This window comes from Centroberyx gerrardi, chromosome 22, assembly GCF_048128805.1.
Source record: "Centroberyx gerrardi isolate f3 chromosome 22, fCenGer3.hap1.cur.20231027, whole genome shotgun sequence".
Lineage (NCBI taxonomy): Eukaryota > Metazoa > Chordata > Actinopteri > Beryciformes > Berycidae > Centroberyx > Centroberyx gerrardi.
In genome coordinates, this window is record NC_136018.1 from 4,496,690 (window position 1) to 4,568,778 (window position 72,089).

Below are 72,089 nucleotides of genomic sequence, written 5' to 3' on the forward strand. Positions count from 1 at the left end.
GGAGAGTGGAAAAAATGTTTGCCGCATGTCCGTGTCAGAGTCCAAGCATTTAGTTTATCCTTATATTCGTTTAAGGATTTGTGGGTAGGCACACAGAGAGAGACGGCTTCATGCACGATGTCAACACCGCCGCGTGATACACACTGTGCAACACACTGACTTCTGTGATATAAATAATTGTTGTTGGAAAAATATTTTTATTTATAATAGCCTTGTATGAAGCTGTTTTATGCATACGGTACAGTTTTATACAACGAGAAGCTGTTTCGTAAGGAAAAATCCACTAGATGAATAACAGAAAATGAGCACATCATTATCATTATTATTATTATTATTATTATTATAGGTATTTAGAGATGTAGTGATCATGTGTTGCACTGTAGTTCATGCATTTAAGGCTTTACATTTGAAGTTATACATCACTATTTCTAAATCAGAAGTAACTGACTTTATGCTTACCTTAATTAGGAACCGTGGCCTTTAGTAAGAAAGAGTCCTGTAACCAAAATGCCACAGGATTGATCCCCACAATAGCCGACGTACAGTATGTGTGGGCTAAGTGTCCTTGAGCAGGACACCAAACACCTACTTGCCCGCTCACTCTAAATCTTTGTGAATGTGAGTGCCAAACATATAAATGTAAGATGTGAATACCTGTGAAAAGCCACATTCACAGCTCCTTTTAGTCCTTTACCATGTTAATGTCACAGCAAGGCAAAGCATCAATAGCACATCTCTGTGTCTCATAATGCTACTGATTTCTGAAAGTGTGCAGCCCTGGCCTTGATTGGTCCTTGTATGCAACACAATATAGTACTGATAGTGGTGTTGGAGGCTATTGAGAGCCAAGGGCATTTCAGAGGCTAGGGATTGTTTGGAGCGTGACACTTGTGCCTCCAACTCAAGCCTTGACTTGTGTCCACTATCAACGCATCAAAACATATTACCACTCATATAAAAAGAAGAAATTGTCACTCAGAATTTCACATTTTCCTACACACACTAAGGATGTGTTCACACCAAGGTTAATTTGGGCAGGTGAGAACAATGCCATTCAAACTCCAGTGGCCCAAAACCTGAAATGCCTGAAAATGCATCAGGCCTCTGTCCTCTTCCAAGTGAATTGCGATGCGGTTCATTAGGAGTGAGAGCGTAATCTGAACCAACCGCAGAAAATGACCCCCAAAACTCGATGTTTTATGGTATAAGGAGACGGTGTTGATATCTGATAGCCAGCAGTTTCTCATGCTTGGAAAACCTAGCATAACAAACTGCAAACTGCGAATGAACTCAACTGCTTTGATCCAGTAGCTTGTTAGTGAGGAACACACACACACACACACACATATGCAAACACACGCAGACATGCACACAGACAGACACACAATAGCACATACACCAGCGGTGTTCAATCCTGGTCCTCGGGACCCATGCAGGGCCTTGCTAGTTTTCATTCTGGGACTGATTTACACCTGGGATGCAAGTTAACAACCTCTTAGGATAGAAAACGACAAGACCCCTCAAGTTCCACAACATCCACATTCTTTGCTTTCGTGAAAAGTTCAGTAATAAGTTTTCGACGTTTGATTGATTAACTTAGGTTTCCATATATTGTGTGCAGAGGTTAGGACAGATATTGATCGCTAGTGTTGATGTTTTAAATTTTTTCGTATTTTGTCGTTAGCATGGCTTAAATGGTGCAACCATGTTATCTTGTTCATGTTCACTGTGTGTTTTAGGTCTACATTCATTCTGTTTTATTTTAAGTCGACATGACTTGATATTGGGGCATCTATTCCCTTTTCTTGTTGTGGGTCTTTGTTTGTATCGTCATGTGTTGGTTGGTCTGATAGCTATATCTTTTTCAGTTCACCTTTGTTTGAGTTCAAGGTTAGAAGTTAGTTTACATACTGTTAGTTTTAGTTAGGGTTAGGGTTCATGTTATGTCATGTCAGTCTTAAAATGACCTGACATGACATGCAGTATGTAGTAGACTAAGTTGTAGACTGTAGTAGTAGACTCATTTTACCATTATGGTTAGGTTTGGTTTAGTGTAAGAGCTGTAACAGTGGTAGCTAATGTTAGCTATCTTGGCTATTGATACTTAGTTGATACTGTGGCATGGAAGGTGGAAGCACTAGACCTTGTTTTGTTAGAGTTAACGCTTCTGAGCGGTTTATTTCACTAATAATCTTGTGTTGTTGTTTATCAAAACTTGATTTATTTTGCAGTGCATATTTCTTGTTGGCAAGAAATACGCATCTAAAACACGCCCCACAAGTCCAGCAGGTAGACAGACGCTAGAAGCATCACAAAACACAGTAAACTCCTCTGCAGTCTGGGTGTGTACATGGACAAACGATAAGCACTTAAGCACCACCATGACTGTGGACAACAGGGTAATGTGTAATTATTTACTGTGAGAGTTATCTAAATAAAACTTCATAAGCTTGTTAAACTTGACACAGCAGCTCTGTTTACCTGTAATGTAGATACATTGGCATTTAAGTTTGAACCTTGTTAATGGCCTCAAACCTATTGTTGATGTATTTGCAGGCATTGTCAGTCAGAATACTCATCACGTATTATTTACTGCATACTAGATGGAAAGGGAGTGATTGCCATGATTGTGAGTAAAGAATGACAACATTTCTCCTGGGCATTTACCAAGAAGAGCAGTCTATCAATCTTTCACATGGACAATGCAAATTACGACATTTGGGCACAATAGTTGGTAAATACCATAGTTGCTTGTTCATTTTCATATCGCCTCCTGATTTTACCGTTTCATTTCTGCCATCTAAGGCTCGCCTTGTTCGAGACAAGCCGGCAATGAAGAAGTCAAAGACGTGGGGATGCAGAGAAACCTGCTCAGACTGTTGATCTTGGACAAAGTCTTGAGTCAAAATTCAGAAAATGTATCTGCATTGCTATATCTGCCGGGGCATTTGCACTACTCAAGGTCTCTTACTCCGACCCTATCTCTGCCAGACCAACACAGACTCAAAAAAATGTGTGCAATGGGCACAAACTCTGACATGCAGATTACGTGTTGTGGACAGAAATTATGTGAACATTACGTTCCTCCACCACAAATTGGATTCTGTACAATAGCACCAATTGGACACGCCGTTTTAACCTGTTTGTCACATCGAAAGGTTAGCTGACGGTTAGGTTTAGGCAAGTTAAATAATTTACTTAGGGTTAGGTTAAGGTTTTGGTCATGGTTAAATAAGAAAAACTTTTAATTTGAATTGAACTCGGGTCACCAGAGTTGAAGGCGCCTCCACGACCCCGACCTCAACATCCATACTTTCCACTGCGCTACTTCAACATCAAACTGCTGTCTGTCTCTAGTCGTGTCTCCTTTGCGTAATCCTTTCATGCTGGGAAAATGTAATTCTCTCACTTTTCATGCACGCAGCACATATTTGCATTTTAAAACATCATGCTCATTTCATTAAATTTTGGGAGCCCAAGCTTGCCAGAGTGACATACTGAATTGAAATATGTTGTTTTTATAGTTTACATTGAGTTTACTGTCTTTTGTACTTTTTTTTTTGCACTGTACTGCAGCATTTGAAGTCACGAATGGACGCAGTCGTCACTATGTATGTGCATGAGCATGTATGTGAGTGTGTGTAAGTGTGTGTGCATTGTTTGCCACTGTTGCATGGTATCTAAGCAACTACTACACCCAGTTGAATAATTCTAGAATAAAGGTTCTTCTGATTCTGATCAAAAAGCTGAAAAATGAATATCTAATTAGTTCCTTAACCGCAGCATGATGTGTTAGTTACACGCATTTTTGGCACGTAGAGCCATTAATATGTCATGCTAAGGTATACTGAATGTATTGCAGGTCTTTAAATGTCACTTATGGTTGACGTGTGGGTGAGAGAGAGGCAGCCTTGAGAGACCTCCAGGGAACAGAAAGGTGTCAGGCTGTAACTGTGACTCACAAGGCGACACGTACAGACGCTCAGACAAACACGCTGGAATGTTAGTTGCCTCCTCTACCGCCAGCTGATTGGTGATAAAGCCCTTTAGGGGGACTTGGGGCTCTCTGCTGGGACGGTTGGGGCTGCGTTTCCTTCTGCTTTCACATCACAGGCCAATTTGCTGCTCATATTTGATTTTCTTTGGACGTCTGTTCGTACACTGCAAAAAATGACAAGCTGTCCGTCGATTTTAACTTTGTTTCCAGACCTAGCAAGCTTATTTTGTGTTGTTCTTTTAGTCAAATTATCTCACTGCACTGGCAGATAATCTTGCTGGTTTCAGTGAATTTCACTTGATACATGCCAAAATGACTTCTTTCAAGAAATCAATCAATAAAATCTTGAAGCAAGAAACTTTCTCCAAGATAATTTCACTCTTACCAAGTAAAAGTCCTGAAACAAGTTGCATTCTCCTGAAAAAAAGTCAATTTTGCTGAAACAGTAAAATTATCTGCCAGTGCAGTAAGATGATTTCACTAAAAAAAAAAAAATCCTAAAACGTGCTTGATGAGTCTGGATACAAGATACAACTTAACAAGTTTGTCAGTTTTTGCAGTGTATCTATTCTAGCGTGATGCTGATATGAACCGACAGCGATGTCCAAAAGACACGTGTGCAGAGTAACGACTACAAAAGAAGTCACGTATGTTTTTTGTAGCTAAGCTTCTCTCGCTTGTTTTGAATACTTTATGGTCGCTGTACGAGTTTTTGACTGAATTGAAGCATCTCTCCCAATACAAATCAAGTCGGCTGTTTGTCTTTCTTTCCGTTGTTGTGTTTCATCATCCTCCGTGCTAACGCTGGCTCAGCCGAGCCGGCGCGGGTGACAGAATTCTCACATTTTGTCTCAGGTGAGTGATGTAAGATTTACTTTGTGTCATGACAAATTACTGTTTAAGCGTTCCAATACACACCACATAGTATTTGTACCACATATCCATCTGATCCAGATCAGAAAAGATGTGACTCCGTATACTTTGTGCTGTTCATACTGATTCGAAAACATCAGATCTGTGAGAAAAAAAAAAAAAGATTTATGACACTTTCAACCCTCTCTCTCTGTTTCTCTCTCTCTCTCTCTCTCTCTCTCTCTCTCTCTCTCTCTCTCTCTTTGAGGTTCTGTCTCTTTTGCTCTGTTCAGACAGCCGGTTAAATCCAATTTGATTTTCAGATCTGATCTTCAAGGCTGACTTTCCACATTGTAATTTACAAGTGACTGAATTGAATTTGTGTGTTTTAGTTTAGTATAATAATTTGCAACTCTGGGTGCTGCAACAAACTAGCAACATGCTGCTTATTCCAACGTGTTTTTTTCATGATGCATGTTGGAGTCACGCTGCAGTAGAGCAGAGGCATGAAACCTCTTCATTTGTTCAGGCAGCGGTGTTCCCCTGCCGGCTCTCCTCCGTGTTTGTTGTTCTCTGTTCCTTTTCGCAATGTGTGATGTCAGATACGTGCTGCATGGGGAGTCACGAAAAAAAACAAAAAAACAACTTGAAATCCGGTCTGAGCGGTCAGACTGAGTTGCATTTTCGGGAGATGCGATATGAATCCCATTTCAAACCACCTATGACTGCAGTTTGAATCTGTTCTGAAAAGATTGGAGTCCATCTGTGTTTTTTGCTGTTCAGACTTTTGGAAAATAGCCAACTTGAATTGGATATACATTTAAAAAAAAAAAAAAAGGGATTTGAGCGTAGTCATAGTCTCTCTCTTTGTCTCTGAATCACTCTCCCTTTCTCTCTCTCTCTCTCTCTCTCTTTCTCACACACACACACACAATTTATGAACAGACTAGCTATATCCCATGATTTATTGATCTGTGCTTGCTTTTTCAGAAAGATGTGTGACAGAAAACAGCATGAAAACAATGATTTATTACTCAAACTCACGCTCCCCATAATTATTTCACCAGTTTTGGATGAATAATTTCCCCAGCCGAGCGCCGCACTACAAAACCCGGTAAATGCCCAGAAGGGGGGAGTGGACTGTGAAATTTTTATGATAGTGGCAATTTAGTCAATAAAAGCAGATGTATCGCCCGCTGAGCACTTCCATAAGTAAGTGTTTCGCAGACTGAGTGAAGTGTCATCACTTTGGCTGGGACAGCAGCGTCCTGGGGGCTCTTCCTTGTGAAACCATCAGCCAGCACTTCTTCCTACACGCCACCTCACTCCACGCAAATGTCACTGTACGTCAGAGGGGATTTGCGCCCACCAGCGCTGCAAGTTTCTTCTAAAACAGTAACGTGGAACATAATTTGTGAAAAAAGTTGAAAACGGTTACATTATTTATTCGCTATATTACTTTTGAGGAACTCTCCCAAACGCTCTCAAGTTGTCATCCGTCGATTTAGTATCGCCGAGGCCACATTTGACGAAAAATGTGTTTGTTTTTTTTTCCTTTTTCTCTCTTTCCACTCAATTAACTCTGGTTACTGGAACATTTCCATGTGCAAAATGTTAAGTAGGGTGATATCGCAGCTGCAATCATTCCTTGAACTGGCTTTTAGGAAAATAGGAAATGAGTTAAATCCTATAATTTCCGTCGGCGGCTCACCTTTTTAAAATGTGTTTTTTTTTTTTTTGGGGGGGGGGGGGGGGGATAGCTACGAATTTTGACCAATTTTGAAAAGAAGTGCGCTAGTGCTACAGAAAGTTATGCTAACTGGTTATTCATGCATAGAGAGCTTAATAGAGAGCTACTCTGGGGTTCAGAATTAATCTATGCCGGTGACTATTCATCATCATTGTGGAAGCCTACAGATGCCCCAAGAAAAATCCCTTTGCAAAAAAAGCATGAAAAATGCTGCAGTGCCTGTGAACAGTTCTGCTGAAAAGGTTGTGGAATTGGCCCAAACTCAACTCCCCGAATTTTTTTTCTGAGCTCAGTCGCATAATGAAATATTAATCACGACCCTTATGTCCTAAGTGGAGATGACTTCTGAATAAAGTTTCTAGGGCGGCAGGCTGCTCCAGCGGTCACGGGAACCCATCCCATAACCGAATGGTCACGGGTTCAATCCCCGCAATACAACGGCTAATGTGTGTCGATTAACAGCCGTGTATACTGTCAACGTGTCCTTGAGCGAGGAGCCGAACCCCCGCTGCACCTTCTCACTCAGCGCGAGTTGCTCCAGATACGAGCGTCAGCTGCAGTAAATCTGAAATGTATGTAAATGAATCACAAACCGGCGGCCCATTAGACTCTCTCCTCCGACTCTGCCTACTGTTACTGTGAGTGTAAATATAGAATATCCTCAGCAAGATCTTAGGAAGAGACAGCTACAGGTACTGGCCGACGCCGCACACCCTTTGATGTTGACGCTGACACATTTAATGAGTTCTTATTATATTTCCATCTCAAGATAAGACGCGCTTCATACTTGAGTCGTACAGTTACAGTTCGATTATAGTGCCGATGTGAATCTGTGGAGTCTCTCGCTGCCTTCGGACCGTGATTGAGCTCTTCTTCGTGGGATAAAACTGCTGAGAAGTCGACTTCAGTGACGCACCGCGGCGCCGCAGAGACATTCGTACATTACTCATCGTTAGTACTGTGTCAGTTAGTTCATAATGATGTAAATATGCCCTGTGTAAACAGAGGGAGGTTCCACTTATGCGGTCCTAAAATCGGCAGACATGCAGCCTCCTTATCAATAAATCAAGACTTTCCTCCCAAAATGAGGTGTCCACTATGTGGGAAAAAAAGAGTGACACAGAGTGACGAAAAAGTGACACCTACTCCAAAATGACTGACGGCAACAAATTAAAACAAATGACAGCACTTTTTAAGGGATAGTAGGCAACTTAAGTCTTTGGTTAACAACATAATAACACTTTTACAGAGTGGATCCTCTATATTTCAGAGATATTGAATGATAAACTTTACGGAATCGTTTTATTTTCTTTTTTTTGGCAAAATAGATGCACAGTGTTTTGGAACAGGACTCTATGTGTCCTTCAAGAGCAACAACAAGGGATCAGATTGAATTTTTTAGTGCCCGACTAATGTGGTCTTGTCACTACCATACAGAGAGCTATATCAATAACCTATCAGCAGCTGCAGCTGTTATGCAAGCACAGCAAACAGTGGGTAGACAACCACACTTGAGCGTTCCTTGGGGAAGGAAAGGGAAATCAGAGAAGTAATCAGCGGCGGCTCGGACTGCGGAGGTGAATGGAAGTGCAACAAGCGAGTGACGCTGATGGGAGCCGACACCGAGAATTGGGAGAGGATCAGGAGACACTCTTACTCAAGAAAGCTGTTTCCTTGGCCTGGAAAACTTTGATTTAATGTAATGGAGTCCTCATCAAAAAAAAAAAAGAAAAAAAAAGAAGGGAAATTTGTAAATGGTTTGCCTGGAAGTGGCATGCTCACACTAAGCCAGTGTACTTAGAGTTATAAGTCGCAGGCCTGGGGCATCGGGATAAGAAGATGGGACTGTGTGTGTGTGTGTGTAGGTGTGTGTGTGTGTGTGTGTGTGTATGTGTATGTGTATGTGTAAGGTGGCAGGGAGCTTCGGCTCTGAGAACATGTTCCTGTATTTCCTGAAACAGAATTGGGTACAATGCTTGTTCTTGTTCTCTGATGTTTGCACACAGTTGTTTGGGCTCTGTAACAACAGCGTAATTAACGTCCCAGGGGTGTAAATAGCAAGTAAATTAATACTAATTCTATGCAGAGATGTACAAAATAGCCTGCTTTTTTTTTTTCCAGTGGCTTATTAGTGAGGAACACCACACATGTACGCTCATAAGCGCACGCAAACTCACACAGACACGGTTGTGAACATACACACATGGGTATAAGTAAACATGACACACCCCTCCTCCCCCAGCCATACATACACACACACACACACACAGAGCAACAAATGCACACCTACTTCTTAGTTTCTGAGCGCCATAAACACAATGAGGTTGTGAATTATGAAGTGCGGGGACTTGGCTCGGTATCAGAGGGAGGCTACCTCGCCGCTTGTTCGGATGTTAATTAGTTTGGCCTGTTTGCATTTTTATTTATTTATCTGGTGCAGAGTTTGAGCTGATAATCTATTCACACTGATATTGGGAGATAAAACTTGAGCTCAGATGAGGTTGGCCAGTGAAACTGCTGCTTTCCTTAAATTATTCATTGAGACCGCAGCCCTGAGTGGCATCCCATGCATTTCAAAGTCACTTCATCCCGCCGTTTATCAGCTCAAGGTACATGTTGGGTATGGATATCGGCATCTAATACCTTATCACTCTCTCTTTCTCTCCCTCCGTCTCACCCCTCGGCATCAAACGGCCGCATGATGTATTATCTCGCTCTCCGTTCCCTTCGGTTGAATTAAAAATGCTATATCACTTTTTTCGAATAGCACGCATTGTACAGAGATGCATTGATATGCATCCAACGCGGGGCCATGTAATGAGAAGAGATGACAGAGTGCCTGGACTGCATGTGCACCTGCCACACACTGCCGGCCAAGTCACCGTGATGGAGAGACGAAGACGGAGATGAAGATGAACGCGGCAGAAAGGCTCGCCTCCCTCCCTCCCCTCCCTCCCTCCCTCCCTCCCTCCCTCCCTGTGTGGGTGATTTACAAGTTATGGCCTTTTTCTCCTTCGTTCCTCTGTCATTGAAAGAAGATTAGATGGGGCCGATTGCTTTAGACATCAAACATCATACAGTCGATCCATCAGGAGCGGTCGCTTTTCAGTGCAGCCGCTTATGCAGAGAGAGCTTTCTGGATGCATTCACAGCAAAAAAAAAAAAAAAAAATCGCTCTCTGTGCCTTCCCAGAGTCCACCCTTTTCTGCAGCCTCTAACCTCCCCCGTTTCTCCATTCCAGTCAACTGATGCTCACTGGGATGTGAGGGCACTATTTTCTCCCGTACCCCCCTCTCTCCTCCTCCCCCTTCCCTTCCCTTCCCTTTCCCTCCCTCTGCTTTTCTTCCCCTTTTTCTCTCTCCCCTTTTCTTTATCGCTAACTTGTGAATGGCAGCCAATCAGGGGCAGAGTCGCCTCAGCTTCAGCCTCAGTGACATCCACCGCCAGAAGTGATGCACTGCTAGAGAAAGAGAGAGGAGGAGATAGAGAGAGAGAGAGAGAGGGAGGGAGGGAGGGGGGGGGAGGAGAGAGAGAGGAGAGGAGAGAGATGATAGAAAGAAAGTGTAGAGGAGGAAAGGGGAGAGAAGCCAGGGAGGGGGGTGGAGAAATAGAGCGAGGGAGGGCAGAGAGAAAGAGAGAAGCATAGAGAGAGGAATAGAGGGAGGGAGGGAAGCAGGCAGGAGGCTCTCGCTCTCTCTCTCTTGCGCACACACACACACACACACACACTCTCTCTCTCTCTCTCTCTCTCTCTCTCTCTCTCTCTCTCTCCCATACACATTCGCACCGGCTGTGCTGTTGTCAGTCTTGGAATGTAAGCACTGCCGTGAGGAGTCAGATTCTCCACCGCTAAGCACTGCTAAGGAGTAGCAACACACTACCATGCACTCAGTATCACAGATGGATGCTAAGCTGTGAAAACCAAAAGGCAGGTAAGGGTTTTTTTTTCCCCTGATTCATGTATTTATTTATATATATTTATATTTTTCCTGCCTGCAGACTCCGGGGGGGATAATCTGCTCCTTGCACTATGACAGAGGCAGACTAATGCAGCCGCAGCAGGCAGCAGCGTATCTTAACGAAAAAGAAGTGCTGCAACTTCACAGAGGTTAATTGATAACAGCAAAGGCAGGCGAACGGGGGGAAAGATTAGGTCTGCTGTTGCGTATTCTAATTTGAATTTATTTTTTTTGATTTTTATTCATTTATAATTTATGCACAAGGGGTGTTTTGAAAATGAAGGGATCTGTAAGGATTAGCACCAGAGCAGATTCTCAATCATTTGTCTTGTGACAAATTTGAACTTTTAGCTCATTAATGAAGCTTATTTTAGCCAAATCTGCTACTCGGTCACGCATAATTCCCCATTGGTGCCACTAATGAGCATTTTTTTAGCATCAGGTTCATTCCCTTATGCATTTTTCTAACATTCAGCCTGTGACACCTGTCACACAGTGGGTCACATTTAATATGTAACTTTAAGGGGGTTGGGGGGGTGTTGTGGCTTCAGGTTATCATACTGTGTTTTTTTAAAGATTAGCATGAACTTTACCACTTAATCTAAAGTGCTTCATCCAACTCAGTGCCATTCTGACTTCACATGATGTACCAGTGTGTGCACATACAGCGCATATGTGTGTGTGTGTGTGCAAGTCTGTGTGCGCAGGGGCACGCATGTATATCTGTGTGTACGTGTGTGTGTTTGTGTTTGTGTGTACGTACCTGTGCAAATGGCCATGCCGTATGTGTGTGTGTACATGTGTGTGTGTGTGTGTGTGTGTGCTGGGAGGTAGTGATGGTAAATCGCACCTGTGATGTGGTATGAGCAGATTTGATGGAGAGGCAGTGTGGCATACATATCTCTCTGAAACGCATGGAGGTGTTTATCGTGGTGTTCGAGCGGCGCGACGAGAGCAGCCAGCAGTGTTGCGGGGTTTGTACATGTGCATATCCTCCACAGCACAAAGTTAATCCGCCCCTTACTCTCTCCCCCCCCCCCTCTCTCTCTCTCTCCCTCTCTCTCTCTCTCTCTCTCTCTGTCTCCAGCACTCCCACTTCCTCTGTGTTGCCAGTGTGCTGCATTATACACAGACAGCTTTATAGTCACTAAAGTGATATATCGGGGTGTAGTTTGCGCCGGGTCGCTCATGTAACGCCATTATTGTTTAGCGTAAATTAGCCGCTAACGCGCTCCCTGAATTATTGTCAGATATGGAATGACCTTTCGGTGTTGAAATGAAGAGAGGTGGAAATCCATCCTCCCACACAGGCAGCAAGGCTCATGAGCGTTCACACAGCCGCTTTTTAAAGAGATTAAAAATGAAAATATGTCTGTTTGAGGAATATTAAAGGAATTGGAGTGTTTTCTGGATGAAACAGAGTATGGTGAATATTGTGAATTTTGATTTGATTCATTTGTTTCTATTTCTCTCATGGTATCTTTAGCATTTGTGTGTATTTTCGTTGTGGTTTGGCCGTGCTAACCCCGGGAATGAATTGTGTTCACATGCAGTAGCTCTTCAATAGCAAGACAGACGTTTAGGTCAATCGATCATCATTACCTTGTTAAAATCCAGTCACCTCCTAAAGGCATACCAACAAAAAACATTGCACTCCTTTCACAGAAGAGTGGATTTTTTTTTGTATTTTTATTTTTTTTTTATATTTTCACAGTCAACATTCCCTTTCAAGAAAACATCCACCCCCCCCCCCCCCACCCCCCCAACTCTCCCCTCCCTCCCGTTTTTGGAGTAGCTTTTCAGCGAGGAAGTGTGGACTGTATCATAAAATTGCTTAGAGGATTTCAAAACATGAGTAAAGCTTGCTGAGGTTTGCCAAAGACTGCAGCCGGCGCTCGCAGGCTTGGGAAGGTCTAGGGCTCCACCAAGTGGAGGTTTGCACAGGTGCTGCTGCCTGTCATCTGCTGCATCAACGCCCTCACGCCCCATTCACACACACACACACACACACACACACACACACACACACTGTCAATTCCTGCAAGCAATCACTGGAGCTATTCAACCTGCCAATCACATAACACTGTTTCCTCGCCCTCAACCCCACATCCCTGTTTGTTTGAGTGTTTGTCTTTGCAACAAATGTCGCATTTGCCGCTTGCAAAAAACACGCGTTATCGGTCCGGTGACGCAGGTGCGAAAGCCCACCGAGACTAATCATGAAACCCCATGTGTTAAACTTGCGACCTCTTCCTTGCCCTCTCTCTCCCTCTTTTCTCTTTCTCTCTCTCGATTTCTTCTGCTCTCTCTCTCTCTCTCTCTCTCTCTCTCTCTCGCTATCTCTTTGCTGCTTCTAATTTATTCACTTGTTGAGTGCCTCAGCAATACATCTGAACGTATACAGCGTGTGTAATGTGTGTATGAAAGGAAATAATTTGAAATTAGGATGATATTCATGTAGGAAGAGGCTCTAACATTTTGGTTTGTAGATGTTTAGTCATGTCCTCCCATCCGCATATATATGTTGGTGTGTGTGTGTGGGTGCATGCACTTGGCTCTGGAGGTTCTGTGTGTGTGTGTGTGTGTGTGTGTGTGTGTGTGTGTGTGTATATGGGTCTGTGCACTAAACAAAATAAGGGTTTTGAAATGGTTCCTGCAGTATAGCTCTGATTCAAACATTTTTTCGTCTGTGGAAGCCTTTTTCGAAACAACTACTCATTTTTTTTATTTTTCCATCTAATAGATTTGCAGTGAATTTCCTCGCTGTTCAATTTGTGTTTGATTAGTTTCATCCGAACATCCACTGACTGAAGTAAATTTGAGCCAGTGTGGTAAATATAAACTGTATCATCGTGATTTTCAGAAGGTTCCCGGGAAGAAATTCAGAGTGAAGTTGAAATCACAAAGCGGAGAGGTTTGTTTGCAATTATTACTGTGCGAACGACTGCAGCAACACACAAAACGCTAGGTCAACTATATGTTATGTTGTGTATAAAAGATTCTCCATATATTATGCATGTGAGAACTCCGCAAAAAGGTTCAACACCCAGACTTCTATTGGACGTTGCACCTATAAGCAGAACTCATGAAAGTGCTTAGTTGCACGACTCAGTTTACTGCGCAGGGGAGCATGCATGTTCAATTTTGGAGTACATGTGCATATGAATTCATACGCACCGATGTGCAAGCCTGTACTCTCCTAGCAAACATTTCCTGATGAACAGCTTGTGTATGTCTGATCAAAGATATTCTTATTCAGCAAAACAAGAATGTATAATTTTGCAGATTACAGAAATAGAGCGCAGCAAAGCTCTTGCCAGAGTGCGTCTTAGCCAAGATTAAGAAGAAGAAAAAAAAAAAGCCCTACTTGAAGACAAAACTTTTCTAACAATTTCGTCCCTTCACATCTCTTGTTTGTCATGTCAAGCCATATAAGCCGCCTACAACCTAATCTAATCATAAACAACTTTTTAATAAACCCCACCATTTAATGGGCTGAATAAGTTGAGATAATTCAGTTTGAGTCTATAGCATCTGGCATGGATTCAGCATGCTCACTCATCCTTTAATGGAGTGTTTGGAAGAATTTTGAAAAGACACACTGGCCTAATGCTTAATAGGCATGCCACATCAAAGATTAATATCCAGAATGCTATTAAAACTCAAGGACAGCCCGGAATGATAATTAGAAAATGCAATCACAAGCATCAGGCTAGATTAATTGCAAGGCGGCGTTTCCTGATTTCGGGAATGCGCGTGTCACACTGATGCCAGACCATGGGCATGTACAATAGAGATAACACCGTAGACAGATCAGCGAGTACACTGGCTTCTCTGGCTTCTCCTGATACAGCAGCAAAAAATGTGAAATACCTTGAGAGATTAAAATAGCTGCAACTGTATCGCATATTGGCACCTAATGAGTTCCCCCTCCGCCCTTCTCAGCACTTTCTGCTCCGGCTTCACAGAGACCCACACCTGTCTTTATTTCATAATTTAGTCTCTGCTTCCATATGATTATGTATGCTTAAAAGAGTTTGGCTCTGTAATATCATGTCACATTCTATCTCGCGTTGCTTATTTCTGCATGAGCGGTGCGAAAAAAGATATTACATCGCATGCTGTAAGGCGTTCTTCCGTTTTCTTTTTTTTTTTTTTAAAGGTTTAAACGCAGTGTTCATCCGCAGCAAACTTGCATGAACTTCCTCAGAACGTTTTCCGAAACCTGGACTTTTATTTGCGATTTATTCCTGATTACAAGGATTTCACTCAGTTAAACTCTCTGTCTGAGTGACTGAGTATGAGTGGAATGAGCAATGTTTTACTTTGAGATCTCATTAGCTCAATTATTTGATTTTCTATTCAAAGGATAACATTCATTTATATTCCGTACTCCACTTTCATCAATGGAACCATAATACTAATTTGTTCACAGACAGTAACGGGCTCTTTGTTCATTTGAATGCCTCCATTGACATTACAGTCCTTATTTAAGAGCTGGGAACAAAAGCAGAGGAATTGCAAAACTGGCGTGTGCCTTTATGCACCGTTCCCCCGAGGTACACAATGAATGCTTGTCAGGATAACTCTGGCACTCTGGCCTTTATACAGGGACCCTACTAAATAGGCTCTTTTAGAAAGGGAGGCAAGATTTATTAGGATTAACTTCCAAAAGCCCATAAATTATGCATGCATCCCCAAATTACCTATCAAGACAAGTCCTGGTGGGGACACAGCCTCGGTGAGGTATCGGGAGAGGATTGCCAATAACGCAGAAATACCTTTTCACAGGCACAAAGCCTGATAGACACCTGGGGATAATTTTGGTGCTGTTGTCACTTCACCGCATGGCTGCAATGAATTCACCGTCACAGTAGCTCATAACATGTTGGAACAAATCCTGCTGCATTAACCAGCGGCGGTTGCCTAATTGTTGCAGAGGCGAGCTTGTGACTGGAGGATTGCTCGTTCGAATCCTGGAAAATCTATGAAAAATACACACACACTCCCACCCCACCCCCACCCCACCCCGTTCCTAAGCAAGTGCTTCCCTTGAGCAAGGCAATTAATCCCCAAATATTCGAGTGGAGGTTGTTCTGTGGGCAGCAGTAGAGGACTGTGGTGTTAATGTTTGTAACTGTGAAGCAGAGCGTTGAAAAAAGGATCACCAAATCTTTCATGTGTAAAATAAAGGTTAAGAAAACTTGTTGGTTCAATAGACTTTTTCTTATTGCTCTGGAAACTAGATAACTAGACTAAATAGACTGTAACTGACAAAAAATCAACTTTGTTTCTCCTACCTGCACACTATTTGGATCTCATGAATATGGATGTAATGTGGGAATATTAATTAATGCAACAACGTTTCCCCTACCAGTGAATAGGAATTTCATTAGTCTGGGTTTCAGTGGAGTTTTAGTGTCCCATGAGGGTCTAAATGCTGTTTCAGAGGCTTTTCCACCCTGCCAAGAATCAAATTCTGGGGTAAACACTGATGCCCTCAATAACCAAAAGCGTTTCAAGACTAATCAATATTTTTTGCTTGATCTGATTATTCATGTTTCTTGTTTTCACAGGGAATCTACAGGACATCAGATGAGAGGAATACAATGTCTATTCTGACGACATTGCTTTCCAGTGTTCATCCTATCAGAAGCCTTTTACCATAATTCACGAGTCATCCAGGACATTCGACCTCCCCCAACTGACTGGATACCATGATCACCAATCAGCTTCTGCTCCTCCTGATGCTGTCCATCCTGTGGCCCGGCGCCGCCCTGCCTTTCACACCTGGGAATATTGGGAATCTGTTTGGGACGCCCGAGAGCGATGGGAGGATACTGCAGCGCTCCAAACGCGGATGGATGTGGAATCAATTCTTTCTGCTCGAGGAGTACGGAGGAAACGACCATCAATACGTCGGCAAGGTAGCGTGTCAAAACGTCGTCGTCTCTGGACTAATTTTGGGAGGTTTAGCTCGTTGAAGGAGTGTTTGATGTAATTGGTTGTAGAGGAATGTGCTGCCAGAAGACCGGCCTTCACAAGGGAAAGTTAACTGAAGCGATCAGATACACAGCAAGTGCATCTAAACCGCTGCTCTTTGCCTTCAGCTTTTCCTGTTCCATTTTGTGCCTATTCATTCATGTGTCATTGCAAAACACCAATATGAATCATATCTCATATCAGCATTTAATTAATTTCCTGCGGGGCAGATGCCATCAATGTAATAGGAATATCTCAACAATCATAGGAAAACAGTGCAAACAATGTGCGGCTCTTTCAGCGGCTAATTTATTGAATTAAAGAGTTATTTCCATCACAAAGACGGCGAGGGTTGATGAGTCACCTTTCCCGCCCACTTTTTCAGCCGCACTGGTTCCAGGAAGTACGTCAGTTTTGCACTTCATTTTCTCCATAGACCTTTCTTAAAATCCTGATATAAAGAGTTTTAACATTTGAATCGAATTAACCAGAGACCAGCTGAATCATGAGCTTATAACAAATGAAGAAAAAAAGAAAATATGAAAAACAAAACAAGGCAACAAGGGTACAAGACTTTTTTTGGGAGGGAACGAACTGCTCATACCCATACAGCATTGCGAGTGACGTCATCAATTCTCTTGATCAATCAATCAATTCCCTCATTTTCAACAGTGTAAATAATATGAGAATGTAATCTAATATTGATTACTGATTTGTCATGACGTAGACACTCCACTCATCTCTTCATCCCTAAAAAAAAGTTATCATGTCTGACAATAAAACCATGGTGGAGCGGCAGCAATATACTGATACTTTTTGCTAGCTGACTATAACGTCGCTTCACTCTGGTCTGAAGAGGGTGACGTTTCTATGGTAACAGCGACCTCTCTCTGACTGGCGGGATCTCGCTAAATCTTGTGGGTGGTGTTGGTTTTTTCACAAGGAACTCTGGGATAAAACACGATTGATTTCTCAACACTGAAGTAGGAATCAGATTGATCGATGGCCTCTACAGGAACACACACAGTCATTTCACAATCTGATGGAATCTGAAAAGTCTACATTACATCATTTAAAACGTTATGGCTATTAAGCAAATTCTTTGTGGGAGAAATTAATGGGAAATTTACTCCCAGAAACTGACCCTTCAGCTCTTTTTCATGACATGGTACTTGATATTTCAAATCAAGACCAAGACCAAAACGAGTCTTATTCAAAGCCAAGACAGTCTACATGTCTTTCCAAATGTAAGAATAATGCTTGAGCAGGATGAACAGAGATGTAATGTAGATCTAGTTCTGCACTAAACCCTTCAATATCCAACTAATCAATACATAGGATTTTGGCTAATCAATGCATAGAAGTTTGAGCAGTATTCTACAGGTGAGATCTCTACAATTGATTTTAGTTCTGGGGAGAAAATAAACAAAGGTGGACCAGATGGAGAAAAACATATCTTCATCTATTTTTTTTTTTTTTAGATAGATGGGAAAAGTGGAGTCGACATCCAATAGCGGCCGAGACAAGTCTGAGTCAAAATAGAGTCCGAGACAATTCCAAGACGTCAGAGAAGTGGTTTCAAGAGCGAGCTTGAAAACTAACTACAGGCCTTGCGAGACGCCGCTCTCATAAGAATCGCAAAAAAAAACAGTTTTCAGCAGCGCGTCCTCCCCCACCCACCCAGATCAGAGAGGTTCTTGTCAGCTCACCCGTGCCAGCACTATAAAGACAGGTGTGATGGGGAACGCTACAGTTATCAACTTGAGGGAGGGAAATGAGGTGACTGTCGACAGCCAATTTTCTCAGAGGAAGCTGGCTTTCATCACACACCTCATTCTCCGGAGTAAACAAGTGTCTTGCGCAGGGTTGAGTAGGGGGATATGACAACTTCTTTTGCAGAAACCATCATCCTGATGTGTCGAAGAGAAAGGAACAGCAAAAGTAAATGGAATGGGGAGAGGAGGAGGAGGAAGAAGAAAACATATCAATCAAGAGGGCCAATGAAATTCACCTCGTTGTGTTATGTGATGAAGCAACAAAGCGAATGCTAACTATAAAAAGGGGCCATCCGTTGATGTGTCAGTGACTGGTGCGGTCTGGCTTTCTTCCTGACTCTTTGATGCTTTCTGGCACCCAACTTCTGTGGCATGACAGCAATCACATTCACCAGCTCTCCACTCTCCCTGTGTCCAATATCATTCACTATTAAACTGTCAGAAAGACATGAGGCTGTAATAAATTACCGAGGGGAAAAATAGGGCAGCCACATGCCGCCACGCTGCTTTACAGAGGAAGCCATGGCGATCCGTATCACTAATTCCATCAGTTTAACTTTGGAGTTCTGCGGCGAGATAGAGATAGAGACAGTGATGGAGATAGAGAACAAGATAGAGAGTGATGAGAGAGAGAGAGATGGAGAGAGAGAGAGAGAGAGATGGAGAGCCAGGACCAAAAGCAAAAGCACTTATAAGCCCAGCGCGAAGCCATCAAAGCCTTGATGGTCTTCCTCATAAAGATCTTTTAATGGCCTTTGCAGTGCACTGTGGGAGACCTTGTTTACTTCACATTCAATCAAACCTCCCAAATCAACCCACACACACTCACTCACTCACTCTTTGTCACTTGAGGTTGATTTTTTGATTACAGCAATCACATTTGATGTAAAGAACAGTCAAGATCTTGTATAGTGCAATACTTTCTCCAATGAAGATACTGCGGGTGCTGTTTAGAGTAGTATAATAATAAATGCTGCCCATATTGCTTATCAAGGTGTTTGAGAGGCTGTTTTGAGGCTGAAATACCAACTGAGTGACTACTTCATGGGAAGCTAAGCAAGAGAAATAAGGATATAAGTAAAAGTAATCAGCATTTTGAGCACACTTCTGATTCTTCTTCAGCTTTGACGATTCCTACTGAACGTGGTGTTCAGTGCACATTGATTACGATTGTGGACGTATTGTACAATGGGGTGTGCATGCATCAAGCAGCAAACCCTCAAATCTCTCATCGCAACTGACTTCCACAGGGTCGTTAATGAGTGTGAGCACTCAGTGTGTGCAGCTGTGGTGCCCTACTTCTTAAGCAGCGCTGTGAAGTGTGAACACTTGCAATGCTGTGCAATACAATCAGAAACTTTGGAGTCTGGAGCATTTGAGCAGTGTGTTTGAAGTGAACAAAATCCTATTAAATTCCGGGGTACCTTGTATTATATTGTGCCTTGTAAACAAAACATGCTGCCCTAAATTATAATATTCCAGGCAGCTCACTTTCCTGTGTTATTTTGCGAATGAGGATCCTTGAGGTTTTGCAAGGCCCCGCTCAATATCTCACTGCATGAATTTTCTACCAGCTCTGAAAAATATCAAGTAAACTAGATGTGGTGTGAGGTGTTACTTTAACCTGCATAAGAGCATTATAGTGCATTGTTCCAATGGCATAGACTTTTTTGCTTGTGTCTTAGGAGAGAGAGAGAGGTAGAGAGAGAGAAGGAGAGAGAGTAATTATTCTGTATCCGTTCTGAGCTCTATTTTGCTATCTCCTCTTTGCAGCACCGAGCAATGCTTACCAGAGACCTGACAAGAATTGCCAATGATTTTGCTGCTTTACTGACAATTCCTCAGTGTTTGTGCAAGGCGATTTAACTCATCAAGGCTCTCTTCTGTGCTTCTGTTGTAAGGCCTTGAAAAGGCTGTGTTTGTGTTGCAAGGCCTTGAAAGGAGAGCCACTAAATCTCTGCAAATATAGCGTGGCAGTGCTAACATTTGATTCTGTCAAGGCTGTGTGTGAATACTTTCTGCAGTTCTTTGTCCAGATTATCAATGCTATCTCCTCTAGGTGAACACTAATGTGATGTGTTGGCTGCAGAGTTCAGCGTACCGGTCAGAAGAAAACTCTCCTGTTATATTCATCAGTTTTAAAAAATGAATTTGACTTGTTTCTTACACTTTTGAGGAATAGAGCATTTTTTTTTTTAAATGAAAACGAAAGACTTGATCCATGTTTGAGACTCATCATAATCCGCAGGCCGGCGGTGAATTCTCAGCTTTGTAGGAGAGGATCACATTTGAGTTACAGCACTACATGAATCAAATATATACTGTTAGTAGGGGCGATCCCCGAAGAAATGAAATCCTAAACCTCCATGGCGCTGGCACTGCGCCCCACCAATTTAGCTGTACAGGAATACTATTATTTTTAGATGTCAGATCTCACAATAAGGCGGTACAACACTGCTTACTTCTGCAAGACTCCAGCCTTATTTACCAGTCAGGGAGAAAAATCGATGTCCGTGGGGAGAAGATCTGTTTACCCATATGATTAGGAGGCTGACTTTATGAAGACATTCGATAATTAGCGAAAGTGCAAAAGGTAAGGGCTTGTTCATCCGTTCAGTGATGGAAATATGTAATATTCATACCACTGTGTTCTCCAAAGGCTGTCAAATTACTATTATCCAGTAGACAGCTTGGCTACATGGAGTAGAGATCCCTTTGATGGCTCCTTGTTTGTTGTTTTTGCTTCTCAGGTTCCTCTTTACGGGATTAACATCCAAGGCTGGGGAATGTGGTAATAATCAGATGAAAACTGCAGGAGACAATAATCAAAAGCTTTAGGAAAAATGCAATTCCTATACGGTGACATGGTCTGAAATTGCATTGACCCTATTATTATGATAATATGTGAGGAAGTGTGTGTTTTAACGGAAACACCTATGAATATCAGCAATGAAATATGTTCTTCTTATGCCGCAGAAAGAATTGGTGAGCATGTGCTACTGTCTCCTAAAGCTGATGTACCGCTCCATAAACAATGAATTGAAAAGTATGGGAAAAGGTGACTGTGACATTATCCGAGAATATTATTACTTTTTTTACGCGGAGTTCTGCTTCAGGACTGATAGCGCTGATATGAAGCTCATTTGAATGCAAAAATGCATACAAACACTCTCTGACTCGCCAAAATTAGTCTGCCATTCATAGTCCATCGACAGCACGTCATAAACTCTCGGTTCACTGGTCTACAGCTCAGGACAGAGTTGTTCATATTCCCAAACACCGAACAGACCGTCCTGGAGCGCAGAGATATGTGAACGTTCAAACCAAACTCTTTAATAGACTTTGGATAATGGAGTTCATCTGTATGTAAATGTTTTCAAACATGAAGCCAAATACATATTGTTCATTTGAACTTGATGGCATGTTGTTTTCACATTCGTCCCCGTTTTTTTTAATTTATTTTTTATTCCGCCTGATAATAGCGGCGGCGGCGGTACATTTCTGATTTTCATCCCAAGTTGTACTGTTGACATCACTCTTCCGATTGCAGGGGGGAAAAAAAAAAATAATTAGTTTCCTCACAGCATGCTGCAGACATTAATATTAATAAGTTACTGACGTACATTCTGTGTCCCTAACTACTTGTCATTTAAAATGTGAACCCATGAGATAGTGCTCTAAATATATCTGCTGACAGATCCAGTACAGTAATGAGCTTGAATCAAGTGTCTGTCACAGTATGCCGCCATTACTCCTCCATGACACTTAGAGCTTCTTCAAGGTGATGGATAAGTCAGAGGTGACTAATTTTAGCAATTGTTGCTGTGGGTCAGGTTTCATCATTTTTCAAAGGCACAATTTGGAAGACAAATCAAAGACTAATTTGATCCGAACTAATGGAGTATGTCATACTTGACTCTGCGGGTACCGAGACACTGTTCTGCTCTCACACTAAAACAGACAGATTTCTCAGTAGGGGCATACCATTAAATTTCAGCATATCCAGCATTTAAAAAAAACAAACTAAAAAAACAACACACATACTCTTACAAAAATGATTGCTTGCATGCACACCATGGGTTACTTTTATGAGTCATCGTAAGACCTTTGCTCACAAATCATATATATTTTTGGCTGATGAATTTCCAAAATGGATATGTAGTGTTTAGGAGTGAAACCTTTCAAATGTCACTGTGTCGTAGAGTCACAAACATGAGAGCATAGTGATACACATGCACAGCTCCTTTAAGAATCAATTCAGAATAATGGAAATAAAAAATCACTGTGCCAACAACCTGGATAATTAAACTAGGGATAAAAGTATTTTTCAAGTTGCAAACTAATAGAACAACCACAAAGCATATCCAGCCTATCTGACATCAGTGATAAAACTCCTGGCTTTTTGTTTTCTAGCATTGGGAGAAAGTTGCTGATGTTTATACACTGAAGAAACTGACAAACTTGTTAAGTTTCTTTATCTTGTATCCAGACATATCAAACTTATTTTAGGATTTTTAGATAGTTTCAACAAATTAAGACTTTTTCTTCAAGATAATGTAACTTGTTTCAGGACATTTACTTGGTAAAAGTGAAACTTCTTCTCTTAAGATTTTTATGCTGATTTCTTGAAAGAAGTCATATTGGCATGGATCAAGTGAAATTTAATGAAACCAGCAAGGTTATCTGCCAGTGCAGTGAGATAATGTGACTAAACATATCATGAAATAAGCTTGATAGGTCTGGAAACAAGTTAAAATCACTTGACAACTTGTCATTTTTTGCAGAATATGTCTACACTCACTAACGTGAATTTGTAAACTGAGTGGTAATCCGCTTTACCATACAGTGTATTGTAAAATATGTATTCTCATGAAAAAGTAAGGGATTTCACATGGCATGGCTTCATGACCTGTGTACAGGCACAAAAAAACTAGTTGGAGAGCAAGTCAGTTCTGGAGGTGTGTGTGTGTGTGTGTGTGTGTGTGTGTGTGTGTGTGTGTGTGTGAGTGAGTGTGTTGATTAGTTCATTACACGGGATTTTGAAAGTATATTGGGTGTCTAACCTCCTTTAGCGCTTTATTGATTTTTGTGGTAGATGACATTGACAAGACAAAATGTTACAGCTGCACTAGGCAAGATTTTGATGTAAAATCACACTCCGTCTTATCAGCCTGAATCACAAAGTCCAACAGAGAGAAGAGTGTCCCATCTAATTGAGGCCCTGTAGATTCACTATTTGCACAAATGAAATTCTGGTTTTGGGTTTGGTCACTTCTTGAAACTTAAGAGTGAAAAACAAACAGTTGCTTAAAGAGTAACTAAACCCTAGAACACTTTTGTGGGTTTGCTGCCATCTAATGGTTAAAAGCGTGCTGCTGCAAATTGCAATCTTCTATTGGCTGATCTTTGGTGCCAGGTGATGTCACCACCTGTTGTACTCTATAGAAGGTGACATCACCTCTTTTAAACACAATCTTAAGACATATATCTTTTTAGTTTAGCTTTTACATGAGAATGTGTTCAATCACAGCTAATCTGGCCTTGATTTTGTTTTACCTCGCTTTTAAGCAGTCTGTTTTGTTTTAATCTTCCTCTTTTACTGCGATGCATCGGTCTCTCAGTTTCACTATGCTCCCAATTCTATGCATTTCTTTTAATAAAATTTGTATCTATTTTATTTTCTTATTTTACTTGTATTCATTTATTTTACTTTTATTATTATAACTATTAATATATTATTCTGATTTTCATTATGGTGTTGTATGTATTTATCTTCTCATTTTGTTAAACATTTTGTATTGGAGTCTTGCACGAAAGGTGCTATAGAAATAAAGTTTGATTGATTGATCGATTGATCACCTGGCACCAAACCCACAGAAGTGGTCTAGGGTTTATTTACTCTTTAAACAGCAGTGAGCAGTTGGACTCACCAACATTAGATCTTTTCCTCTCTCATCACCTTACAGGGATTTCTGGGTATTTAAGTTCAAAACAGTCACCTCTTGCTGCCATTTGGAGCTGACTGACATGCAAAGCTGCCTCATGCAGCTTTGATCTCCACTGACTGACATGTTTTTGACATGTCATCTCAATTCTATACAGCCGTTTGCCAAAAAAAACAAAGTTAGATGCCTTTAAGTTAATGATCCCTCAATGACAGGTTTGTTCCATTGTACACTGCGAAATACATCCATCTTAAAGTGTCATTTAGTCATATTCAACCTTCAGATCTTAAATTTCTTAAAACAAGAGACAAATTCTGCCAATGAGGTGAGATAACTCCACTTGTTTCCAATGCAGTTTCACTTGTTTCAGGAATTTTCTACAAATGTCAGTCTCTTGAAACAAGTCAGAATAAGGCAAATCGCTGCAGTACTATCAAATAAATGACACTTGATTTGCATTGGAAACAAGTGAAATTATCAAACCCCACTGGCAGATTCTTTCACTTATTTTAAGAAAATTATGATTTTAGGACTCAATAATCGACTAAATGACTTGTTAAGATGGAGATTTTAGTAAGCATCAGTGATGGTAAGTCACATTTTTTGACACTGAATGTTGTACCTCTATCAAATTCTCTCTCTCTCTCTCTCTTTCTCTCTCTCTCTCTCTCTCTCTCCAATTTTCAGCTGCACTCCAACGTGGACAAAGGTGACGGCAATGTGAAGTACATCCTGACAGGAGACGGGGCGGGCACCCTGTTCCTGATCGACGAGAAGTCGGGGGACATCCACGCCACCAAGAGGCTGGACAGGGAGGAGAAGGCCATGTACACGCTCCACGCCAAAGTCGTGGACCGGAACACGAACATGGACCTGGAGCCCGACACCGAATTCAACATCAAAATCCACGACATCAATGACAACGAGCCAAAGTTTGCCAAGGAAATCTACTTTGCCAGCGTCCCTGAGATGTCTGAAGTCGGTGAGTGAAGGCTTTGTTTAGTTTTTATTAAAGAAATGCCTTTCACTATACTGAGAAACCAGAACATTGGACAGATCTTTTGTTCAGTCAGTTGGGCATTTCAAAGCTATAGTCAAAATTCATGAATACAAGACATATTTTACACATGCCAAGTTTGTTTAATGGAATTCTGTATTCAGAAACACGTGATTTGCCAACAACACAAGAAAAATGTAATACATATTTTGCTGTGAGTGCTAATATAGTGAGGTAAGCGTTGTGCAAGGTATTTTTTCAGCTTAGTGTGCTATAGATTCACTGTAAAAAAATGACAAGTTCTCAGGTGATTTTACCTTTTTTCCAGACCTATCAAGCTTATTTCATGATATTTTTAGTCAAATTATCTCACTGCACTGGCAGATAATCTTGCTTCAATTTCAATACATTTCACTTGATGCATGCCAATATGACTTCTTTCAGGAAATCATCATAAAACAATGAAGAAACTTTCTCCAAGACACTTTCACTTTTACCAAGTAAATGTCCTGAAACAAGTTACATTCTCCTGGAAAAAAAAGTCAAATATGTTGAAACCGGTGAAATTATCTGCCAGTGCAGTGAGATGATTTCAAACAAAAAAATATCCTAAAATAAGCTTGATAAGTCTGGATACAAGATAAAATGACTTAACAAGTCTGTCAGTTCAGTGTAGTGCTAAGAAGATATAGAAGTCAACTGATAAGTGTCTAATTCACGCTTGCTCACATATTTCTTTCTGTTTCAAATGGCAGTTCTGAAAAGTTGCACGGCTCCTTATTTATTTATTTATTTATCGCTGTTTTCATATGATAGTGATTTGTTTGGTCAGGCTCATTGGGCATTCATAACAAGTAACGCCATTTGCCGTTTTTAATAGGCAATAGAAATATTGAAAGTTTAGATTGTCACAGTCTTTTCCAATTAAAGATTTGCTTCATTGCACTCCACTTCATTCCATTCAAGTAGTATAAATAAACCAATTGGCATGAATATAAACAAAGCCTATGAAAATAATGCAGGCAACTTGAAATCAATCCGCAATTATGCAACCACAAATTAATACATGGGAGCAATCAGGGGTAAATCAAAACCTAATTGTCTATATGACAAATAACAGTGGCCCATTTGGAATTCATAATGCATTGGTCTTAGATTTCTAAATTGCATGGACACTGGCAAAAGGTGGGTCAGGGTCACCACTACTCGTCTCCAGACTAATAAACTGCCTTATGTGTTCAGACTGAACACACTGGTTAATCAAGCCAGCCAGCCATGAAAAATCAGCAGCCCCCTTTTATGCTATCAGTGCCGGGACTAAGTGGGACAGATGTTCAAGCGTTCATTAGTATTCACGGAGACAGTCAGACCCAAACAGGACACAGCAGAGGTCTCCTGAATGCCAAGGACAGTATTTGCAATGTGGCGTTATTGAAACGCCTGAGCAGATTATGCAGGACTTAGAAACTCACTGCCTGCCATGACAGGATATTCGAGAGGAAACAAGATAAAACCGAGCTATTTCTGAACTTAACTATTTTGGTTGGACTTTCTTTATCGATTGATACTGTTTCCAGCGTCTGGATTCAACATAATAGCGAACAAATGAAATTCGTTAATCAATATTTCAAAACCACAGATGACTCTATCCTCACAAACATAGCTATTTTGTAAGCACAGACTCATAATAACCCATATAAAAGGTTTAATTCTATAACGCCATGTATCGATTTTGGAAAAATAAAGTGTGTATGTATGAAATCATCTTTCAAAAACCACAGGTGATTACATCCTCAGAAACATTTAATCTAGCATGACTTTAATATAGGATCCCAAAATGGGCTTTCCTCTCATGCCAGCAACCGGTTTGTAACACCAGGTGTCACTTAGTTTTTTCAAATGGTGCTTATCTCATTTTGGCAGAAAAACTCACATGCTCCGTCACAAAAAAGGTGTTGAGACGTTTAATTCTAATCTGATAAAGGTAATATAATCTTTCTTATGGCATCTATAGTGTGGGCAGTGTCATCAGATTTTACTGATTACTTTTACAGCACAGTTAGGAGCAGCTTAGCTTAGCAGAATCGGTATCATGTTTAAAAATCACTTCTTAAAACCTATTTTTATAGACTTGCTTTTATGTGCTGCCTTTTATGTCTTCATCTGTGTTCTCACCTTTTATCTTGTGCTGCCTTGTTTTTTACTTGTTTTACCTTATTTTATGATTAGGCTGTTTTTATTTGATTTGATTGTGAAGCACAGTTTGTAAACTGTTTAAAAAGTGTAATAAAGTTTATTATAATTATTATCATTTTTATCACTACTATAGTTACAATGCACCGTTAACATAGACTATTCAATACAATAATGTACAATGCAATAATGATAGGCAACTATCATCTTGGACTGTGGAACCTTTGCCTCTACTTTTACTTTGCTTTAAAAAGTGTCAATGAATGAAAGAATAAATGAATGAATGAATGAACTTTATCTATATAGCACCTTTCATGCAAAATGCAGCTCAAAATGCTTTACAATTCAGCAGCAAGTTCTCAATCAAGTTATCAAGACATCAATCAATCAGTGTGGTTGTGTTGTTGTTTTCTGCCTTCTTCAGAATGGCATGGAAGGGGGAATCTCTTGTTTCTTATCGCCAAAACATCAATAAATAAGAAGCAGGGTTGTGGCCCGAAGGGTTGCTGGTTCACATCCCAGCTGGGGAAAAAAGGAAAGGAAGGAGGAAGAGAGTGAATGGAAGTGAAGGGAGACGCGCGTTCTCTTCCCTCAACAACTATCAGCTGCGGTGGCCTTGAGCGCGACAATTAACCCCAATTGCTTGAGTGGAGCTACTTACTGACGAACAACAAAAGACTGTAGTTATACTGGGCAGCTGCTAGGTATGAATGTGTGTAACTAAATGAATATGAATCAGAGCGTTGCTGAAAAAGAGCCTAAGTGTTCAGCAAATCTTCCCTGGATGAACAAAAGTTGAAACGTACGCATAACCGTCTTTTGATATGTGCAGCCTCACAGCTTTGGCATTAAACCGGCATCGTCTGTCGCTTTGCAGGTACATCCGTTGTCACCGTAACGGCCTCCGACGCCGACGATCAGACATACGGGAACAGCGCCAAGCTTGTATATAGCATTCTGCAGGGGCAGCCGTACTTCTCTGTGGATTCTGAAAATGGTAAGCCATCCCCAACAAACACTCATGCATGCAGTTTGTCATGTTGTGCGAGTCTCTGAACAGATTTTTGGCACTGCTCAGTCAAGTGTTTTTGAGAATCAAACAAACAGGATAAGGATTTTCTCTGTTCCTCGGTGTTGGTAATCTTGGAAACCTTAAGCTTTTTTTCTTTTTCACTCTGTCTTTGAATCTCTCTTTCAGAACACTTTCATGAGTTGGCCAATTTTAGTGCAAAATTTAAATTCTGTAACATATACGTATAATTAAGTTCTTAGTTTTGTTTGCGTCTAATTTCGAAGAAAATGAGCCGTTCCACGTTTCAGTCAATTAACAGATCTAATATTAAAATCTGAGGAGCTGCACCTTTTTATTCTGCTTTTCAAGACGATTCCAGAGCCTGCAGTGTTAAAAAATTATGAGAACGCTGCTTCTTTTCTGCAGCCGCATGTCAACGTGCGGCTCACTTTGTTTGTGACTCACGCAACCTTCAAAGGAAAACCCTTTCAAAGGCATCACTCACATTATTTAGCCACGGCATGTCTAAAATTAGATTAAGCTGGCATTAGTGGTAAAAAAAAAAAAGAAAAAACCCAAAACATTTATTTTCAGGCACAATCAAGACGGCTCTGCCTGGCATGGACCGAGAAGTGAAGGAGAACTACCAGGTGGTGATCCAGGCCAAAGACATGGCCGGACAGATGGGCGGGCTTTCAGGAACCACCACAGTCAGCATCACGCTCTCCGACGTGAACGACAGCCCGCCGCGCTTTGCTAACCGTAAGATGCTATTTCTCCCGCTCTTGTATTGATTCACCATATAGGCCTCCGAACACAATTGATCGTTTTTTATGCCGGGCCTCATCTGTGGGGTTAAGACAAATCTCTCTCTCTCTCACACTCTCATGCTTGCACCACCCACACACATACAGAAAAAAAAAGAATCTGCAATGAATTTCTATCTTTCTCTGTCATCTATAGATTCCTTTCGCGTGACCGCTGCGGAGTCGACGGAGATCGGAGGCGCGATCGGTCGAATTAAAGCCGACGATCCGGATGTGGGCCGCAACGCCGAAATGGAGTACAGCATCGTCGGCGGTCACGACATGTTCAACATCATCACCGACCAAACCACACAAGAGGGAGTCATCATAATTAAAAAAGTAAATAACTCCTCCCAGTTGTTTACCTTCCTTTCCAGGTCCTTTATAAAGCCTTCTGCAGTCTGCAACCGCAATGAATTACAGACACATGCAGAAAAACACCTGCTGCCGCAAGCCATTTAAACTATTATTGAATGCTAAAGTATTATTTTTCTTAAGTGAAAAGGAAAAACATATGAATAGGGTGAGATAATGTCTTTTGTTTCCAGTGCAAAACAACCTCTTGCAAGAATCGTCTTGAGACGAGTGACATAATGTTCATCCTTCAAGATTTCAACAAACTTTCAATTGTTTCAAGAAAAGTCTCGGAGAGAACAAGAGAAGTTGCACTGAAAAAAAAAGTAATAACTATTTCACCTCCTTGGCAGATTTTCTTTTGCACTTATATGAAAAATAAGATTTTAAGACTCAAAACAAGATTCAGACTCCGGCTCAATACAAGATTAAAGCACATTAAATGACACTTTTTGCGGTATACATGCTCCTTTTTGGATGAAGGGCCAGCTATTCCCCAGACTGTACACATCTGCTATCATTATTTCTATAAAAGCTAGTTTAGTCCTTTCACCTTAAAGAGCTTCTCGACTCCCGTCAAGTTTTCATGAAAGAGTCTGACTCAGGTTAGAATCCGGCTCCAACCTCTCTCTCTCTCTCTCTCTTTAAATGAAATGAAATTTTAGCTTTCTTTTCATCTCTCCTTTATATGTCAGCCAATTATAACACAGCGTGTTTAACTTCAATGGAAAAAATAGATAGTATAGTTTCAGATTAGAAACAGCCCCCTGATAACATTTATTCATGTGTGAAAGATATACGACTGAAATTATTTTGAGCTGCGGTATAAAACCAGATACTCTAAGCCTGTGAAATGAATAATATAAAGCAGTCTTTTGCTGGAAACTCTTTTTACTTCTCCCGTTAGAAGATCTTCAAGATCAGTATTCCTCACTTGGATTTGTAACTTAGAGTTTAGAGTGTGAATAAGATAAAGTCAGACAAATGAAATGCAATGAATTGCCTATCAAAATCCTGGAGGCGGACTGTTTTTTTTTTAACGGAATAGTCTACAGCTTGAATTCTGCTGCTCTTTCATCTCCAGGCGCTGGATTATGAAAATAAGAAGGACTACGAGTTCAGGGTGGAGGTGAAAAACACCTACCTGGACGCACGGTTCATCCACGGCCTGCAATTCAAAGACTACGCCATGGTGAAAGTGACGGTGGAGGACGTGGACGAGCCCCCCGTGTTCACCAGGAACCCGTACATCATCGAGGTGCACGAGGACACGGCTGCCGGCAGCTTCGTCGGCGTGGTGTCGGCCCGGGACCCCGACGCCGACAACAAGCCCGTCAAGTAAGAGACAAGAGAGAGAGGGAAGTGTCTAGACTGTAAACGACGCCAAACTGCCGGTGCCAAATGCCAAATCCTGTCCCTTCCTTCTCGCAAATGATTCATCCTCATCAGGGATAAAAGCAAATTTAGTAAACTTAGCAATTCATCAATGGCCTGTTAAGCAGATATTTCCTCATCACCGGAGTGGGTGCAATGTTTTCTTGGGGTAATTTGATTGTTTCGAGACCAAACTCATTGTTCCAGCTTTAATTATAATGGTACAGAAATCAATAACAAAACAAGCAACACATGGTAGAAATTCAAAGTCTCCTCTTATCAGTTTTCTTTTTTTTTTTGGAGGGGATGAAAATGTGCTCACTTGGCTAAATCTAATCCATCAGCGTAGCCATGTGTCAGTGCGGAGGGGGAAGAAAAGGATATTATTCATGGGTCCCTCCTGGTGATTTCCCAGCGGAAGATGGCGGCGGCCCTGTGAAGTGAATACAGACACTGTTTATTTCCCAGAATTATGTAAGCCCTCTGTGGCACTGCACAAAGTCAAAGTGAAAGAGCCTAATTTGCTCTATCGATTCACACTGCTCAGCTCTGCCATTGCACACATATGGCGCCTGCCGGTCTCTGACACAGAGATATGCCACTCTCTGCCAGTGCCACATGGAGTATTGTGTTGCATATTTAAATTTCAGTGGAATATGAAAGTTGACAATGACAAATGAGGAGGCACTAGGCAGGATGTATCATCTTCTGACAATAGAGAGCATGGAATAAATCCCACATTGGAGCCAATCAGTGATGTGCTGTGGAAAATACATTTTTATAGATTGAAGAACTGCTTTAGTGTGATTGTACTGTAAAGATAAACATCAGCGCAGGCATTTCTGTGGACAGCACAAAAGGATCGTGAATGCATTTTCTCATAACTGCACTTCATGTTACAAGGAATCTTATGCAACCCCCCCCCCCTCCCCCCCTGTTAGATAGACAGATAAATGCACTGTGCTGTGTGGGTTTGCAGTGTTCAAGTAACTGTATATTTATTGGTATTGACTGGCATGCTTTGCTGATGATTACATCTTTGCGTTATTCTTGCAGATACTCCATTGACCGCCATACAGATCTGGAGAGGCTGTTCAACATTGACTCTGTGAATGGAACCATCACAACATTGAAAGCGCTGGACAGAGAAATGTCCAAATGGCACAACATCTCTGTGGTGGCTACTGAAATAAGTAATTGTTGCTTCCATTTACGAAATATATTTCTATCTAAAGGGGCAATCAGCGACCAGTAGGAATTGCAACAACATCAATAGAAGTTATCTCCTCCTAAGACTTTGGCACAGCCTCCTCCCCTCTTTCTCTCACATTTTCACAATATAGTTGGCTATTAGAGCAGAGATCCAACAGAAACAACCAGTGAAGAGGTAACATTATGTAATAATAATAATATTACTGCTTTGCTTTTTTTGGCTTGAGAACGGGGCTTTTTAGCTTTCATAACTCAAGCGTCTTGCGATGCTGGTTGTTTGCTTGTTGCACCATCCTCCATCACTGAGCAGGTGATGCAAGTAGGTGGTGTTGGGGGATTGAGAGTGTCTGGGAATGTTCCAAAACACAGTATGGGTTGGAAAGTGAATTTCGAATGCCAGAAATCTCAGCACCTATAGCAAAGGAATTGGTGAGTCATTGGCATTGATCAACAAACCTCAGATTAAGGTTATTTTGTGCTGTGGGGGAGTAAAAACCGTATTTATTGCCCCTTTAATCTTGTTCATATAGCAGCAGATAGATCTCTATTTTTAGTATGATGCTCACTTTGATGATACCGCCATGGAGAATACATGAATACATACATAAAAAACAACAAAGCAAAACAAAAAACAGGAGAACGTTGGCACAAGTATGCAGAATATATAGACATAAAAGAGATGCATTTAAAAAAACCACTGTCATCCATGCTAACCTATTATTAACTCTGTTTTTCAGATAACCCACGGCAGACAACTCGAGTGCCAGTGTTCATCAAGGTGTTGGATGTCAATGACAACGCACCTGAGTTCGCCATGTCTTACGACACATTTGTCTGCGAGAACGTCAAAGCAGGACAGGTGCTTTGAAATTCATAATCTCTTGTGTAGTATTGAAAATATCTTAATTATGATGTATAATTGTTGTGTAAATATAAAGTCAGGTGCTGTAACACACCCTCTGGCGGCCATATTGGAGGTCCTCAGCTCTTGGCAAGCAGTGGATGTGAACAGCTGATTTCTAAATGTGTAACTTGGCCGTCTCAACAGAACTGGAAACACTTGGTTAATTTCTGTGCTGTTTCTGACTAGAAACTCATTCAACATTGATATATCTGATAGATGTTGTGTTTAGATCATGTCTGCTTGTTAGCTAGCTAACCATAGAAGCTGGTCAGCTAACTTGTCTTGCTGTAAACACATCTGATTTATGCACAAGCTAACATACTGTATCTAGAAGAAGCTAGCATTAGTAGTGGCTAAAAGTTGCATGTTAACATTAATATCAGTTGCTTTGCTAAATTAGCCATTGTTTATGCACAGCCAGTTCTCCAGTCGACCTCCATGATGGTGCCAGATGTGGTTGCTATTTGTGATGCAACTGCAAAGCCTCTATATTTGTTTTCATGCTATGACATTTTTGAATGCAAATGACAAAATAACTACAACTGTGAAAAAAGGCAAATACTACTGCTCTCCCTGCTAATAGTATGCACAACTCAACTGTATTGAGTTGTGCAGAAGATGGTTATTTTCCCATTGGATTCATATTGTCCTTTAGCCCCACAGACTCAAGAGACTTGTTGAGTCTTGACTTGCTTCATATCTCGAGTCCCACCATGACCTGCTGTGTTTCCCAGTAGCAAAACTTGATGAGACAAAGCAATTGGTCAAAATCTGATTCTGACATGATGCCTTCCTCTATGGACATATGAAACCCAGCATGTCAAAATTTCCAGAGTCCAGATTAGTCCCATCTGTACTTGTGCACACTAGTGAGGTACAGGCTGGCCTCATAGAAAACCACACCTCACTTAGAAGAGGATCGGTGATGTTGGGGTGATGGAACTGTCCATTAAAGAATTTGGGAGTTTGAGATTGGAGTAGCCACAGTCCGCCATTCCTTCGTTTTAAACATTGTACTATAACATGTGCTTTTGGATGTTTAGATTATGAGAGGACAATCAAAACCTTTCCAGTGTTTTTTCTCACACTAATTTTCCATTCTCCACAGCTGATTCAGACGATAAGTGCTGTTGACACAGACGAACCCCTGGTTGGACACAAGTTTGTCTTTAGTATAAGCGCCTCCAACCCAAACTTCACCATTGTTGACAGGGAAGGTAATAAACTGTTATTCTACATGTTCTGATATAGTGTGAATTAGAATAAAATGTAACGTGCTGTAGAAAATAATGAATTAGGTATAGAATATATATATATATATAGTATTTGTTGAGAAAGATTGTGTATTTCCAATGTGTGATTTTTTTCTTTTTCTTTTACTGTCATGTTGGTAGGCTACTCTTTGTTGAAGAGCTTTTAAAGTCCTCCAGAGCCGTTACTCCATTTACAGTGGCAGCCATTGTAAAAGTCTGCCTTCATGCATTTATCCCGCATCTGTCCTGCTTTGTACTGCAGACAGTTCTTTCTTGAATGTCATACAATAGAAGAAAATTAGTATGTTGTGGAAGAATACTGTAATTCAGAGCAGATCACTCCTGATCATTTCTGACAACTGAAAGGAGAGTAAAATTTGTATTTTTTCCAAACACCTCCTCTTGGGTAGGGAGCCATGCAGTGCTAGTTCAGCAAGCTTACAGTGAAAAGTGGGACTTCTTCAATGGCTACATCTGTATATTGGCTTTATATTGAGTTTAACTGCTTCAGTGTACCTAAACCTACATGATATGCGCTATATTCCTTCAAAAATCTTTTCAAATCTTCACCCACGTCGTCACATTAAGCCTTTGTTTTTTCAGAACTTTCTACATGCTGTTATTTCTACTCTGGCACAGTGTAGACTCTTGTATAGTGTGGACTTCACGGTTGAATAAACGAATGCCAAAGTACTGAGGCTCTCGGGGAGTAGAAATCCTAATAAACATTCACCCTCTTCCCACTGTCAATAAAAATACAGATGGATACAGTCAAGTTCACACTTATAATTTTCCCTCTAGAGATCATTAGGAAGATCGCCAGACAAAATGCTATCCTAAGATAAACTCCCATTTCCCTCTTGATGCTCAACCAAAGAACAGTTATGATTTTTGACTGCTTTACTCCCTCTGGGTCCGAGTTTTGTGCCATTATTTACCATCAGTCAACCATGTAGTTCACACTATAGCAGAGTAAATACTAGCCAAATCTCCTCCATACCTGGAAAGCCACTGGGATGCATTCAAATGCAAGAGACTGTAGCCGAGACTCCAGATGGGTCCGACTTTTAACTATTACATAGAAACGAAGTGGAATTTTAACAAACAACAAACTTAGAAAGACTTTAATTAGCTTTGCAAGAAAGTGTGGCCAAGCGTAACAACGAAGCTACAGTATTTTCTTTTGGAATAAAGGTTGTTGGAGTTTAGAAGAAGTTTTTTGAGCAAAAAAAAAAAGAACAGCTCATTATTCATACCGTTTGTTTTTCCCTTGCCAAGGGTGCCAGTAATTCTGAATTCCCCTGCACTGCAAAAAAATCTCCATCTTAACAAGTTATTCAGTCTATTATTGAGTCAGAAAATTTAAATTTTCATAAAACAAGTGAAGGAATCTGCCAACGGGGTTACATAATTTCATTTGTTTCCAATGCAAATCAACTTGTTTCAAGAATTTTGTAGAATCAAGTGTCATTTTCTTGATAGTAGTGCAGTGATTTTGCTTTATTCTGACTTGTTTCAACTGATTGACACTCATTTCTACAAAATTCCTGAAACAAGTGAAACTGCATTGGAAACAAGTGAAGTTATCTCTTCTCATTGGCAGAATTTTTCTCGTTTTAAAAAAAATAAGATTTGAAGGTTGAATATGAGACTAAATGACTCGTTAAGATGGAGGTTTTTTTGCAGTGTGCAAAGGCTGCAATTACAATTATTTAGCTCCGTCTATCTATCAAGGGATAAGGAGAACAGGAAAATGGTTTAACCGTATCAAGATTTGGATTCTGTCCTGTGTGATCGTTTAGGTGACTGAAACGGCTTCTCATCCCCCCCGTTTTTACATCTTCCCCCCGCAGATAACACTGCCAATATCCTGACACGGAGGGGAGGATTCAGCCGGCGAGAGATGAGCATGTACTTCCTGCCTGTAGTGATCTCAGACAACGACTACCCCATCCAGAGCAGCACCAGCACGCTGATTGTGCGCGTGTGCGCCTGCGACAGCCGGGGGAACATGCAGTCATGTAACCCGGAGGTGCTGCCCTTCTCCGACGGCCTCACCACCGGAGCGCTGGTGGCCATCCTGCTCTGTGTTATCATCCTCCTCAGTGAGTACAACTTCCCTGTGTGTGTGTGTGTGTGTGTGTGTGTGTGTGTCTCCGTCTCCAAAGCCCTTTTGGACCCTCTTGGCATTCTGAGTCCTGCTAATCTGTAAAATTCTTTAGATTTTTTTTATTTCTGGGACATCTTTGGTGCTCAGCGCTCATGCTGTGGTGTTTCTGCACTGCACTTCCCAGAGCATCAGCTGTCAATCAAACAGTGTGGGCGGAGCTTGGATTTTCTGTAGGTGGCGCTCTCTTCTTTGTTAAGTCATAGTGGCTGTCGCTGCTCATGCTAACTACCCAGTTCTTCTTCTGTTTATTCCAAACAAACCGCTGTTGCTGCTTCCTGCATTATATCAATCAGTGATAAAGAGTAGAATAGAATAGAATACAATACAATACAATAGAACAGAACTTGATTGTCCACCACAGTGGAAATTTGCCTTTGGCTTCACAGGTTGGCTGAAATATGACACCACAATAAATAAAATACAATACAACACACAAAAACAATAGATAATACCAAACAATATCAAAACATAAGAGCAATGAAGAAGAATGGAGTTAGGAGTTCAGTTAAAATGGCAAAATGGATATTTATGATGATGATGATGATAGATAATGTAGTGTGATTGCTGAGTCAGCAATCACACATTGATATATTTATGTATGCATTACTTTAAAAAGGAAGCCTGTGATTGCCTCCTTATTGTTTGTTGTCTGTGAACCATAAGAATGTGGTTCTCAACCTGGGGGTCGGGACCCTCCAGGGGGACGCAAGACAATTTTGCGGGGGTCATGAGATATTTTTATGGAATAGGAAAAACATACATCTAATATACAGATTTATTATCATGTCTATTTTTTCAGAGTTTTCTCTAATTTTTTGCTTTTTTCTTGTGAAATATTGAATAGTTTTTAAACCTTTAGGCCTCTGACAATCAAATGAAAAGGGAAAATCATTATTTGGTTGAACTGCACTACACATGCAAATCTGTAACAGAAGTTGTGAGTGGGCATTGCTTCGTTTTAAGGGGTCACAAGCTAAAAAGGTGTAGAACCCCTTAAAAATACAGTATTGTATAATATCACTTTCTATTATACAGTACCTCAACACGCCAGCATCAGTGACACTTTTCAAATTTTTTTTTTCAATTTTCATTCATAGATAATTGAATCGGATGCACAGTGCTGCTGGAGGTATTTGTTGGGTCCCTTTTAAGGTCGAAGTAATCAACAGTGATGAAAGCCCCGCCACTTGATAAGACATTACTTTACATACTTGGCTATATACAGCGGTTCTCCCTCAGAAAATAGCGCAGTGGTTGAAAGCTGCTTTCATTAGCAAATAAATCCACTTGACAAAAAGGTCTTTGTGTATTTTCCTGGTAAAGTAGGTCGCATGCTATTTCCTGACATCCTAAAGCACCACTTCAGCCCTCTTTGTGATCTAATGCAGTATATAAAAGCATACAGTGCAGAACAGCAAGAGCGCATATCGTTTTACCAAGCAAAAAGCAGAAATGTGTAGTGCTTATGTTCAAGGGCATATCAATAAGTAATGGGTTTCAACTGTCATTGAACCTTACTACCTTGCTTGGCCAGGCATAGTACTTGAACAACAGCGGTTTTAGGCTTACTGGACACTGTGAACGTGGGATATCACACCGGACCACATAAAGGGCGTCACACTGAAGAATTAAAATGTATGCCCTTATCGATGTGGGTGTACTGTCCTCTGTCCATGTATTGAACCTGATCATTTCTCTGCTTATCTTCTTGTTTTGTGGTTAGCATCTGACTGATACCCTACAACCATATTAGTATTGACAGACTTCCCCCCCCCCGTATCTACCTGTTTTAACTTAAAGTTCCCTTTCCCAGAATTGCGTGTCCGGCGGGTTGGATAGATCTTCTCCCGCCAGATTGAGAGCGCTGAAGGTTGAACTCCATGCTCTCCTCTTGAGCGAAATATCATGACATCTGCTCATTATCCGACGCTTTTCGCGCTTGAACCCCCCTGACAGACCGTCTCATTCACCTCCGCTTGACTCCGACAGGCAGGCGCTGAGCTGGAACGGCTCCCCCTATCTGGTCCTCCTCATTGCAGCCCTCCACGCTGTCTAAAAACGTGGCACTGGTCAGTCAGAAATGCTGGTGCAGAACCTTTTAAAGAGCCACTCCCGCCCCGCACCCCACCCCGCGGCGAAGGCATTGTAATTAACACCTGGGTGGGAGGCAAGTAGACAACTATAGTACCTGCTGCGAGGAAAAAGCGAAAGGAAGGAGGCGGGGAAGGAGAGTGGGAGGACAGGTGAAGCAGGGTTTGTGCCAAATGTCCCAAATGAGAGATTGCTGCCCCTTTTTCAGGAGAATTATGAGTTCATTTAAAAGCGTGCTCTCTCACAGCGCCGCTCTCTGGAAGGAATGCAGTCTCTGATTAAATGTCTTTTATTGCAGGAAGAGAATGAAGGAGATGAGATATGAAATCGTGTGCAAGAGAATATAGGAAGTCTGGGGGAAGAAAAAAAAAAGAGAGAAAAGAAATGCTCCTCCAACCACTGCGCCTTTGGTACAGTGAATGTGCCGTTCAAGGGAAAAGAGAAAAGAAAAGCTTTTTTGCTGAATCTTTAATAATAGGAGGTGAATGCCTGAGGCAGTGCTGGGGATTTATCACTGATAGCAAATGTGTCTCCCCTCTGCGCTCCTGCTCCCCTGTGCTCTTTAATGCATGACACATGTTAGGAGGCACACATCTTATGCCGCGCTCTCTCTCTCTCTCGCTCTGTGTTTCCCTCTGTTTTTTGTAGTGATCGTGGTGCTGTTTGCTGCCCTGAGGAGGCAGAGGAAGAAGGAGCCTCTGATCATCTCCAAAGAGGATGTCAGAGACAACGTCGTCAGCTACAACGATGAAGGGGGCGGAGAGGAGGACACTCAGGCCTTTGATATCGGCACGCTGCGCAACCCAGAGGTGATGGATGCTAACAAGCTGCGCAGGGACATCATACCCGAAATGCTGTTTCCCTTTCGGAGGACATCACCCATAAAGGATAACACGGATGTCAGAGACTTCATTAACGGGAGGCTGCAGGAGAACGACTCGGATCCCACAGCGCCCCCCTACGACTCCCTGGCGACGTACGCGTACGAGGGGAGCGGCTCCCTGGCAGAGTCGCTCAGCTCGCTGGAGTCGGCTGCCACTGAGGGGGACCAGGAGTACGATTACCTCACTAACTGGGGACCGCAGTTCAAAAAGCTGGCCGAGATGTACATAGGGAAGAGCCCAGACAGAGAGACCTAGCTCAGAGCCATGACAGCTCTCTCTCTTTCATGTCCTCTCTCTCTCTCTCTCTCTCTCTCTCTCTCTAGCTAGCTCTCTATCTGTCTAGCTAGCTAGCTAGCACCAAGCTAGCTATCTGTCTGTCTATCTAACTAGCTAGCTACAGCAGCCAGCTAGTTATGTCTGTCTAGCTAGCTAGCCAGCTATCTATCTGTCTATCTATCTGTCTAGTTAGCTAGCTAGCTAGCTAGTTAACTGTCTAACTGATTCTCTTATACACACACACACACGCGCACACACACACATTCCTGCGATCCACACGTGGATGTTGAAATGGAAACCAAGACTTGAACTAAGTTGAGTTTTGTCATCACTGGAGATATATTTCTCAAAGTTTTACTGTTTTTGGTCATAATCAGTAAAGATGCCTTTGAATTTTAGGAATTTTTGTGAACAATGGTGTGGACAATGTGTTTTGTAACTGACCTGAGAGATAGTAGTATTGTATACTATCAATGTTTAATGGCGGCGGGCTGGGTCGGGGTCGGGGAGGGGAGGGTCGGGGTGAAGCGGCTTTTCCGGCCAAATACATTAGATACTGTAAATGTACAAACTGTTTTTAATGATGGACATCCTATATACTATTTGCTATCTTTGTTTGACAAGCAATGTTCATGTGAATGGTTGGTGCAGTTTATTTGTCAAACTGTGAATTCATTTCATCATATAGGTGTAATATGTAATGGAAAAGTGTATGTTGTAGGATAAATGTCATACACTGAATTCATGCTGTTTGAATGCTGAGTCATATTGTTTTATATTTATATTTTTATACTTATTTTCTTAATAAAATAATGGAAAAAAAACTATTTGCTAGTCTGTGGCCACTTTTGATGGTATTGTTGTTTTTGTGGTGAGTGAAATGCTGATGGTGAGTGTGTGTTTCCATATGTTTTCAATACTAAGAAAATTCAGCAAATTACTATATTGATACGTCCAAACAACAGCAAGCGTGCAATTGGGAATACTTCCATTCTCCATACAGCAGAATACAGTATTGGTTCATAAAAACTTTTATGGTAGGATATGTAGGCTATATGTCAACTCAAACCTTACCAATCTACCAATAATGTTTTGACTGTAAGCAATGTGATAATGCAGAAAAAGTTGGACATTAATTAAAAGTATGACAACTATAAGAGTATTGGGCCCCGGTCAGTTTACTTTATTAGGACTTTCCTAGCAAAATCACAATGTTTTTTTGTTTCTTGTTTTGCTTTTGATTTTTTGTCTGTGTCAGTGCATTCTAATTTGTTAAAACAACAATACTGCCTATCTTTTCAGCAGTGGATATTTCAGAATAAAATTGCCCAGTGGGATGGAATGTGAACAGATTGGGATAGTGTGAGAACACAGAACGGAAAAAGTCTTGGATTGCAGAGAACTGAAATGGTCCTGTAGGGGATTGTGCTATTATTTCTTCTGTGAAAACATACGATCCAGAACAAATGACTTGTTGCAAGGAGATAGTTGAACCATTTTGTGAGATTATTGTTATTTGTTTTGAATCATTGTGTCGTTACTTTGCTAGAAAGTTTTGTGGACTTCTTTTCACATATAGTAATAGGCCAAAGACGGCAAAGGGGATATCTGGGAAAAAGAAAAAAAAAAAACAATGGTAAAAAGACAATAGCAGGGCACAGGTATGAGGTATATACTTACCTCATAGATTCACATCCAAACCACATATTTTTTCATTGCTGGCAAACCAATTACTGTAAAAACATCTATTTTGTGTTTATTGTTAGCCTGTCATGCTGTTAGTCATGTCAACGTTTACATATTGGGTTGTCTCCGCTAACAAATGGTAAGAATTAATAGCTTTGGCCTATGCGTATCTATACCATTTGGGAATCAATTTAATTTTTCATGTTACCAATATCCTGATGATACATTGTAAATCTAATGTGACAGCACCGAAACTGTGAAATCACAAGGAAAAACCACCTAATTAATTGATTGGTGGCTGCTACGCTGCCTTGTAAATCTACTAGTTCTTCTTCCCACATTTATATCCTATAACCAGCATGCACTGCTAGAGTGGCTCTGCTATTATTGTTGTATTTTCTCCTTTCATTTTTCTATCTTTTTCCCAATTTATTTCACTTCACTTCACCTGCCTCTTCCCCCTGAGCTTCTACACAACATTAGTTTCTAACTTGCACATTTGTAGCACAATAACAGATAATATAGCTGCATACTTTAATGGAGAGAAATCCAAATTCCAATCTTACCAAAGGGCACCAATGTTATGAATCATGGATGAAGAAACAAATCTTTCATTTATACAGCCACATGAGTTAGTTGTCTTGAATGTGTAATCTAATACTTTGAATGAGTATTTGTAGTGGTTACTAATTACTTTACATACATCTTTACATACATCTTTAATTAGAATTGTCAACCAAACAAGATGACAAGCACAAGATGTTTGATGCAGATGGCTGTATAATTAGGTAAAATTGTCACTCTTTTCTCAATGAGGCATATTCAAATTCCATTCAAATTATACAAATCACATGTTCCTCATATTTAATTCCATTACATTTGCTATTATCCTTCAAATATATAGATAATGCAATCACTATTTGTTTGAAAGGCATGCGTGTTAGTTCAACAGAAGAGTTATGTCAACAGAAAGCTGTGATCACACACATGAATGAATATGTGGCCTAGTGAAATATACTGCATTGCCACTTGTTATTGAATTAAGTTTTCTACCACAATACGCTGCCTTGGGACAAGAGAGAAAACAACACATTTGCTCGGTTTAAATAGCCACATGCTGAAGGAAGTATCTGTGAAGATCCTGCATGCAGAGAATACATGTTTTCATTGCCGTTTGGATCTGCTGGTCAACTTATTATAATCGCTCATGTGGAACAAACACATCAACTACAAATTCTTCGAGCAGAGTGGCTGTGTTGTTTGGCATACGAATACAAGGATATAAAAAGGGGCTTCAGTGCACAAGTCCTGTAACTTCAAGATATGACCTTTGACATTAGATTAATTGTCAAAATTGTTATTTAGATTAAATTATTAAAAAAGATTTCAGATTTCCCAAGATAAAATATTTTTTCAATAGACAAAATAGTACTAATAGCTAATTGCTTGGAGTGGGAGATGCTATTATGATTATACTCTCAGGTAAGTTTTCTTGTTAGAGCACTGGACAAAGAGTCAGTGCAAATGAAATACAATCTGATTTTTTTCTTCAGCATTACATGAATCATAGAGAGAATCTTAATGAAGAAAGAAAAAAAAATCCAGTATCTGAGTTTGGGAACAGATGGCACAACTTCAGGTGACAGGTGGGATTAAAACGGAACAGATGACAGGTGGGATTAAAATTCAAATAAAATGAATTATGTGCGCCTTATTGAAATGATATGAATTCTGAACAATTAGAAAGAAAAATAGGATTGTGTTGCCCTCAGGCGTTGGATTTAGGTTTTGATTATGAGACTGTGGGTTTTGAATGGACTGGGTTTTTCTATTTTCTGCTTTTTCTGAGTGTTGAGTTCCTTATTGTTTGCATCTAGCATCACAAATACATATTTGCAGAGCAACAAAGCTATTTTACACAGCACAGCACTGATTCTATCTTCACTCCACATCAATTTTGTAGGGTGTGTTTACTAAACCATCCAGCATAACGGCATTCTTTGTTCAAAACCAATCGAAACAAAGCCAAACACAACTGGCTAGCAAAAGAACAAGCTGTTCCCCATCTCATACTAAACTCCACGTTGTTATTAGACACTCCTCTGCAAATGTTCTCTTATTCAACACGATACTGGCTAATTAGTGGGGAGCTGTGGAGACGACAATACCTCAAATCCACGCCCTTCGCACATCGCCTCACTTGGTTTCAAATCTAACAGCTGCCAGCTCATCATTGCAGCACTACACATGTAACCGTTGTAGAAGTCACACTTTTTTTGATGCATGCTTCCATAAGTACTTCTATTCGCTTTTGCACCATCCCCATTGGAATTGTTTGGAAAGTCAAGTTTTGCTCTCTTTTTAGTCGTCAAAATGTACAAGGAACGGTCTAGGAAGGAGCTCAATATCTATTCAGTTCAAAGTTTTAAGCTGCTGCAACACCTTTCAGAGTCTGCCTTTTTGTTTTTCTTTGTTCTTAAGTCATCCTGAGGTGTTTCCACTGGTTGTGTTTACTTGTCCACGGCTATCAAAGCACCCCCCCCTCTTAAATTTGACTTTAAAATGAAGTTGGCCCCTCAAAAACTGTTTCTGGCAACAAAAATAGTGATGACAGAATCTTTAGTGTAATGATGATTTGTCAAAACAGATTGCATTGTTAATAGTGACACAACAGATAATCGCTGCATTAAAAAAAATAGTTGAGTGTCTATTTTTTCAAATGGACCAGATGCTCGCACACTGGCTGCAACTGGCGTTCAACCAGAGGGGCGAAGACTGGGACAGATTTACTGCCCGATAGTATCACATTTGTCCAGAAATGTGGCGATTACGACCAATATTGAAGTATTTCACCTCAGACAAATCAGTTTAGAGCAACTATAAAACGTGTTTTAGTGTGTAGTGTCATCGTAAACAATGGACAATTTGCTTTTACTTTAAAGAGGGGTAACAAGGCACAGCAGGTACTAAATGCTCTTTTTGTAAGGGGATCAGAAGCATGTTTATTCTTATTATTGAAAATACCCTTGGGATTTTTATTTTGAAATCTGCTAATGTTATTCTGCTAATGTTCTGATATTGCATAAATGAGTAATGAAGTCATTGTTGACTGTTCATTAATGAATGTGAGAAACTGCTGTGAGATGCTTGTTGTAAAAGAGGTTAGCGTGCGATCAGCAGGGTTCAGAGAAAACACTGAACGCGTCCGAAGGGATGAATCGAAAGAAATGCTCTTTACTCGACCTGGTACACAGGAATGCGTATCTCCAGTGAGAGGTGATGATTATTTCATCACCGCATTAATGGTGCATCACCAGCGTGTTTCATGTGGTGCTACTAATCTGACCGCAGTGACCCGTGCAGAGCGGCAAACAGTGGGAAAGGGCTGTTGTTCTCCTCGGGGTTCCTGCTGGCTTTCTGAGCAGTAAGAGGAAATATCCTCCGCTCGCCTCGCTCACATGTGACTGCCTGATTAGTGCTTAAGTAGAACATATCCCGTTTGATGTAAGAAAGGCATTTGCATGTCACATGGAATAATACATGACAGATTCCATCTGATGGTAAACCAACTGTGGGCCGCTGCAGCTTTATTAGTTCAATTGAGCTCCACAGAAGAAGACAAGAAATGCTGATCTTTTCCTTTGGTGGACTAGTTGCTGGATGTAACACATTTGCCTGCGGCATTCTCGGGCATTTTTATGGCTTGTAAGCCGGTTGCCATGTTCACATATCGTTCTCTCTGCAGTATTTACCTTGTCACACCATTTCACCATGGAAGATCTATGCTGAGAGAGAGAGAGAGAGAGAGAGTGTCTGTGTGTCCTTGCGAACTTGCACACGTGTGCATGCTATTTTCATTGATTTCTAACCCTCATTGATTCATTTTGAATGGCCTTTAGATGGATCACGTCTTGGAATAGTCAGATCAGCAACTCTCTGAAAATGGTTTTCCCATGTAAAGAACTTCCATACATGACAGGCAGTTCAGCTCCAACTCCCATGTGCTCTATCCCAGTTTGTTTGTGCACAACTCCTCTCAGATCATCACCGATCACCCGCGGATAGCAGGTTGACGCCATGACTTCAAAACTTTCTTATTTTAGGATGTTTCTGTGCCCCCTGCAAGGCTCATGCGAAGCAGGCCTCGTGTCATGATTTATAATACATGATGTTTTTTATGTGTTGTGGCTGAGGAAACACTAAGAGACGCAAAGTATTGCAATCAATAATGCAGGTGAAATATTGGCATGCATACGAGATGTGACAGTACTGACGGACCACCTGAGGCTTTCTTCTTGTCCTGGGGCTGGACTGTCGAAAATAGTCTTCTGTAGCACAGCATTTCCCCTAAACACTTTACTAGCAGATACCCAGGATGCAATTATTTTTTCTTTCTTCTTGTTTGTTTGGAATCCAGGACTTTTTCCAATGATAAATAGTTATTTTCTCCATCTGAACCGTGGAGTCAGGTCACACAATACCAACTGGCAGTATGACCATGGTTGGAGACGCTCTCCGTAGATCACTATTGAAATGTTTGACCGGGTAGGATGAAAGTTAGCCAACACAGGTTAATTGCACTGGGTAGCCGCATGCAGCTAGTTGGGTAGCTAGCTAGTTAGCATACTAGCTACCCAAAGAGCTTTGGCCAACCTGACTGATATGCAGCACACATTGTAGGCTGCTGTTACTGTCAAGTTGCAACATTTACACCATCATAAGTTATGTTATTGTCTAATTTCAGGACAAAAGTTACAATCATTGACAGTCAAAATACCTGGTCCGGGGACGCCATTTTTACTCGGGTGGGAACTGTTTACTGGTGAACCACACTGGCTGCTACACCTTCTTTGATAATATAACTGATAATATAACACTTCCATGGTTGTTTGGTTGTACTGTGAACATCATTTCAAATACTTTTATCTAAGGTGTCTTAATACTAAATCTGGGAAATCTTGGATTTCAGCTTTAACTTCTGAGTTTTAGAAGTTTGTGCAAATATCCCCATCTGGGCCCTCAATTCATGACTTTTCCTACAAGATTTTTCTGACAGTTTGACTGGGACAAACCTTTTTATATGATTAACTTGAAAATTAATTGAAATTAACTTTTAACTTATTCTTACATAACAATGTTAATGGGTTAGGGTTAGGTTTTTAGGGTTAGGGTTAGATTTTTGCTTTATCTGACCTTTAGTAACTGAAACCACCCCCTTTGTACCAATATTGCTCATCCTTAACAAAATGTGTCATGAAGTGATATATATTTTACAGTAAATCATAATGAGTATCATTGCCTAAAGCTACTGGCAACCTTACAGCTGCTTTCTCAATGCTGTCTACTTTATGAAAGTCATCCAAAGCGTTTCAAAGCAAGGTCAACTGTCCAAAACCTCAGACTGGCATCATCAAACTGGGAATACTGAAGTGTTGTGATGATACAGTAAACAGCTTATGTGATTGTCACCTTCTTGGTTTTATGGTGTGTGAAAGCTAATTTCTGCCAGACAACACTCAGGAGAGGCCAAAAAAGCATCCGTGGGTTTATCAGACCACCAAGCATGAAGTATGTGGAGATTTTTTGTTGAAAAGTCTGGTGTGCCTATGTCCATTTTAACATGTGTAGGTTTGAAAGCTGAAATTGACTACATGTATGGAATATAACAGCAAGTCTGGCTGACACAAAGCTTAAGCTAATATTCTTCAAATACATAAATTAACAACACCATCATTGAGGTTTTTCAAAGGCTTTGTTTTCCCCCATGATGAAATTTGGGGGTGGACTACAGATTTACGACTATTTAACTACAAATACTCAAAATAGCATAGGTCTACTTCAATCATGAAACACAACAGTGGGTGCAGGTCAAATTGCCGTTACAGATCAGGCCCACATTGCAGCCACTGCTCGATCCTGCAGATTTAGTCCGTACAACATCCGTCGGATCTCCCTGCATCCACTCTTAGACCCTTTACAGCTCATCCAGAATGCTGCAGCCCGGCTTGCCTTCAACCTCCATAAATTCTCCCAATTTCCCCAATTCTTCCACTGGCTCCCGGTGGCTGTTCGCATCCAATTCAAAACCCTGGTGTTAGCCTACAGGGTGACCAAGGGCACAGCACTCCCATGCCTCCAGATTATGATTCAACCCCGCTCCAGCCTTGGCCCTGCACTCGGCTCCTACTGGTCGACTATCCCTCCCTTTCCTGTGAAAACCTGGCCATTGCTCTGCCCGGTCCCGACTCTTCTCCCTCCTGGCTCCCCAGTTAGACACATAGCAGTTGTTGTGGTTATTAAGGTACTTTTAATATTATAGTTATACAGTTGTTAATGATTTAACTGCTTAACATAACTGCTGATATTAGTTGTGTCTTTACTTTTCTTGTTTAATGTTGCTGCACTTTTTGTTTTCATGGCACTGAGCATCTGCTAAATGCCTAAATTGTATATTTTAATAGTTTCCTTAAGGTTGCTTTCTTTAAAAACCTGTAAAGGAGAGAAGTAAGAGGAGACAGACAGTGGCGCCATAGCAAGTCCACCGACTAACAGGGAAGGAGAGGGAGTAGATATTCTACTCCACTAGCCCTCAAAGAAAAAAAATGAACCAAAAACTGCAAGAAGATGCAGAAGAGTAGAAAAGAAGAAGACAAAAGCAGAAAAAAAAAAACACTCATCACACCGGGACGCCCCCAGGTCCAGAGGCCCATCACCAGCTGCAGCACCAGAAAAGGAATGCTCCAGAGCTGCATGCATTGGCAATGCCAGACCACACACACCTGTGTCTGACGAGGCACACAAGTTTGACATTTTGTGCTCTACGAAGCACAAAGAAAGAGTTGCTGGGTTGTAGTATCACACCGGTTCAGATAAAAGATGCTTAATTGTGGAAATATTCCTGAGTTGAAAGCAACAAGACTACACAACTCTCTTAACTTCTTGGTCAAAGCTCAAATTTCCACAAAACATTACACCTAATTTTATTTCTATTGGCTTTTCATTGGCAGACCTATTTTGTGGTGAAACAATTTAATGGAGTTGGGTTTTATCAGATATGTGTCGCCGGTATGTTATGCTTGTGGATAATATGTCCATAATAAGTGAAAGCATGTAATCAGAGAATGAGATGGAGCCCAAAATTGGACCCTGCGGTACCCCACAAGTAATTTCTGCTGAAGCTGAGAATGAGTTGCCTGTATTGACTGAGAACGTTCTGTTGGAAAGGTAGGAATTTAACCAAAGAGCTGTTCCCTGAGAGCAACACATTTTCTCAAACAATCTTTTAAAATGGTTTTGAAGGCCACAGTGAGATCAAAAAAAGAATTAATCTGTTTTAGAATTTATCTGTTGCTAAAAGAAAGTCATTGGTTACTCTGAGGAAAGTAATCTGTGCTATGAAATGCTCTAAAGCCACATTGGAATTTCTCAAAGATATTACTTTGAGTCATAAAATATATCAGTTGGGCTGAAACAAACTTTTTCTAGAACCTTGAATTAATAGGATAATTAGCACAGAGTACAGTTAGCAGGAGGCAAGGGGCCAAGACTGTTTATTAAGGAGATTCAATGCCCAACTCGTACCAAGAAGACTTCTACTGTTTTCTTATTCAACCATGACCAAAGCCTTACCCTAACCTTAAATAAAGTTATTTTAGTTGTCTAACCTTAAAGGATAAGGCTGGTGTTTTTAATGCATTTCTTACCGTCAACAAATCCTATGAAAATAACAAAATCAGCAATGAATTTGTTGTGAAGTCTCGTCCATGTAGCCGATGCCCAATGAAGCCTCATGTCCCAGCAGCCATAGAACTCCATTGTATTAAAAAAACAATTAAAAACACATCACAGAGCCATGCCGTTGCTCTGGCAACATATTTCATCATCACGATGCACCGGGCCGGCCGACTTTTTCCTCAAACAACTTAATAAGCCGACCGTAAACACGATTTCCATCATAGGAAAGTAGTTCCGTAGCACCGAAAATAGTCCCTGTTGTGATGAAGAATTTGTTCCCATTTGAATTTGATTTGGTAATAACTACAACAGTCTGACTTTTCATGGTAACAGTTAGCGATTTTTAAAATTGAAACTATGTCTTTGTGAGCTGTATTTAAAGGTTTTTAGCTTACAATTGGAGCCAATGACCTCCGGTTTTAAGGCTAAAAAGGGAACGTGGGAAGTCAGAAAGCAATGGGAGTAGAGCAAACGCATTGTTGATTTTGTTATTTTCATAGGATTTGTTGACGGTAAGAAATGCATTAACAGACACCAGCGTTATCCTTTAACCATAACCTTAACCCGAAGCTTAATCAAAGTTGTTTTACTTGCATAAACTTAACCGTTAGCTAACCTTTTCATGTGACAAACAGGTGAAAATGCCAGTGTCCATTTCGTGCTACTGTCACATAATCCAATTCGTAATCTTCACATAATTTGTGTCCACAACATGTAGTCAGAGTTTCAGACTTGGTGCTTATGAGATCACGTTGGGTCTCCTCCAATACCAGAGGAGAAATGGCTTCAAAACAGTTCATCACAGCAGAATTATCAACAGTGACAGGTAAATCCCTATGAGAGGGTGAGATCTGAAGTCTTACATCCTCTACTTTTTCGGTAAAGAACATTAAAAATTCCTCATACTTTTCGGGGGAGACTTCAATACAGCGCCTAGAGGAGGGGTTAACAGCTGAATCAGTAACACTGAAAACTACCCTAACATCATGATGGTTCAGAATAATAGTGTACAATTTGTGGTGCAATTCTGCCCCCGTTGTGCTTGTATAATGTACAGAGAGATTTGTTCCTACATTTGGCACACTCTCTGTACATGCGTTCTTCAACCTGCATGTTGCAGCATATCTCCTTCACTACTTTGCTCATGTTCTGTCTTAATAACCCTAAGATGGTTCAGTCTGTCAGGTGCCATCTGGGTATTATCATGCACTTTAGTAGTTAAATTGTTCGCATTTGACGGCAAGATAAGTCTGCAAAAGACAGTAGAAGATTTTCAGGTGTTGCATGTGGCCTTTGTTTTCTGGTGAAAATTCAACATTGTATTTGTTAGGAACTTGTTTGTTTTTTTCCTGGATTCAGGCAATTGCCTCCTTCTTTCCAGCTGATGCCCGGCTATTTGCCTGCACATTGCCAACTTTCCTAACAAAAACGAGATGTGAGTTCTCCGACTGCTTCTTGAAAAGGTTGTGGGAGGTTGTTTTTTTTTTGCCATGGAAATGAATGAATTTGCTGAGCAGTGAGCAACATGGCTGAGACAGCTCTTCCATCTAAATGATCTCTTTGTAGCTTGTTTTTCTTAATCAACATCTGATATTGGTATTTCATCACTGGCTTCATCATTTATTTAATCCCCTGCTTGAGCGTCTCCATTTTTCTGTAGCTAAAGAAGATAATAACAGGAATAATGAATCCACGTCCAAACTTACACATAAATATTGTATTTATTTATTTTTCAGAGCATGGTGGTTAAATTCCTTTCGATGCAAGAGATCAATAACAACTGCTGGTTTCAAAAGTTATGTTCATTCACCTGCATTTCAAATGACAGAGATGCCTAAAACGCTATCCTACGAATAAAATTTAACGAAAGTGTACAGACTACTTCTCTAAACAATGAACCATCTCACCAGCTAATACCAATTGATTAGCTTATGTCAGCTTTCATAACTAATGACGCAGGAGAGCTAACACAAACCACCCTGACCCCAGTTTTCATGTCTATTTAGTGCATGGAAATAATGAATGTAACCAGCTTGATAACATCAACTAACCACTTAATGCGTACAGCAAGCTAACCAGCCGCAGTTTGAGCTTGATCTCCACAATAGCCTGCAATGATAATTAGATGCTCAATAATTTAAGTATAGAGCTAATACAGTGGATATCAAAGTGTAATATAGCCTGGTTGGTTAGGGGCAGGATAACCTTACATGTGTGACTGTTGTATTACATGAGAATGAGAGCAGCTGTGCAGCTAATTCTGTCTCTTACCTGTCCTCCAAAGGTATTAACGATATCCCTCTAACAAGCAACATCATCCAACTCACATCTTCCCTGGTATCACACTAATCTATCATTTTCTCCTCTGAAAGCTGTGAGCTAACTTCGTAAAACAGCTAACGTTAGCTTTCTATTAACCTCAGGGCACAACCCAGAATAATTTAGCCTAATAATACACATCCAATTCCAGTCTGGTCCTGTGTCAAATTGCTCTCCTCCATAAATAAACAGCCGATAGTTCATCTGTTACAAAATACATTTCTTATATTTTTGTTGCTCCAGTCTTCTGAAGTTTGCTGCTGCCTTTGCTGAGGTTTATAGGAGTTCTGATGACAGTAATTAAGTCCTAAAACAACTTGCTTGCTTAGGGAAAACAGTATTTACTATTTACCTCCTTGCAAATGTAACAATGAATCAATATAGGCTACAAAAGCAACATGCAGAATGTGTATTAATTGTAGACTTGTTAAAGCTGCCTAAGACGATTTAGCACTTAACTGTTTGAAGGACTTCATTACCCAGAAATCACATAACGCGATGTCAGCTGTGCACTCCTCGGACCTATGTTTCATCATGTTAGTGGCTGGCAGAGGTGGAGATGGTGAAAAAAAAATAAAAAATTCAAGTCCAGCTTTCTTTGGACAGAGAGCTCGCTCGCCGCTGTTTAGAAGACAGTTTTGTATTTCCTTCTAAGTTTTGATTCATCACTTGCTGTGCACAGAGACGATTTTCTGCCAGTGACCATACTTGACACCTGAAATTAATTTGGGCAAATTGTGCAAACCCATGGGGGAGACAGGACACCCTTCTCTGTTGTATCCCATAATTTGTGATTTAGACTGATTAGAAGCATGTAATTTTACATAAAATCTTGCCTAGTGCAGCTTTAACAACCTCAACAGATTTGGTAAAAACTGAGTGAAAACAGCGGATTCCAGCCAGCCAGTGGATGAGAAGATTACAATCCTGTGATTTAAAGCACACAATCCATCTCAGACTGAAAAGATGCGTTTTGTTGTTTGCCTTCTCGAGAAGTTTCTTCTCCCCAAGATACCTCGGGGGAAAAAACGCTCTCCACAAGAACACGAGTATCGCCTTTGAATTCCTGGCTTTTATAAACAGCTAATAATTGTTCATTCTTTATGTTGTAGCCTGAAGCCAGTTTTGACCAGCTCTGGCTATGGTTGCAAATTGTGACCGGCTGAGGCGTCGGCCTGCCAGACTTGGACAGGTTGTAAAGTTTTTGCCCAGATTCTTGTCTGGTTGGGAGCCAGACAAGCCACAGCATGGCCAGGCCCGGGCCAGTGGAGACAAAGTAATGCTGTGAAGCTTAGTTGAATGTCAGGGTGATGCCTGCTTTGTATCGTACCGCTTTTATAATGAGACTTGTACTGCTTGGACCATGAACGATAAATAATAAAAAAAAAATAACAATCATTTTGAAAGGAGTTGATGATTGTATTGCAAAACCTCTGCCCCAGACAGAAACGATTCAAGACCCATGTCTAACTCTGACATTGTAACTAATGAACAGCTGTGCACTGATTTCCAAATATCTATCTTCAAGCAACTAGAAGGCAGCAGAAAACATTTGAAGGATTATAAGCTAAACAATAATATGTATGTATGTGTGGCAGTCGAGGTTGCGAGGTCTGTATTTATTATTCACTATGTTGGCATAAATTGAAAGGAGGGATTATGGTTTGTGGGTAAAAGATAAACATGCAGTTGACAACAATTCAGCAATGGTTCTTGAGCAATATTTTGCAGTGTGTAGACTGGTGTGAAGCTTGCTACGCTGCAGATGCACACTAGTGGACAGTACAAGCTGAAGGAACAAGACCTCGTTGGAAGTAGCCTACAAACTGGGTGTCAGTACTTCAGAACACAATTTCAATTTCATATCTCCATCAGAACAAGTGCTCTCACCATAGTTGTGGTGTTCGCAATCCTGGGAGCTTTTCTCCCGGATAAAAAGAGATTTTATTGTTAACAAAATGACTGAGATGACATTCAGAACTTCACATGGAATTTCACAACTACAAAAATACCGCTCTGACCATTTTTGGTGGCGGTAGCAATCTTGGAGCCACTCTTGCAGGTTAAAAGAGATTTCAATGCGCTACTGGTTAGTAGTTATAGACGTGGGTTGAACATTAAAAACAGGAGGCAGCCGTTTCCCTTAGGAAAAGAAAATTACTCCTGAGCACAAAGGGAATGCATCAATGGCATGGCATACTGCCTAGTTTGTTATAATTACAAGCAAAAGCAGTTCTGAATAGGCATCTTAATGACCAAACAAATTGTTGCATATTTCAAACCCATCTGGATAATTTTCTTAGGGAAAACGTAATTGCTGTTTAGAAATGGTGAATGCTATCTTTGTTGTGGCGGGCGCATGCGTGTATCTGTGCACGGACACACACACGCGCACGGACACACACACACACACGTACGCACGCACGCACGCACGCACACACACATATCTAAGATGATTATGTAGGCAGTGCATAATGCCATTTCTTGCTGCTGCCAATGGAATGTTACTTTGTCAGGTTGAATATAATGCAGACGCAGGATACTAAAAGGGGAATGCCACTGAATTACAGCTTTCAGTCTATATTAGTGAACATCCGCTACTTCTCAGGAACAAACAAGCAGTGTTAGGCCTGCCACCTAATCCGTGATGTCACACCAATGCAGAGCTGCAGACAGAAATACCTTGCACAGATCAAGGGGATCAAGGTAAATATCTTAGTTCAAATATGACACTTTGGGAAAGAGTTGTTCATGTTCATAAAGTCTAAATGGATTGTCCAAGGCCATGGGGAGAGGGAAGACTATTTGAACATTACTGGTATTTATTCTTAGTAATCATTCTGAGTAATCTGTCATACTGAATCTTCTTATAAGTCATTTTAAATATCATTGCAGTCTGTCTGCCTGTCTATCTCTCAGTCTGTCAATCAGTCATGGACAATTAAAGTTTGGTTTCAAGGTTGACTCAAATTGTCTTTCAAATTGCACTCTTAAGTTGGACATGATCCAATTTTCATATCAATAAAGTCTCTGATGCACATAGACGGTCACATGTCTTCAACCACAGATATAGGACATGCATTATAACTGCCAGCTTCCACCATGATGTGCCATAATGTGTTTGTTTTTGTAATACCATGCCACAGCAAGAATGACTTTCTTTATTTAGTATTTGGCTCCATCTCCTGGAAGATTAAGTTAACAGCAAACACAGGCTGGAATATTGTGAATATTTCTCAATTCATTTCCTGACAAATGGTTTCTTTTTGCAAATACAGCACCATAAAATGATTTTCCACTGGATATTTGTGACCCATAGAATGATTATAATTGTTTACATCCTGACCTATTCAGTCTCTGTGGCAGGTCTGCTTCTCATCAAACACACTGAAATTATGGACCTGTCTTAGGTTTATTTGCAGAAATTAATTTGTCCAGGGAGCCAGTGAACTGTGTGGTCTTTAGTGATTTTAATGTCTGTGTTTTACGCCTACAGGGAGACACACAGACGTGTGTGGGCTGTTTGGTTCAATACACTTGGATGGCAGACCATCAGTAGAGGGCAGCAGAGCTCATTGAATAGGTTCATGCAGGCTGTACAAAATGTTTTGCTGTTACACTCCGACTCCCATGCACTTCATGAGTTGAAGCAGTTCTGAGGATGTGAATGATTTCAAGGTGACTGCAGGTTTTGTCAAGTTCAACTCAAATTATTTTGAGCCCTTTTCAATGCCGGTTAGACTGTATTGAAGACCAGTATCACTTGAAGGATGGTAGAATTCACTGAGAAAATATTGTAAGACTTCTGAACCTGTATTTAAGAGTTAAAGGTTGTACTGCACTGTATTTTAGACTTTGAATTTAGGTAACTTAACCACCTGCAGTCACTCTGTAGCTAAATATGACATTTAAGAAAGGCAGAATATAGTTCTTACAACAATGAAAGTTTTCACAAATTGAGGCTTCAGACATTTTTCATTACTTTCATATCTTCTATGCTTCTTTTTTTGGGGGGGGCAATAATGATCAAAAACACCGGTTGAGTATTGGCGTTTTGCTACAAAAAGTACGGAAGCCCTGAAAGGCAAGGTGAAAAAAACATTTTTGCATATATTTTTTTTCACCTTGCCTTTCAGGGCTTCTGTAAAAAAGAGATATCCACTGTTTAAAAAATAAAAAAAATTATGGTAATTTTTAAAGGATAGTGGGTAAGTGAGGTCATTAGCTCACAAAATGATAGCACATAGGTGATAAATGGTAATACGTTTACAGATTACATTTCACTAGATCTTGTAGAGGCATTTAATAATGAACTTCAATTAAGATGATGATTTATTTTAAATGGATATATAGCATTTTGGAACAGTCAAGTCTTTTTACTGCTGTTTCTGTAGTGCTGTATTGTAGTGCCATTGTATAACTGGAGTTCCTTTTCTCTATTGCTATTTATCTAATCTATATTCATACTCCAAAGCATTCCCACTCTATCCTGGGAGCTTTTCAGTTACCTAACGAAACCCTGAAACACAGAAAGTTTTGAAATGCCTTGTAATTGTTATGGATGACGATGCATTCTGTGTGTTCTGAGTTGCACCACTCAGCCTTTATGATCAGGAATATTTAGTTTTCACGTTACACACTTGACATGCTGCCACATATCCTTTGCAGGGATGATTACACTTCCTGATTTGGACTTGCCCTTGCTTTCACCCTGCTCACATAGAACAGAAACAACTCCAAACAAAAGACTTGAGTGGCCGCTCCTGTCAGAGAACAAGTGCACCAAGCCTACGGGAAATGTCAACTTCCATCTTGCCTCCCTGCCTCTGCCTCTCCCCCTCTCCCTCCCCCTCCTCTTTTATCCCTCCATGCCTCCTGCCCCGTCTCCAGCCCTCCCTCCATTAAAAGTAAATTAGATAATGAAATGACTGACTGGCCTCCCACTTGCCATCCTCCCACCTTCCGATAACACATTTTTCCAAAACACATTCTCCAAAAGTTTGGAACCTAGCTCCAAGAGCATAAAATACATAATGGTTTTGCATAGAACACTGCGTATTAGGAACGGCCGTTGGGCTTTTAAATGTGATTTTTGCAGTGCCAGCATTTGACAGATTACAAAATGTTCATTCCACCCCCTTTAGATAATCTCTGCGACTGCAGCCTCTGGCTTTTGTGTATGGAGTGTGTTCCAGAGGTCAGCTCAGATCTCATCTTCTATTTTCTGCATTCGTTAAGCTCCATTCTCCTAAGCGTGTCCAAATAGGGTAATTCTGTGTTCAATTAAGCAGGGCAGACACAGGACATTCAACACAATGTCAATGTGATGCCGGTGAGAGTGAGCTATCAATTTGATAGACAGTCAAAGAGGTGGATAATAAGCTGTTGTACGTCCCCTGATTCTGCACCACCCAAGGCCATCCCTACAATTGAATTACACCGGTGCCCTGCTAAGTCACAGCTGATGGGCCCTCATGCATTGCAAAAAGCCACCTTCCATCCTTCTGTCAGTGTTGTATAATTGTGCGGTTGTCTGTAGCTATCATGGCGCTGTCTTCCTACCGGCCACGGCCATGAAGCCAGAATGGAGGGACCCGCTAGGCCACACAAAGCACTGCAGTTGTCCTTAGGCAAGTGGCCAGCGAGAGAGGGAGAGAGAGAGGGAGAGGGAAAGTAGCGGGTTAGGGGGATGGGGTGATTCTGCTGTGCACAGCGAGCCAAATATCCCTGGGCCACAAGCCAAGTGGCCAGTCACGGGGATGGCATGCCAAGAGAATGCCATCCGGCCAGGTTGCACAGCCAGATAAAAAGCTCCGCTGGTTGCCTGTAGCTCAACACAGACATCCCACAGTACAACAGTGTGTGTTATCCTCTCTTCTCCTCTCCTCTCTTCTCTTGTGTCCCTCTCAGCCTTTGACTTAGAACTACTGAAGTGAGTCACTTTCCACTGGCACACAGTTCAAACCGATGTATATATATGTGTGTGTGTGTGCCGCCGCTACGACTGAAAAGAAAATCCCAGAAACAGAATAGTCCTGTGATCTCGGATGGTTCAGTCCAGATTTGAGAACATAAATAGGTTTATCCCAAGGTTAGCAGCAAGACAAACAAGGCTCAGAGCTTTGATTTTGTTTAAAGACAAAGCCTGCAGCCTCTCCTCTGACTGGTTTCTGTGTTTTGAACTTTTAGCTAGCGCCGCTCTGGAAAACAGCTCACTGGGTGTTGAGCTCAACCGATCGACACACAGAGAGGTAGAGAGAAGTGAATAATAAAGGGCTGATAATCAATATAAATTAATTACTGTTCATTTCCCTTGTGTTAACGCTGTTGAAACACATGGAGGGATGTAGGAAGGTGAAGGAGGGAGGAGAATGAGATGTTTGGCATCTGTTAGCCATTTTTCCTTTTTAGTATTTCACTGCAAAAAAAACAAAAAAACAATAACAAAAACAGAAGTGATTTCATCTTGTGCTGTGCCTATTTTACTTAATACAAATGAAAGAAGTCTGCCAGCGAGGTGAGATAATTTCACTTGTTTTCAATAGTTTCACTTGTTTCAAAAAATATACATCGATATTATGTCGATTGACTGATGAAAATTGGAAAAAGAAGTTGTTTTGCACTCAAGTCAAGTGAAATTTTCTCATCTCATTGGGAGACTTTTCCTCCTGTTTTAAGAAAACTATCTAATGAAAGCATTAATGAAAAAAATATAAAATACAGAGAGCACTTAACCTAAATGGCACTACTGGTTAATGTGTTCTAATTGACATATTGAGTTAGAATTTCATGAGAAATTCAAATCATGACCACATCCATTATAAACAGAGTGTCAATTGTTGAACATGTCTGAAATATTAATTATCCACTCTGAAGAAGTGTTATCATTTTGTTACTTAATCTACATATTACTGCTTAAAAAATACTATAATTTGTTTTATATTTTAGCTATCAATCATTCTATCTAGTAGGTGTCATGTTTTTGAAATGCTGGATATCTAATTTTCTAACAAAAGTCAGCATATTTCAATGTTTTTTTTTTAACTTTTTTATTTTCATATATCAAGTGCAATTATCCATATGCAATTATCTTATTATATCATATGCAATTATCTTATCACATCTAAATCTTACATATAACATTTGCTGTGTTTGGCGTATTATTTTATATTCTTCATCCACTCCCTCCCCCACTATGCCCACAGCTTAGTCCCCCCTAAAAGTCCAGAGAAGAAAAAGGGATAAAATCAAATGAAATACCTATTTATCCTTCCAGATACAGAGTCTCAGAAGGTGTAATTGGGGTCTATTTTACTATAATGGTATCTGTTTAACCTGAAGTCTTGCTGCCATGCTCTCCATATGGTAAACACTTTTAATCCTTTATCACCATTGATTTACGGTTGGAGGAGGCTGTGGCCTCAGCCTGGAGACTGTAATCATTTTCTTGGCTATCAAAAGTAGGATGATTTATTTTTTTTCTTCTTCTTCTTTGGTTTCTTAGAGTAGGAAGAAGGTGGCAGGTGAGTACCAGGAGGTTGTCAGGAAAGCAGTGTGAGGGTGGCAGGGGAGCGGCAGGAGGGTGGCATGACGGGATGGGGGATGACAGAAAGGTGACAAAAACGAGGCGGTAGGGTGTCAGAATAGGGATACGACCAGAGGCGCACACCTTCTTTTCCCTGTGGAGAGGCCGCCATCGCTGCTGATGAGCCTGGTCTGCTGAAATCTCATGCTCCGTACACGAAAAGTGAGAGAAATACGCTTTTCCCACCCTGAAAGGATTATGTGAAAGAGACACGACTAGAAACAGGCAGGAGTTTGACGTTGAAATAGAGCGGGAAGTAAGGGTTCGATTCCCGACTCATGAGCCAAGAAGATTTCTACTTTAAGTGAAGATTTCATTTTTAGCAAATTCTTCTTATTTAACCTATTTCTTATTTAACCATGACCAAAGCCTTTCCCTAACCTTAACCAAGTTGTTTTAGTTGCCTAAACTTAACCGTTAGTCAACCTTTAGCTGAAAATGTTGTGTCCAATTTGTGTTTTTATCACAGAATTCATGGTGGAGGAACGTAATCTTCACATAATTGGTGTCCACAGCACATAAATCTGTTTCAGAGTTTGTGCTCATTTCATGAGATCAAGTTGGTCTGACCTTAACCAAAGTTTTGGTTTCCTACTTAACTCCAAATTTAACCAAAGTTGTTTCACTTGCCTAAACTTAACCGTTAGCTAACCTTTTCACGTGATGGACATGTAAGAACGGTGTGTCCAACTGTCACATAATCCTAATCTTCGCAGTTTGTGCTCATTTCACAAAATTTTCTGAGACTGTGTTGTGCTGACACGGGTTTCTTGACTTGCTATCTGCCTGGCAAGCTCGCTCATTAAATATAATGAGAACACTCTGGGCAGCAATGATATCATATTTTCATTTTAGGGGAAGCAACCTAGCTTTGTCATTGCTGTAATCCACAGTGTATTTTACCCAGGAGGCCACTTGATGAGTCCTTGAACCAACTGCCAATGTAATAACTGTTGGATAATGTAATAAAATGTCCCTTCAAATGGATGGACTTCCTAGATAATGTAATAACATCCCATTATTACATTAACTGTAGATTATTTCTTCATAAGAGGCAACATTTTTAACTGATGATGTAATAATAATACAGACTAGTCAATATCATTATTACATCATCAGTTACACATTTGTTAGTCAATATAATTACTACATCATCAGTTAAATATTGTCAGTCAATATCATTATTACATCAGTTAAACATTTGTTAGGCAATATCATTATTACATCATCAGTTAAACATTGTTAGTCAATATCATTATTACATCATCAGTTACACATTGTCAGTCAATATCATTATTACATCAGTTAAACATTTGTTAGGTAATATCATTATTACATCATCAGTTAAACATTGTTAGTCAATATCATTATTACATCATCAGTTAAACAGTGTTTGGCAATATCATTATTACATCATCAGTTAAACATGTTACAACTCTTATGAAGTCATAATTATGGTTAATTTACAGTTGTAATGTTATTACATTACCTGGAAATTGATTATATTGACAGGCTTTATTACGTGTTCAACCCATTTAGGGGGACATTTGTTTACATTTTCAAGTTATTTAATTATCTGACAGTTATTACATTATCAGCTGCAACAGTCCTTAAGAATAATAATTTAAAAAAAAAACCCATCTATCCTATGCCTTTCACTTTACTCTATCACCAACTTCACACTCCTGACACTCCTGACACCTGGAGTAGGTGGCACACAACCGAATATTAACCATGGATGTCATATTCAGAACACATACTGTAAGAGGACATTAAATATTTTCTCACATCTATAATCAAGTCTTACCTCTCCTATCGGTGAATCTCAGGGGACAAATCTCATTACTATGGGATATGATGCACCCATTAGACCTTCAGTGGAGCTCTACAGTTACAGCACAAGTGCAGTGAACACTTTGTCTGTCAGGAGAGACCCTGCCCTCCGCTGTGGAAATATTATATGTCATGTACATGTGCCATTTTGCATACAGATTAAATGATAAGGAGAAGTTTTCTGCCTTTTTTTTTTCAGTCAACCACCATGTCCCATAGACGTGTGCACAATCACCAGGACAATAATATAAAGTAGATTTTCCTTCTGTCACTGTCCGTATTTCTGTGAACCCTGCTTTTAAATAGATTGACAGTGTGTACTTAAACTTCAATATTTTAATAACATTAGTGTGAATTTCCCCTCCCCTAATATAGTTTGAAATGTACCCAGAGTGCTAATTTAGAGCACTCACTTCAAGAGTTTTCACTTCATATGTTGAATGTTGAATGAATTTAAGTGTGAATAAGTAACACTGTTCTAAATTACTACTCTAGATCCAGCCGCATGAATAACTTGTAATTTGCTTGTTCACCACGTGACTTCACTAAGATTTTGTGATTCATGGGACTGGCAGCGGTTTTCTCTGAGGAGTTACAGGCATCGACTACTCCTAACTCTAACTGGATTCACCGGTTTGTGGGCCATTAATCCGGGTTTAGGTGTATCCCCATGAGTAAAACAACTCGTTGCTGCTGTGACTGGTCAGGAGTGATCTAGCTTGATGACTGAAGTATCATCGATCCAGGAAAGCAAGTGAAAAGTCACGGCGGACCTGTGAATTCAAGGATTCGAAGAGTTCTGTTCCCTTAATTAATAAAAAATGGTAGAACTTAAAAAAAGATACTGGTGATATATTTTTTAAAATTGTCTTTAAGTCAATATATTGAGATAAAAACGGGAAAAAAAACGTAGAAAAATAATCCTGGCAAAACTTTTTTTTTCACCTGTCATGTCATTACATTGAGATGAACACAGGAGAAAAAAACATCAACTTAGAAACTGGATCTGCCAAGAGAATCCCCATTTTTCTTCATACACTCTTACAAAGCATGTGTCATTTTTAACACGTCTGTGTCTTCTTTGGGACACACAACACACACTTGTGTTACTTTTCAACACAACATATGTTAATGACAATACATTTTAACACAACATGTGTTGTTATTAACATAGCTTGTGTTGAAAAGTAACACCGCACACAGTGTGTCCCAAAGAAGGCACACAGATGTGTTCAAAATGACACATCCTTTATAAGTGTGATATGGATATGGAGAGAAAAAAAAAATCACATGAAGCTCATCATTCAATATCCCAAAAACATATTGCTCCCAATATTGTATGTATAATTGTAATCATTTTGTCACCCAATCGTTTTGGTAGCCTATACTATTCTTTTTTTTTTTTTAACTATAATTTTTAAAGAGTAGGAGTCACTTTTTTTCAAATGATGCATATCTCATTTTGCAAATGGTCACATGGGTAACTAGTGAATAAAGGATTCACGTGTCTGGATCCAGGCCATGTAATTACTTTACTAAGTTGTATTCGGCTAAATCACAGCACGCCATGACGTGAATTTCACCTACGCAGCTAAACGTGTTTACGGACGTGACCTCCAGCGGGCCAATGAGGGGCAGGGTAGCTAGAGGACACTTGTCTGTTGTTTCACTGGAAGCTGTCCTGCTGATGACGGGTGCCAGCTTGGCTAGGCCTTGTCAATACAACTCATATGCTTCATATTTATAACCTCCTCTCCATTTTACCCTAAGAGCCTGTGATGCATTATTTATGCTGCCAAGACAATATATTGAATTTTGCACTGACACTTCAATAAGATATTGTCTGTCCAACTTAAGACGGCTACAGCAAATCATAACATCTGTTTATGAACATCAAGTGCATGGTTGTGCTTTAATTTAAACCAGGCTTTGATACATTATACTGTAATGCACATCCATATGGTGACGGATTGACAGGCTGCACCGCTAATCTCTTTACAATGGGTTTTAAACACATGCGTCCCAAACCTCGATTTCCTCATTGTCCTGCGCCATGTTTAACATTAAAGGCCCATGAATTTTTAATCGCAAACATGGTAGGGGAGTTGGGCCTCAGTATTGGCCAAGTGCTATCTTTAGCGCACAGCTCAGTCAGAAAGGCAGAAAGGTTGGAGGAAAGTAATATGACCTTAATGTGTCAGACCCAGAGACCTCGCCTGGCTCAGCGCCTGTCAATATTACATCAGGATCAGCACTTTTGAAACAGCGCAGCGCCTCCCCACCTGCACCTCTGCAGCGCGAGACAGAGAGCTGCTTTCTCTGGCTGTTTACAACCGCTATGTTGATATTCGCCACTGCTGCGATGCCGTTTCAGATGTCTGCAGAATAGTATGTCTGTTTCAGGCTAGACACGATAAGACCATGTCAATATAGGATATATTGTAAACAAGAAACAAAAAGGTGGTACAGCAAATAAGTCAGAGGATACACCTTGGCACACGTAATACATCATGTCCCAGTTATCTCTAACCGCGTGGAATTGCTTGTTGGATATTAAGCCGGAGCAAAAATACTGTGATATTGTATATATTTAAGGTTTGACCTTGTTTAAGTTTCAGGTCCAGTCCTTTAATGCATATGCTATCTCATAAAGTAATCGGAACATGAGCGATCTGGTCGCCTCTATTTTCATGGAGATGAGATGTACCTAATCTGGAAGTAGTGTCTTCATTTCAAAAGCGACTGACACACATGGACAGATCATGAATGCTAATGGTCTTATAGCCGGGGTATCAGCCATGTATCATGTTTTCCTGTATTCTTATCATCCCAATAATATCTTGGTTTTAGTAAGCACAAAAAGCACCAGATGGAAATCTTGCAATATTTATGTGCACACAAAATGTTTGAAGATTTTTGCTATCCCTGTTATTGATTGTGGTCCATCTAAAAAGATAAGAATACACTTCTTGGTTTAGAATATTATGTTCCCTTGACCAACCAAACAGAAATGTTGATCTCTAAACTCTTGTTTTAAAAGCTTTCTGTATGTCTTTGGGCAGAATTGGAATCTTAAAGGGCCCCTCCTGTGGGAATTCAAAGTTTCCTCTATTTATATACATAAATGATCAAAGATTTATAATAAAGTCATTGTTAAAGTTTGATTTTATTTGAGCGGTTATATTTAAAGTTGTTGCATTTTCAATAATGCATTCATTCTTATAGGCCGTTTCAGACTAACTCCAGTTAGCGCATCACAACTGTGAAATTGTGAAATGGTCCTGATTGGCTCCTCCCACTAAATAATTACTAAAATCCTTCCAATCAGGCCAGTTTGCAGCATTTGAACTGGAAAGCGTCCACTCAGCAGGTTTACCTAATTTGAACAAGAAAATAGTAAACATGTTGTCCCCCACCAGTGATGTAGTTCCACCCTTGGGTCAGTCAGTGATTGCTAAGTGTATTGAAATATGAGTGAAATTGTATAAGCATTTTCGTATGGGACAATGAAAGGACAGATTGACCATATATTTCTGTTGCCTACTCTCCTCAGAATTAGGCTTACAAGTTATATCTTGAAATGTAGTAACTGTAATTGTCCTGTTTTTACTCAATATAGTACAAAATATAAGAACTACAATACGCAATAAATACAATCCGTACATTACACAATGTACACTACAATACAATTTATAATACAATATACAATATAACATACAACACCAGGAGCGTGAGTGTTATGAATAATATAAATGCTAAATGATAAGTGATATGTGGTATTGCACAGTAGGTAAGTGGTAATATGATATAAGTAGTCAACACTGACGGCACAGTGGTAGTGCAGTGATGAGTGCAATAACAGTCCAACAGTCCAACAACTGTACAATAACTACAATAACACAATAAATACAGCAGCGTATCACGTACATCAATCAAGTTTATTTTATAAAGCCCTTTTAACATCAAGATGTCACAAAGTGCTTGGACATAAACATAGGAATGAAATAACAGAATAATAAACAACAAAATAAATACAGACCCAGTCTTGATCCCCAAAGAGCACGCATTAGCACAGTACTAAACAGGCATCAGCACAGTAGCAAGGAAAAACTCCCTAGATGAAGTTATCTCTCTTGCCCAAAAATTCTCCATTGACTCTCACTTCAACCCAGTCTGATGTCTAAAAAAGTAGGCCTTCTTGAGTGTGTCTTGTGGTTAGAGGTTTGCCCAAAAATTCTCCATTGAGTCTCACTTCAACACATCAACCCAGTCTGATGTCTCCAAGTGTGTAGCGTGTGTAGACTGTTATGTTACCTATGATAACTTTAACTGTATGACCTGCTTTACCACTGAGTCCCCATTCATTGTCAATGCCGCCCCCTAGTGGCACAAAGTCAACGTTACAGTGTGACTAACAAACTAACAAACAAACAAACTAACTAACTAACTAACTAACTAACGGACGGAGACCGATCCATAGTCCCCCCTTTGGTGGGGGACAATTAGAGGAGCTGCTGTTGCCGGCCAATCAGGATCCAGTATTGAGACTGTTCTACCTGTAAGAACATAGTCTTCAAATTCATTCAATACATAAATACCCTTTTAACCAAACTACATTTACTTGCAAAACATCATGTAGAACATTATTCTTATCCTGAGCCGTATTATATTAGAAAACAAAACCGGGGAAACAGAATAATACGGGACCTTTGAGGCCTTTGTCAACGTGAATGAATACCTAAATTTCAACACCGTATCACTTGTATGTATGTTTACCAAGCAGGTTTATTAATAGGGATGTAAAAGCTGTGCTGCAATAAAGCACCGTGAGTCTGAGGCAAAGACGCCTGCGGCAGCAACGCCCCCTCCCTGCTCCGTATTAAAACAAATAACATCTGCTTCTGTTAACACCACCTTCACTGCAGCTGTGTTGATTCCCCATAATCCCCAAAGAATATAAACCCACACCAGTAATGCCTCCACAACTGTCATAACTGTTTCATCAACACAAAAACTGTTTGTTTGCACATAGCCCAGCTCTTTTATTACAAATGACATCAGAGGCGCTTTATAGCCTCCGTCATGGCAACAGGTTATAAGCCTTTTTTTATGTTACTGCAGTCTCGTTAGGTAGTGGACAGCCCAGCATGTGTAATTGGTTCTGTTCCGCACAAAAACAAAACAAAATAAAAATGCTGCAGAAAAAAATGTAGTCAAACAGAAAAATGTCTCCCATAACGCACCTGTGATGGTATCCACTGAGAGATTCATGCAAGTAACTAGATTCTCTAAGCAAATTAAAGAGAAAAGAAGGGCTTAAAACAGACAAATTTGCCCACACAGACTCGATCAAACCTTGTGAGAGAAGCAAAAACTTTGCACTTGGAAGAGCCTAAAAGACATTTTCTGTCCAGCAGCACCTCTCCGCTGACCTACATTTACATTTAGCTGATGCGCTTATCCAAAGAAACCTACACTGAGCACAATAGCAGACTAAGCCTAACTTCCTAGACTGTCAATGCTGCAAGCAACCAATAGTAAGACGTGCAAGGGTCAAAGCCACATGACCCTATTAGAAAAGAATATTTTAATAGCACTAAAGGGAATTTGTCTTATAGGCTACATATGGAGACCCAGCAGTGTACAAAAGCAGACTTGAAATCACAACAATGAAAGTACATAATGACATATTAAAGGCATACTGAGTAGGATTTTGCCGGTTGTGGCTTATAAACACAATTTTCAAAGTTGACCCCTCCTTCTAAGCTCAACAAGACACGAAGAACACGCCCCCTGAACGTGGTTGCCAGAACGGTACAAAACAGTAAAAAAAGTCCCAAAAAAGTACAGCAAGGTGAAACAGCAAGCAGACAAGGCTGGTTCCAAAACGGGAGTGCATCTGGGGTTGTCTTTCACCCGTTGGCGAGTATTGAAGGAGAGGATGGGGATGAAGAGCGACGTGGAGTTGGCCTGTTTTCTGTTGGAAAGGTAGGTGCTGGTTAGCTTAGCTGCAGCTCTTCTACTACAAAGAAGCTACGCTAACAATGGTTGCTAGCTGCCAGCTCACCACACACACTCGCTCCGTCCAGAACTCCAGTTACTCTGTATTAGAGTTCGGACTCAGCGTGGCTTTTGGATATAAAAGGATGCAGCAGTGGTTTTGGTTGCAGGCAGACACACCTGCTGCCAAAAGGCTGACGCCCAGAAACGTCCCGGACATTCAGACATAAGAAAATCCGGGCAGAAGGCAGCAGGCTCTCTGCAGACACACACACACTGTCACAGACTACTAATGTGCCATAAGTAATGATTGAGTAGGATAATGTCTGGATGAGTTTATACTATTTCAAAGGGGAAAATCCTGCTCAGTATTACACTTGTCCTTAGAAGCAGAGATGATAATAAGCAAAAATGGTATTTCCATTGGAGAGTTTACCATGTATACCTGGAGAGATAAGTGCTATAATATTTGGCTTTTGAGACTAATCCATGATTAAAGCTGCTGTCTTGAGTACATCTTTGATAGCAAGGCCCTCTCAAAGAGATTTGGTATTCTGCCATTCACATCCCAATACTGGAGGACAAGTACAAATATTTCAAATTCAATAAAACTTTAAGGGCATAAGGCACAACAAAGAATAGACCTTCTCTTTTCAAAGGCTACACTCTTCATCCTTTTTTACATCTCATCCAAAAATGCTGCAGAAATATTCATAAATTGCAATGTTTGAAAGTATACTTCAGATGGCATGAGAGAAAGGGTAGGATTTTATTTGTTCATGAAATATGCATCTTTTGAAATACAAAAGAGGTCAACATGTATTTTGTCACACACATTACACCAACAGGTTGTCATTTAATTTGATGCACTTGTTGAAAGTGCAGTACAGTATTTCTAATTTGTGACAAGATACATTTCAATCTACAGTATATCTGTCCTTCCCTGTCCACCTGTGCGTGTCCACCTGCGTGTGGAGCATTTTATGCTATCGGAAGTATATAAGTTATCAGATTGCCTCAGGGGATCCTTAGTATTTGGCTCAATCTTGGTTCACTTACCTGAGCCACCAAGGTTACGAGACTCTGACCTCCATTACTACAATCTCTGAACCATTTGGATTTTGCCATCGCCATCTGGCTGCAATAGGTTTTTGGAATTCATTGCCGCCTATGTTCGACATTGAAATAATTTAATGTTGGGGAATTCTAGCAAAGCTAACCTCTGATAAACTCGCCCTTTTCATGCCTGCCCCGTTAAGTATGAAATATTCTGGGCATCAGATATGATAAGCTATACTGGCTTACTGCAACATCCAACCTCAAAATATTATTATTTTTTTTTTTTCCCACAAACAGCAAGGCCATGTTTAAAAAGTAAGGCGGAAAATATGACTGTGTGTTGTGATGCAGACTGCAGATTACACCTCACTGAGCATTCGCTTCGTATTTGCGATGCACTTCCGTGCCTCAACAAGCAGTGAGATCCCAGAGCTCTGAGTAAATTGGACAATCAGGAATGGTATTTGATGGCATTAAGACTGGAGATGAAAGGAAGGACACTTCAGTTATCAACAGGATAATGGGGCTGCTGCCTCTCACTTTGTGGCCAATGAAATGGGACTCAGTTAATTATCCTTGCCATTAATTAGGCCATCCTATCAAGGAGAAAGTGGTTACTCTTCATTGACAATATACCGTATTATATTGAATTATTGCCCTAAAGAAATGGCTTCTCTGTATTCACAATGGCCTGCCCTTTAATGTGCAGTGGCCAACTGTGATAGGGGTGGCCAGACAAAGAAAAAGACAGAAATAAAGCCATGTTTTTATACTATTTAAATTTGTATGCATGTCATATGTGCTTTTAAACATCCTAGTATGGAATTGTTGAGTATATCACTTATGGATATTTATGAAAGATTGCTTAAGAAATGCCATTAGAACAAATCTGAGAAATGCCATTGCTTAAATAACTGAAATCCCTTCAGTGCATCCCAGTGGAACTGAGGGGTGTAAGGTGGACTTGAGGGTGGCACAGCGGATCAGCGGTTAGCACTGTCACCTCACAGCAACAAGCACCTGGGTGTGATTCCTTTTCTTTGTGGAGTTCGCATGAGTTTCCTCTGGGTGCCCAAATGTGAGGCAGTTGGAGTTTTAGTTATGCAAGCATTTCTAGGGGAAGAGCTCCTCGGGCAGAAATAATCTCATTGGTTGAGTTAAACCTCAATGGGCGGAGCCAAAGAGCCACAGTTTTTCAGAGTGCAAGTTAGCTAACTGACAAAACTTGAATGCCAAAGAAGAAACTCTGGTCAACATATAAATAAAGATATATGACAAAGACAAATCTTTTCATTCATTTATAACAATGGCTTTCATGATCTTGGGAGGTCAGCAGCTAGCTAACTAGCTTACCTAGCTAGCTATAGGCTAGTATGGCTAGTTTGCACTTGAAAGGTTAGCTAGGCTAACTAGCTAACCTAGATAACTTAGTTTTTCAGTGAGTAATACTAGGCTTCATAATATTAGCTTCATTCTCTCTTACCTTTTGCCTTTTTCGCTGGACTTCAGTCTAACGTTACTTAGCCAGAAAAAGTGTGGTTCTTTGGCTCCGCCCACTGAGGTTTAACTCAACCAATGAGATATTTCTGCCTCCAGAGCAGCTCTGCAACTGACAAACAAAACTCCAGTCTGTGAATGTGAGCGTCTGTGTAACCCTGTGATGGACTGGTGATCTGTCCAGGGCATCTCTCTCATGTAATACACTACATTATTACATTAACTTGCATTTATTATAAGGGCTGTAACATTTTTAACTTATGATGTAATAGTAATATTGACTAATAATGTTTTAACTCATGAGAATAAGAGGGTAATAACTGGAGTTGTTGCATTAATCAATCTTATTATTACATCATCTGATACATCTTATTTTCCCTTTTGTCCTATAAGCAGCTGCTGAACTGTGAAGTTAGTTGTGTATTGGACACGGTGGAGAACAACCTTTAATTATTTGCAGGAAAAAAATATACATATAAAAATAAAATAATAATTAAACTATATAAATGTCAATAGCTTATTGATAGCTTTTCATCACCTCTGTTTGTTCATTGTTCTGTTTGTGCTCTATTCTACTGAGATCCGAGGGTCTCTATTTTAAACACAAGATTTAGAGTGGATTCACAAACATCAGTGTTCACGTTTTCTGCAGAGGTCATAGCACTGTTGTGATTAACAGAATTAGTTGATTGCACCAAGCTCCTCAATTCTCATGAGTACCTCATCTAAAACAGTATGGGACCTTTGTTCTATAAGGTGTATTAGAGTATAAGAGGTTCTCCCAGGAAAGAGAATGAATGGAAGTAATCAGTTTGCTAATTGGAGACATTATTAGCTGTGTTTACATGAAGCCTTTTAATCAGAATAGTAGCCCAATCAGAATAAATTGGCCGATCCAAATGAAATTTCATTCCGTTTGAGAGGGGTGGTTTAACCCTTTCATAATCCGGTGGATAAAGGATGGATAAAATTTCGTCATGTAAACACTCATTCTGATCACTTTCTTTATCTTGCCTCTTTCTGCACATGCTCGCGCATTTAACGTAAGTAACGTCAATTACGTTACCCTTTTTTTCCGGGAGGATAAGAATGGATGTGCTTGTTATTAACCCCGGGGCGCTCGGGCTTGATGTAGGCAGCGCAGCCTGTTTTTATATCAAGTCCTGACTCCGCCTCTCCGGGCCAGTTTCGGTTTACAGCGGTGAAAATTACAAATGGACCCAATCATTGCGGGGGCAAAACAAAACGTCTTTTTCTGACACTTATGGAGTCATATGTTTTGATAAAACTGTTCTGTCATCAGAAAGAACAGCAGTAAAGAAATAACCGACGCAGGTCCATCTTTTAAAAACGTAAGCCCATGTTAGAGTGCTGGATTCGGTGTTTTGCGCATGTCAGAAACTTTTATTCTGATTACATACTGTGGAGCATGTAAACGCACATCTCAACGCGACCGTTATATTTAGCGCTCATGTAAACACTTGAAATCTTCCTTCGGAGTGATTTCATTCAGAATGAAAGAAAATGTCTCATGTAGCAAGATGGTGTATGCACAAACACACAAAGGCAATTAAATTCAGACATCATTCAGAAAATCATTTTAAGAAGCAATCTACACAGCAAGGGCGTACTTCAATGCCACCTGAAGTGGTACATTTGAATTTAAAATATACAAGTGTTATATTCTAATGTTAGACTGAGCATATCTTATGGAACATCATTTTGCTGTTGGCAGCATAGATAAAAAGCAAAAAAAAAAAAAGAAAGAAAAAGTGAAACTATGGTGTCATATTTGGTAACAACAACACAGATTTTTGTCTGGGATGAAGTCACATTAAGAAAATGGTAAGGGTCTCTTGTAAGAACTGTGCATAAACCGGATTTGCCACGCATTTAATGACAGCAGCACCCAAACACGAGTTTGATGTCAACCATCGCTGACAAATCTCCATGATCTGAATCTAACTTTAAGCAACTCATGTTTTATTGCTGTCACAGTCCCTTTAAAAATACACCAATCATAAAGGGAACTAATGCTGCATTCAAGCTGTGTCGGATTTACGGGCTGAACGAGTTTCCGACCAGGAAGTGCCACATGAACACCTTATTCTGTCGGATGATCAAGTCAGAGATTGTAGATGCAACACGGATTGTGACGCGATCACTCTCCAACATGGCTGAAAAGAGCACAGAGTTGTAAGTGAATGTAAAAAATGTCATCAAATAAAGCCGAAAATTAACCACAAGTACAAATTTAAAACACATGGATATTCCTTGATAACTACAGTGCTACGGCATTCAATTCCCTGTGGTATTTACATTCATAATCCCCTGAAATAGCCGAAGATTGCTTGCTAGCTCGGCTATCGCTAGCTCGATTGCTAGCGTTAGCCTAGAAGGCTGGCAATGTGTGTAAACAGTTGAGGAAACGTTCTCCAATTTTCCCACCATAAAGCACGTGAGCGCGAACTACTGGGATGGCCGAGGTGGGGCGTATTCCCGACTCAGAGAAAAGTAGGACCCGACATCACTTGAATGCAGGGTAACTGCCGGAGTAACATCTAAACTTTTTAATCCAGAACAGACCAAC

At 40.4% G+C, this 72,089-nt stretch overlaps 1 protein-coding gene across 1 annotated transcript; it reads left to right on the top strand.

Moving 5' to 3' along the window:
• Positions 1-16,275: 16,275 nt before the first annotated feature.
• Positions 16,276-39,765, top strand: LOC139914996 (cadherin-10-like). Its single transcript, XM_071903470.2, has 11 exons — positions 16,276-16,485; positions 24,948-25,242; positions 28,328-28,447; positions 29,057-29,224; positions 29,426-29,607; positions 30,707-30,960; positions 32,053-32,189; positions 32,946-33,067; positions 34,221-34,329; positions 36,219-36,470; positions 39,275-39,765. Exons 1-11 carry the CDS (start codon positions 16,276-16,278, stop codon positions 39,763-39,765), a joined length of 2,340 nt encoding a protein of 779 aa, XP_071759571.1.
• Positions 39,766-72,089: the final 32,324 nt, after the last annotated feature.

Coding starts and splice junctions, on each gene's coding strand:
- LOC139914996 (XM_071903470.2), top strand. CDS start 16,276: ATGATCACCAATCAGCTTCTGCTCCTCCTGATGCTGTCCATCCTGTGG. Junction 30,961..32,052: donor GCCGACAACAAGCCCGTCAA/GTAAGAGACAAG, acceptor TTATTCTTGCAG/ATACTCCATTGACCGCCATA. Junction 34,330..36,218: donor CACCATTGTTGACAGGGAAG/GTAATAAACTGT, acceptor TTCCCCCCGCAG/ATAACACTGCCAATATCCTG.